The sequence below is a fragment of the Oryza glaberrima genome, chromosome 10, assembly GCF_000147395.1.
Source record: "Oryza glaberrima chromosome 10, OglaRS2, whole genome shotgun sequence".
In the NCBI taxonomy this organism is placed as follows: Eukaryota; Viridiplantae; Streptophyta; class Magnoliopsida; order Poales; family Poaceae; genus Oryza; species Oryza glaberrima.
The window spans coordinates 10574173-10646261 of record NC_068335.1 but is presented as its reverse complement, the minus strand read 5'-3'; the positions used below and the strand labels follow the sequence as shown (position 1 = coordinate 10646261).

General features: G+C 43.3%; 5 protein-coding genes, 2 long non-coding RNA genes and 1 pseudogene across 10 annotated transcripts in view; 6 read left to right on the top strand and 2 right to left on the bottom strand.

Annotated features, from left to right (window-relative positions):
* The window catches only part of LOC127752728 (receptor kinase-like protein Xa21), a 4600-nt gene extending 2752 nt beyond the window's left edge, over positions 1 to 1848 (bottom strand). Inside the window, exon 1 of the mRNA XM_052278128.1 lies at positions 1 to 1848. This exon is cut by the window's left edge and continues 1027 nt beyond it. Within this exon, the coding sequence (XP_052134088.1) occupies positions 1 to 1848 (1848 nt within the window).
* A 9044-nt stretch (positions 1849 to 10892) lies between these two features.
* Positions 10893 to 12422, top strand: LOC127753344 (uncharacterized). Its single transcript, XR_008012540.1, has 2 exons — positions 10893 to 11036; positions 12186 to 12422. It is a non-coding gene; the product is annotated as an uncharacterized LOC127753344 (long non-coding RNA).
* Positions 12423 to 29116: 16694 nt separating this feature from the next.
* On the top strand, positions 29117 to 34302 carry LOC127786183 (probable polyol transporter 6). Its single transcript, XM_052313517.1, has 3 exons — positions 29117 to 29300; positions 32213 to 32365; positions 32598 to 34302. The coding sequence occupies exons 2-3, from the start codon at positions 32272 to 32274 to the stop codon at positions 34028 to 34030; spliced, it is 1527 nt and encodes a 508-aa protein (XP_052169477.1). The 5' UTR covers positions 29117 to 29300; positions 32213 to 32271; the 3' UTR covers positions 34031 to 34302.
* An 893-nt stretch (positions 34303 to 35195) lies between these two features.
* Positions 35196 to 46471, top strand: LOC127785825 (transcription factor TCP21-like; annotated as a pseudogene).
* Positions 45426 to 50326, top strand: LOC127753245 (protein ATAF2-like). Of its 3 annotated transcripts, none has more exons than XM_052278720.1 (6): positions 45426 to 45610; positions 46705 to 46877; positions 48020 to 48267; positions 48364 to 48525; positions 48872 to 49202; positions 49642 to 50326. In XM_052278720.1, the coding sequence occupies exons 2-6, from the start codon at positions 46712 to 46714 to the stop codon at positions 49914 to 49916; spliced, it is 1182 nt and encodes a 393-aa protein (XP_052134680.1). In that variant the 5' UTR covers positions 45426 to 45610; positions 46705 to 46711; the 3' UTR covers positions 49917 to 50326. The 3 variants fall into 3 exon arrangements, with proteins under 3 accessions (XP_052134680.1, XP_052134682.1, XP_052134679.1); XM_052278722.1 differs by lacking the exon at positions 45426 to 45610 and adding an exon at positions 45792 to 46424; XM_052278719.1 differs by lacking the exon at positions 45426 to 45610 and having other exon boundaries at positions 46449 to 46877.
* A 2050-nt stretch (positions 50327 to 52376) lies between these two features.
* Positions 52377 to 53624, top strand: LOC127753045 (uncharacterized). Of its 2 annotated transcripts, none has more exons than XR_008012458.1 (3): positions 52377 to 52673; positions 52755 to 52871; positions 53288 to 53624. It is a non-coding gene; the product is annotated as an uncharacterized LOC127753045 (long non-coding RNA). The 2 variants fall into 2 exon arrangements; XR_008012459.1 differs by having other exon boundaries at positions 52755 to 53176.
* A 4320-nt stretch (positions 53625 to 57944) lies between these two features.
* Positions 57945 to 59652, bottom strand: LOC127786238 (putative UPF0496 protein 5). The gene has a single exon (XM_052313573.1). The coding sequence runs from the start codon at positions 59287 to 59289 to the stop codon at positions 58150 to 58152; it is 1140 nt and encodes a 379-aa protein (XP_052169533.1). The 5' UTR covers positions 59290 to 59652; the 3' UTR covers positions 57945 to 58149.
* Positions 59653 to 71757: 12105 nt separating this feature from the next.
* Positions 71758 to 72089, top strand: part of LOC127785660 (uncharacterized) — a 2708-nt gene continuing 2376 nt past the window's right edge. The window contains exon 1 of the mRNA XM_052313055.1: positions 71758 to 72089. This exon is cut by the window's right edge and continues 232 nt beyond it. Coding sequence (XP_052169015.1) covers positions 71758 to 72089 — 332 coding nt within the window.

Sequence of the window (72089 nt, the reverse complement as noted above, 5' to 3'; positions counted from 1 at the left end):
GCCTCCTACACGAAGCGATTCCAACCGGACGCAAGAACCAAGTGTAGATGGGATCCTGCCTGTGAGTTTGTTGTGGGAAATGTTCAAAGAAGCAAGATTTATCAAGCTACCAAGTTCTAGTGGTATGGAGTTTATGAATTGGTTGTGTGATAAATCGAGTAGCCAGCTCAATTGATTTAGCTTGATAAACATGTCTCCGCTTATGCTTCCAGTAAGGGCATTACTTGAAAGGTTCAATGCCAACAATTGTTGGCACCTCGATAAAGTTGCAGGTATTCTTCCAGTCAGTTGATTTTCTGCTAAATAGAGTTCAGTCAATCGATTCAAGTTACCAATGGATTGTGGTATTTCTCCAGAGAATATGTTTTGTGAAAGGCTAAGGACAACAAGATTGTTTAGTTGGCCAAGAGTATGAGGTATGCTCCCTGTCAATAGATTGTTACCAAGATAAAGTAGGGATATGCTAGATAGGTTTCCAATCTCCAAAGGAATGGTGCCAGATATGTAGTTTGACGGAAGAGCTAGTGAAGTTAATGTTTTCGGCAATTCGGCTACAGAGCTGGGCATGTCCCCGCGTAGGTTGTTTTCACCAAAGTGCAGTTTCTGCAAATTGGAGCAATTCTTCAAGGATGACAGGAATGCCCAGTCTCCAGCTTCTAACTGGTTTGAGTACAGCATGACGACCCGCAAATCTGTCATCAAGCCGAAAGAAGGAATCACCCCTCTCAAAGAGTTGTTGGCCAGATACAGGAACTGCATGTTGGAAGCATTTGCTAGAGATTTAGGGATTTCTCCATGAAAATGATTGTCAGACATCATCAGAACTTGGATGTTAGGAAGAGTGTTTCCTATACCAGGAGGCATTATCCCCTCAAGATTGTTGTTGGCCAAACCGAGAAATGTGATTGACGACATGTTGTAAACGGAGGGATTTACAGTTCCAGAAAGATTGTTGTAAGAGAGGTCAAGATACCGTAGCGCCGATAGTTTACTAAAATCCGGTATACTTCCCTGCAACTGGTTTTCTGCAGCTAAGAGTGCTGTAAGCGATGAGAGATTCCCTAGAGATGGTGGTATGCCTCCTGTCAGGCTATTCGTTGTAAGATCAAGGTTGGTGATCTGGGAAGGGAATATTGTTACGGGTGGAATTGCACCAGAAAGATTGTTTTCTCCAAGGTATATTTCCCTGATGGTTGAGCTGTTGAAAAGTGCTGCAGGGATGCTCCCATAGAGGCTATTGTTCTTCAAGGAAAGATAGCGGAGCGAGGACGCATTAGCCAAGAACAATGGGATTCCTCCGGTCAGGTAGTTGTCGGCGAGACCGACGGATTCCAAGGCAGATGAGCTCCCAAGCAACGGCGGGATCTCGCCATGAATGTTGTTGTTTGTTAAGTCCAGGGACGAAAGGTTGCGAAGCGTACCAAGGCGTTTTGGGATCGCACCGCCGATCGCGTTGAAGCTGAGGTTGAGGTATCGGAGCCCGGCAACATCGGCTGCGGATGCGAGGCCACCGGAGAGGCCATTGTTGGGGAGGTGGATTCTCGCGAGGGACGAGAGGTTGGAGATGCAGGGTGGGATTTCTCCGCTGAGGCCCTGTGCCTCCATGTCCAAGGCCACGACCAAACGAGGCTTTGGGAGCTCGCTGGAGCATGTCACGCCGCGCCAGGTGCACATGTCGAGCGAGGTATTGTTCCATGTGGTGAGGGCGCCTCCCTCTGGGCTTGAGAGGTGTGATTTGATGCAGAGCAGAGCTTCCCGTTGGTTATTGTCGGATTCATCAGCTATTGCTAATGCTGTAAGGGAGACGAGCATTGCTACGACTGCAATGTGTATAGCTGCACATACCATCTTTGCTGGTGTGTATTTTGGACAATATGGTTTCAGTTTTTAGATGCTTTTGATTCTTATAGTGGACTAGGACATTTATATTAATAGGCGTTTATACATCTTTTACCCATGTTGATTGTTGGATGGTGCCATATTCTTGGTCAAATAGTCAATGCATTCCTGTTGAACATGACTAGTTTGTGTGTACGGACTTAATTACGGAGATCTTGTTGAATTAAGATGGAATAGGTTGACTATGCAAACTTTCAGACCTTAATTTTCAGCAAAATAAGTAATACTACCTTATTAGTTATACCGACAGTTGCCTCCTTACGTAGACTTTTTCCAACAGCTATCTGACGATATTTTGCGACGCGATGTAATTTGATGGTTCACTTGAAAAGCATGAACTTTTTCCAATTTCACCTGGTAATCCACAAAGTAAACAGTGCTATCAAACCTCTTACACAATTTGTGCATTAGATAAAAAAGGAATATCAATGCTTTATTAAACTAATTGGAGGAACATGATGGATTTTTTTAAACGTATTTATTACTCTATATGTCTCAAAATATAAGCATTTTTATAATATTGTCAAGTCAAACGTTCTAATTTTAACTATAATAGTAAAATAAATGAAAAATATCAATCAAGTAAAATTGGTGTTATTAGATTTATCATTAAACAAACTATCATAATATGCAACTCTTTTTATTTAAAACATATTAACTTTATTAGTCAAAGTAGCATCTCGAAGTCCAAAAAATACTTATATTTTAGGACGGAGTGAGTATTTTCTTTGGCAGATCACTAGCTTATATAGTTACTTTGGATTATGTCATCAAATATGTCTACCGTGGGAAATTGTCATTGCCCACAGGTATGAAATAGTCGAAACTTCAAGTGTAGAAAAGAATGTTAAAAAAAAAAGTGTAGAAAAGCAAGAACAAATTTACGTGGTAACTTCCTCGACAATGGAAGTCCATTCCATTATATTAGTCAACACATATGTCTGCCTCAAATTCGTACGAAATCGGGAAGTACAAGACTTCCACTATCATTTTTGACCGATAACGTTTTACACTGGAAATATCTATAGAATTGATGTATCTTTGACATTTGTGACGAGTTTAGGCCCCGTACTGCTCATTGATCGTTGATGAAATTGATACTAGGTCTAAAAATGGAAAACTCAACTTGGTTGAATTTAGTAGAACACACACTTTATTGCTGTACCCCAAATCTTCAAAAACTATTGACGAAAAATCCGTGCTCGGCCGATGGTACCAGATTTGTGTTGGCACGGACTAAGTCGACGAACACAACGGCCTGGTTGATCTGCTTACTCCAGTGCAGGTCCAAAATATTGATGAGATGTGGACGTGCGGGTCAATCTGATCCTGCAACTGACAATATGTACAAATAAGAGCCGATCAGGCAATAAGCCGATATAGCAATGCTAGCCGATGTCGATAGAGTTTTGAGCAATCGGCTATATATCCAATGTAGATTCTAACACTTAAGTAAATAATGATAAAAAGACAATTGGTTGATGATAATGTTATAAAACAATAATATAATCCAATAGGAACCAATCAATCAATAATGATATGATAGAATAATTGCTTGATCCGAAGGTTAAGCATATATCGGTTGGTGTTCCGATGTCATTAAATCCACATGATTAGATAATCAGTGAAACCATTATTGCAATCGGCTAAAACCAACTTGTATATAATCCTTGTAAGCCGATGTAACATTCAGATAACTCGTTGGCTGAAACCCTGTCACGCCTAGAAATTCGCTAACCCGAATCTCAAGCAAAATGTGTGTTAAATTCTTTGTCCAGGACCAGCCTGAGTACACAAACGACAAATTGATACACATATCCACGTCTTACAAAAAATAATAAATGATTCTTACATATGCAGCGGAAATAAATTATCGAATAATCTAAACTAAGATCTTCTTGATAGCGTAGCATCCTCCATAACCACAGGCATCCTCAACATCCGGAACAAGCCTAATCCTCAAAATAATCTCGATCTGAATAATTCTCTGCTTCTAAGGGTTGGGGGAAAAATAAAGCAAGACTGAGTACCACCCACCGTACTCAACAAGTCATACCAATAGGAAGGCATGATGCAAGGTAAAAGCAAAGGAAAGGCTATAGGATATTTGCATAAAAGCAAGCATTTTAAAATCACCAGTTGAACATAGTAAAAAGTAGATATAGCTTAATCAATGTTAACATCATAGCCCAACGTTTAACCACGTTGAAACAGGCCCAACCAAACCACCTGAACTAAACCAGTTCAACACATCCATTTATTAAGATGAGACTAATCACGGTGAATCTGGTTGACAGTCCATAACCGCGGGTGCGGCTATTCGAATAGTTTTACTCTGATCAGAGGTGTGCAACTTTACCCACAAGATACAGCCTCACAACATGTTACCATGCGCCTCAATACCACCACGGTATCTCGAAAACCACGGTATCTCGAAAAGAGACTATGATAGAACCCTTCACATAACTCTCGCTAACCAATCGTACCCACCTCAAGTTTCACCCCCACTCCTCAATAGGCAGCGGGCAGTCCCCTCTTGTGCCTAGGTGAATCTGGAAGCAACAAAGACCGTAGCACGATCCGTCCTACTCCATCACGCCCACCCTTGCCTTGGTACATTGGCTAGGTTAAGCTATGCTCCAAATTCAGCCTGGAGCCCATGCTGGCCTGTGGTAAGTACGGGTAATTCTTCCAGGGTTTCCCGAGAACTGGTCCTTAATTGTCATGGGTGCGACTAGCAAAACCACGCACCCACGACCCACCATTTAAGCATATTTTAGTTTAATTAAATTAATACCATGATGGTACAATATCATTAAATTAAGGACTAAATTAAGATGAAACCCATAGTGTGCTAATTGATCTAAGCATGGCTAAGCATCACCTAAACCAATCATCTAATCAATTCATTACCCAGGTTATCAAGGCATAAGGCAACAATAGGCTGAGTACAATAGGCATCCATCCCACACGACATTATAAAAACAATGCAGTTTAATAGAAAGCAAGGGATTTTATAAAGAAGGTTCAGTATGATGATCAATGTTGTATGTATGACTTGCTTTGCTCCTCAGCTGACGGGACTTCGGTGACCACTCTGAAGTAAACGGGAGCGTCAGAACAGTTGGATTCTATACGACAAACAAGGCACACAAGCAAACATGCTATAAATCAACTGAAACAACAAAAGGAACCATTTTAATGGATTCTAGACATTTTTATGAATTTACTGAGACTTGAATGGATTAAAACGGAGCACGAATGATTTAGATATGAATTTTACAATATGCACTGTGTAATTACTGTTAACCGGTAACCTTATTCCATTATTAAACATTAACGCCCGAGTGCAGACAAGATTAACGGAATAGAACCCCGGTAGATGAGCCCCACGGAGCAACGACTCAACAAATCGACCTACCGTGGCACAGGACCACACAAACGATCCACCGAACCAGTGAACAAAACCGGCGGCTTGGGTGGGTCACGGAACCAACCGAAGGACTCTAGGGTTTTACCGGCTCGGCTTGACCGAACTGGGATGACACAGCAATACACTACATGGCATGCGGCAAGACGTGGCATGGCGAGGCAAGGCCGGCTCAGCAGCGGCGGTGGCGGTAGATGCGCGGCACGCGACGGCAAGATGGTCGGCAGCGACAGCGGACGCGGCAGGCGGCAAGGGCTGCGGCCGGCTGCGGCTAGGGCAGTGGTGGCACGGCGCGGTCAGGCGGCGCGACACGGCAGGCGCGGCAAGGCAGCGGCGTGGCAGCGGCGGAGGCGACGCTAGGGCAGCGGCGCGGCACGGCAGCAGCGGCTGTGGCGCAGCAAGGCGGCCGCAGTTGCGCGGTGGCTCGGCAAGCGCCGGCAATGGCGGCACCGTGACGGCGACACACAAAACAATGAGGTGAAACAAAAGGATACCTCACCGGGAAACAACGGCGACCGGTGGAGGAGCGACGACGGCGGCGATCCGGCGGGAACACACGGACGGCGATGACGACAACTAGGGCAACATGGATATTTTAGATTAGTTGAGGTAACTCGACGGTGAACCATATCGGCGAGGGATAAGGGGAAGGAGAGGGCTCACGGGAGACGATGATGGCTGCAGCGATCCGGTGGCGGGGAGACGGCGCACTACGCGGGAGAGGAGGAGAGGGGCGGCTAGGGTGGTGGTAGGATTTGGTGGGGCGCAGCGCGCGGCTGGGGTGGCGGCAGGGGGAGGAGAGGTGGTAGAAGGAGATGACAAGGAGGCGGTGCCGTTTTAGGAAAGGAAAGGAAAACAGCGACGGAATTGGAATAAGACATGACTCGACCCGTGAACACAGGGCGAAGCCAAAAACAACAAGGAAACGATGGTGCGGCGAACCACCGACAGAGCAATGAATTAATTGGATTGAACCTTGATGATTTTTATTAGGTTAACGGGGTTTCTTCCTCTACCTTGAATATTCATCTGAAACTCCTGTTAGTAGGGTTGAAAGTGATTTGGATAATTTCCGTCCGACCGGATCTTTTTTCAGATTCGGATAGTTTCGGTCGGATATATCCGGAAATTTTCGAATTCGGAAACGAATTCGGATATTTTTTTTTCGGATGTGAAAACAAATATAATATAGGTGATATCCGTCGGAATCGGATATTATCCGGTATTTTCCATCGGATATCCGACTTACACATAAGGCCCATAAGCCGGCCCAACCCAAAGAGGAGGCAAATCAGACTTCTTGGAAAAAATAAATTCGAATTAAATTTTATGATACTAAATGAACTCATATGAAAAAGTTGTCAAAAACAAAGTTGGAGAACTCAGTGAGATCTACCAATTTTATTTTGGTCATTTCTTCATCCGAGTTTGATTGAACTATATAAAATTTGAATTCTAAAATGTAAGAAATTCAAAAAAATATTTCTGGTAGTAAATGATTTCAAATGGAAAAATTATCAAAAACAAAGTTGTATAACTTATCAAGATCTATAACTTTTATTTTTGATCATTTTTCTATATGACTTTGTTTGAACAATTTGAATTTGAATTTGAAAATATGATAACTTCAAACAACATTTTCAAATATTAGATGATTTCAACTGAAAAAGTCATCAACAACAAAGTTGTATAAATCATCAAGATATATAACTTTTATTTTGGTCATTTCTTCATCCGACAAAGTGATAGTAACATTGTTCACAAAATTTACTAAATGAGAGGTGTAAATTTTGTGAACAATGTTACTATCATTTTGTCGGATGAAGAAATGACCAAAATAAAAGTTGTATGTATTGATGAGTTCTACAACTTTTATGTTCATGACTTTTTTAGCTGAATTTATTTACTGCTTCAAAATATCATTTGAAGTTTTGAAATTCAAATTTTTAATTGATAAAACAAAGTCACGAAAAAATTTCCAAAATAATAGCAGTAAAAACATAATAACATGATAGAGCATGATTTTAGAAACACAATATCAAAAATCGTTTGTGAGTAGTGAGAGGTTTTTATATTCCGATTAATATTCGTCACCGTATTTGTTTCGCTTCGTATTCGCTCCGTATTTGTATTCGATAATATTCGATTCCGTTTTCATATCCGGGTTTCCGATTCCGATTTCAATTCCAAAAAAAATTATGAAAACGAATATGGTAGAGCTAGTTTCCGACCGTATTCGATCCGTTTTCATCCCTACCTGTTAGTGGATTAGAGCATGAAGAACTTGAAAAAAACATTCCCATGGCAATTCTGATTATTACGCGCATTATTAAATTGAGGTTTGCTCCAGGTTAAACAGAATGTTTTCTTCGAGAGATTTATTAAAGAATTAAAAACTAAGGGAAAGGAGAAAACTCCGGGTGTGAAACCCTGATGAAACCCTTATTGGCAAGTTAGTTTCTATGATTCTAAGCATGACTTAGTATGTCAAACTCAATTGATGCAGCACTAAGTATGAAAAGAAATATAAAATCTAAATAATCAAGTCTTTGACTGATTTTCAGAGTGGTGGATACCTTAGCTAATCTGGATCGATGAAACAATTTAACTGATACCAACAAAACCCTACTAAAGATCTAGACGATACAGGTAAATTGAGACATCAACTTAGATTAACTGAGATATATTATAAATAGGTGTTTACATTGATAAGATTAGAATGTCGAGGCCCTAGCCCCGCCAATATAAACAGCCATAACAAGCCTTACTCCTCGTCGGAGATTAAAGCCGATGTAGCCCAATTCGAAACAAGAACTCGTCAACAAAGACGAAAATAAAAAGGGTGGCTATGCGCCGAAGTTGTATTGATCTAGATATATTTTACAGAGACCCCAAGTGTACATATTTGTACCCATGGATAGATATGAGTCCTGATCGGACACTAAACAAACTTTTCTAAAGATAAAAGGAAAAACATAAAGTCCTCGTTGGACATGACCCAAACTTTTCTAAAATCAAAACTTGCCTAATTAATAGATAAATTAAGCTGCCATGTCGTGGTCCCCATGATTCCTTTTTGAACTCGGACTCTTCTGGATAAGATTTCCATCAGCTGATTGTGCTCTTTCCTTAACCGAACCCACTAAAGAATCTAACTAAATTTTGGCGTTAACATGAACTTAGATATAAACTACACTAAGAATTAAGTTTAACTTAAATAACTCATAACTAACATAGAACATGGAAAATTCATAACTCACAAATGCTAATTGATAGAATAGATTTGTTGCTTATGTTTGAGTGATGCTAGAACGGTTGATCATTAAGACGGTTCAAACTAAGGTAGACATACTTTCTGCTGAACCTTTACTATTGGCTGGTCGACCGTATATATATGATTTAGCTATATGTATCTAGTGGTTTCTAAGTTGTACGAGTTTTGATATCTTGGCTAAGACGAAAGTATGAAGCCAGTAACTTCCTTGGGCTAGCTGATCATGAGTAACGGACTAACGGTTTTGAGCAATTGAGATGATCATGAAATTTAGCATTTTGAGTCAAGTCCCTGGCATATATAACACATTCGGTCACTACCTTACAGTGTTATAGTGGTTTGACGGGCAAATCTTAGGTTAAAGTTGACTATCAAGCTATTTCATCGATGATCTCCTTTGCTCACTACTCGGCATTTTGGGTCTTATATTGTGTTTGCTATTTCATACGCCAGGTCAATGAAGAGGTTGGATCTGCAACCAGCTGGCCACGATAGGGGTGGATCCGGTGGCGGTGGAGGAGGTCAGTGACGGTGATGGCGGACGGGCCTTGCTGCCTCCCTCGTGGATCCACAGCCGGCTGGCCTCGAGAGGGGACGATCAGGTGGTGCAGGTCGAGAGACTTAGTGGCTGTGGTGGGGAGACTTGGCGGCGGCGGATCTTGCACTGGGGAGACTTGGCAGCGACGGATCCAGCCCTTATGACGTGGCGGTGGCAACGTGAGGAGCGGAACTGGCACCCCTTTCTTCTCCCACGCAGATCCCGCCCGCCCCTACACCCGATGACGAGGAGGAGGATGAGGACAAGGATGGTGACAACAACGGCAGCGGCTTCGAGCAATGATGGCGATGACGAGGACGGCAGCAATCACTACTAGAAAAAACGTTTTTCTAGGCGGCCAAAAATAGTTTTTCTAGGCAGGGGAAAGAACCGCCTGTACGCAAAGGCTTGCGAAAATATATGACTTTCGTAGGCGGCCAAGCGGTCCGCCTACGAAAATCATTTTGGCCGGCGGTAGATCCACCCGCCTGCAAAAATATTTTTAGCGAAATCCGCCACCACCCCAACCCCCCGGCGGCACTGCCGGCCTCCCCCTCCGGCCGATGGTGGCCTCCCTTCCCACCCTGGATCCAGGCGGCGGTGGCATCGTCGTCGTCGTTGTTGTTGTTGCGGCCGGCCGCGGAGGGAGAGTAAAGCTGAGGGAGAGGAGAGGGAGGGGAGCCACACCTCCCCTCCGGCAGCGCCGCCGCCGACACCCCCTCCGGCTGCGCCGCCGCCTCCCCTCCCTGAATCCAGGCGGCGGTGGATCCAGGCAGCGTCGTTGTCGCAGTCGGCTTCGTCATCATCGTGGCCGGCGGCGGAGGAGAGTAGAGCTGAGGGAGAGGAGAGGGAGGGGAGCCACACCTCCCATCCGGCCGCGCCAACGCCGACGCTGCCACCACCGCCCCCTCTTCCTGCGCCACTGCCGACGCCCCTCCCCTCCGCCGGATCTGGGAGGGGAGGGGAGGTAGCCAGAGGGAAATGAGAGAGAGAGAGAGGAGAGTGAGGGCAATGAGTGGTGGAGAGGATAAGATGCTGGAGGAGAAGATAAGGATAGGACTTAAATTTTTTTTCTGTAGGCATGTTTTTTGCAGGTGGACCTCTTAATTAAGTGGTCCACCTAGAAAAAAAAATGATTTTTTAGGCGAACGACGAGCTTCACCCCGGTTTATATTTTGATAGGCAGCCATTTGGCTCCAAAAGTCATACCCGCCTATGGAAAAAAACCTCACGTCTGTGAAAATGTTTTTTCTAGTTGTGAGTGGTGAAAATGTTTTTTCTAGTAGTGAGTGGCTTCTAGGGCTAGGGTTTCGTGATTTGTTTTTTCATAATTTTATTTTTGCGTGCGGACGTCATAAGAACCCGCATGTGAAAATCTGATTTTTATTTATGTGCGGGTGCACCCGCATGCAAAAATAGCAATTTTTGCTGACCATTTGGTGCGTGCGGATAGCCCTACCGCAAGCAAAATCCCCTTTTGGGCCGTATGCAAAAAAACGTTTTTTACAAGTGAGTCAGTTCTCAGCTGTACTGTAACGCTTTAATATTTCGAAGAAACTTCTTAGGTCCTTAGTACGTCCAGTAACTGGTCCACCAGGGCGTTGAACAGATTAGATCACGGAGAAAAACATCACATATTATACATGGAAGGTAGCTGGCGTTTGAAAATTTTGTTCGGTGATGACTTCGTGCTATATGAGTTCTTCACACCCTTTATATTGAACGGAAACTAGCAGGATGTAGAACAACGAAGAAAGATTAAGCTAGCGGTGAAGGCGGAGATATTCATTTCTGCCCCTATTTGATCATGGCTTTTAGATACCGCCTGTTTCTTATATTTGTGACGATGGAGATCGTTATGCTTATTGTCAGAAGCGCGGCGTCAGGTTCATCGGGTGAGTACACAGAGTCGTCCTTCACACCTTATATTCGGCGGTTCTGTAAATCGTTACAGATTTTTTTTTCTACTGGGCTCTTCAGGGTCAGATAAGAACTATCAAAGATGACAAATCATATCAAACTGTTTTTGTTTAAGAATATTTATACGATTATACCATTTGAGCCCGCGACATCCTCCACCTCCCTTTCCCAGTGACGCTCAGCAATCGGACTCACATACGCGCGCGGACGTCGAGCAAAGGTTTAGACAACGTAATAAGAAAACACAAACAGGCCACCAAACCAGTGGCGGGTCTAAAGGGTAGTCCAAGTAGACCCAGGACTACCTAGAATTTGGCTCAGAAAAGAGTAGGTATTCAGTTTTCTTGGACCATCCAAAAAGCCTGACCCAACAGGCTAAAAAAAAACCCCTAACTTCTGGTCTCCCACTCTGCCAGTCCCACCTCCCACGCCGCACGCACGCGAAGGCCGACGGCAGCAGCGCCATCAGCGCTCCGCCGAACCGCTGCTCCTGCGCGGCAGCATCCCACGATGGCCGACGGCACAGCGGCGCTCCACCCCGCGCCCTGGCTTGGTCCTACCCACCTTCGGCCTTCCCAACTCGCGCCGTTGCACCGGGTCCTTATTAGTTATTAAAGTTTTGACTTAATCTTCTTTTTGCTCCTTATTAGCTCTCACTTACAAATAAGTACCAACATGATAAAGTATGATATTGTTGTATAAGAATAAATTGATGAATTATAACTGATGTATGCAAATATATTATATTAGTTATTTAAAATTATTCGTTTAAGCTTCCAAAATATTCAAAACCATCCTAAGGGGTTATATAAACAGTATTGTAAAGTTTAGGGGGTTAAATATCCGGTTTTAAAGTTTAGGGTGCTAGACGGGCTTTCATCTAAATTTGTATTTGGACTTTTTTCCTAGTTCTAATCATCATTTCAGTACTCCGATACGTATTAATTTGGCAATATATATTCTCTCTTGCGTACGTAATATCCTATTTAAACCTACATAATTAACTACGCAACTATTACCATTTTAGATATTCTTTAAAATTAATGTGGTAATTTTATCCTTGGTTCATACTATTTATAGAAGTCCTCTTTTTCTTTAATTATAAGATGTTTTTTTTTTTGCAGCCACAGATGCAGCCACAGATCCAAGGTGTCCACCATGTAAATGCTGCAAATGCGGCTGCAGAGTCTGACTACCCTCGTTCCACTTTTTTAATTATGAGTAATTTATCTGTGAATTAGAGCTATGTTTTATACTGTAATATTTGTATTACTATTACAAAAGTTAGTCCATATAGATCGCTGTAGCCATTGATCAACTCAGACATACCAGACAATGACACATGCATATGTATTTGTTAATGAGCTTTACAAGAAGCGTATGTCCCCAGATATAGGTGTGTATAACACCACTGATAACCACTTACCTCGAGTGCCACGGCAAAACATACCAAAACCACTCATCAATAGAGATATAATCTACACATTCCAAACCACCCTAGCTCCTTAAAAAAAACCACTAGAAAAGAATAAGGAACCAAATAAGCGATCAACGCTTATTAAGGATAATAAATAAAGAACCAAATTGTACTCCGATGACAATGCATGGTACTTGAATAATTTAAATAGAACATTCAACAAAATAATGAAACATGAATAAAATCGTGAACTCAAATATGAAGCGGAACTCGAATATTTGAACCGCACAACCAATAATAAGCATTAGAGTAGATAATTATGGAAGTGAAACTAACCGAAGCAAACCAGTTTATCCAACACAATCACACAAGTTCATCATTCAGTATATTCTCAAATACACACACATTCCAGGTATAAACTTTTGTATGTAAACACTAGGGATGACAGTATTGCCCATGGGTTCGAGTATCGCGGATACCCAACCCGATGGGCATGGGCGTGCACATGTTTTTTTTTGCCCGTGGGCACGCCCGACCTGATACCTACAAATTTAGTGGCCGCAAGCGGGTTTTATATTGAGATAATCTAAGAAATGCCATTGACAAGCGTCTAAATCTAAGAAATGCCATCAACAAGTGTGAGTTCCAAGAAATGCCATTGTACAATCGATTTTGTCCAAAAAAATATCATCGCCGTTAGGGTTCCGTCCATTCCGTGATATTAAATACAATGTTCATCCTATAACACTTAACGGCACAGGACGTAACCGTAACGGCGATGGCATTTTTGGGACAAAGTCGTTTATACGATGGCATTTCTTGAAACTAACACTTGTTGATGGCATTTCTTGGAAATCACACTTTTTATGTAAAAGGGTTAACCCGGGAGTGATATGGTTGAAGGGCACAGGCATATAGGCAAATGTCCAGGAACACGCCCCCTATTAGCGCACGTCCGTACGTCTAGTGCAGGCGCCATATGCCATGTCATGTGCTTCACACAGTGCCCACAAGTGCCATATGTCCCACCCACTGACCCATACACGCAATCGCGAGGGGCGGCTCTGATACCATTTGTAACAGCCTTCCCTCCAAAATCGCGTAGCCAGCTCGCCTGTGAATATAAATATATACAACTGGGGTAATTGTGCTACTATCTACCCATGGATATAAATAAGTACAACCGGGGTCACTGTATCTATCTCTAGATCAATATAATTTTCAGCACATCACCACCCTCTTTTCCGAGGTTTTATCACCGGTAGAACTTGACACCCGACACGGGGCTGCATCTTTTCGATCTCCGGTGAAGGAGAAATCCCTAAGTTCCTCGCGCCATGGCAATTGTATCGGCTATATTGGCGTTGTTCAAGGCTGCATCGCTTCAATCTCTTGGATTGCTCTAGTTCGGTTGATATGTTTGCCTACCCAATATTCCAATTCTATCTTTAGTTGCATTGTGTTTAGAGACGCGTCGGTTTAGTTGGGATTGTCTCGGTTAGGTCCAATCTTTTGTCTTAGTAAATATATCTCTATAATCACAATATTATTTTAAATAGATTTGCCATATCCATCACGTTAGCATAGATCTATCGGCTTATCTAGCTTATCTGATCAGAAGTAACCTAGAACTATCTTGGTTGGGTCCGATATTCTGTATTACTACTGATAATCTAAGTCTTGCTAAGTTTATATATTTGTTCTATGTTTAATCGGAGTGTTAACCAATAAGTTATATTTACATCGGACTTTTAGCCGATGTATGTTTTAACCAACGAGCCTACATTTCATATTCTGTATTGATATCGGTCGACTGGTTCATTGGACATCTACTTTCTCATATTATTATCAGTCGATTGGATTGTTTGTTCCAAGTTCTTCCATTGTCAGAATTTACATCGGATATATAGTCGATTGTTCAAAACCCTATTGACATCGGCTTATTATCTTATTGGCTCTTCGATCATCAGTTCATCTATCTTGTTAGTTGCAGGATCAAATTAAATGGCATGTCTGTGCCCAATATTTTAGGACCTGTAGTAGAGTTAAGCAAATCTTCCAGGATTTGTATGTCACAATGAAATTTTACGTCAACAGCGGCGACCGCTAACGACACGGCAGCGCATGGGCGCAAGCGGCGATGCACGGGTGTCGGAGGTGGCGCAGGCAGGCAAGCCTGCCCATTCCATCCTCGCAACTGGCTTGTTGTGCAAGTTGTGCTTCCGTAGTTCTGTTAAAATTATCTATGGATTGAGATATTTACTATAATACCCACACTACTAGGGAAAGGCTCTTTACTCCCGGTTTACAACCTTTTTTTTACCGTATTTGCAACCCCTTTTAGCCCCAGGATGGTGTTATCAACCGGGACTAAATATGGTAGCGCAATTAGTCCAGTTGGTTAGGTTTTTTTTTCATGGCAAAATTTGCTACAGGACACTCAAAAAATATGTAATTGGTTGGGAGACACTGCAAAAATGTGACACGGTTGATGGGCACTTCAAAAATTGTGTAATTGGCTATAGGACACCGGAGGCAATATTTTATAATTTCTGGATCAAAAGAGATGACTTTTTTTTCCAAATGACGAGATTGCCCCTGCAATGGGCGTTGATGGCGCAGACGGAGAGGCCCGCCTCGGCGACGCGCTGCGCGATGGCGAGGCCGGCGGGGCCACCGCCGACGACAAGGTGGGCCGCGCGACCAACGCCGAGGCGAGCGAGACCGCGAGACGCGTCTGCCTCTGCTCTGCGCTGGGGAATAACAGAGAAAAAAGTGCGTGACGGCGATGCTCCTCGTGCTGGCGTCGGCACAGGACTTCAACGCGCTAGCGCCGTCGTCGAGGGAGAGCAACTCAGGGCGAGACGGCGGGGCCAGCGAGCGCAGCGCCTCACCCGCCGCAGCGGCGCGGTGGCGAGGGAGGGGGAGGGGGCTTGCAGGCGGGGTGGGCATGGGGGAGGAGGGCGGTGGTGGCCATGGCGGCGCGGCGGCTGCTCCCAGCTAAGAAATTTTGTGATTTTGGGTGGGGAAAGATGGCGCCATCTCCTCCCACGGCTACAGCGTAGGCCCAATCGAGTGGTGGAGCGGCGTCGGCGTCGGCGCACAGCGCTTCACGGAGCACGCGCAGCTCATGGCCGCTCTCGGCAGCGCCGGCCGCGACGACAACACGGTGGACATGCTCAACTAGACAAGAGCGTCCCACGCCGCCGCCGCCACCGCTGCAGCCACCGCCGTGTCTTCCATGGGCGCCGGCGACAAGCAGATGGACCTGGAGCTGCATCTCTAGATCGACGACAGTACATTTCCATGAATTCATCTTCTAGCTATCATTTGCCATGCTTGTATTAGTGCATCTTTAAGGGTACGTACGTATTAATCTTTATCAAGTACGTCTCATGTCTTCTTCTTCTGAATATATAATTTTCTTTGCACGCTGGGCAATCTCATCATTTGGAAAAATATATCACCTCTTTTGACCCAGAAATTATAAAATATTGCCTTCGGTGTCCTACAGCTAATTACATAATTTTGGAGTATCCATCAGCCGTGTAAAGTTTCTGCGGTGTCTCTCGGCCAATTACACGTTTTTTTAGTGTCCTATAGCAAATTTTGCCTTTTTTCGTTGTTTTTTTTGCTTGCATTTATTGTCACCCTCAAATCCCCACAAATCATCCACAAATCATGCATAACAAATCATCCACAATTGGCCATCCACAAAATCTTCCACACTCCACAAGTCATTCACAGAATCATCCCCAAATCTAAAATAATCTACAACAAAGTTTACAAATCATTCAAAAAGATCTAAAGAAAATCACAAAAACATAGCCCGGCCGCCGTCTCCTAGCCGCCGCTGTGTTAACGACCAAATTTGGCAATCCAAGAATTGGAGATGAAGAAGGAATCAAAACAGAGTTCGAGATGGAGATCGTTCCAGAAACAGAGTAGGATCGGCTGAAGTCCGAATCGGCTGTGACTAGGATCGGCATAGTCCGAGTTGGACAGGGTTAGCCGATCGAGCCGAATCTAACAATATGGCACGGCATACGTTGTCGGGTTAGGTTGATGTGCTTCATGAGGATTGCCGCGTATGGATAGAGTCCTAGGAAGGAAGTTGTATCTATCAATTAGGATATTTCATGTAATTTCCTTAGAGATATGTTTGGACAAAAGACTGCCACAAAGACATGGTATCTTAGAGTTTGTTAGAGATAAGAGTCATGTCCGATATGGACATATTTTGTAACCTCGGGTATAAATAGACCCCGAGCCCCATGTAATCAAACGAACACACGTTCAATACAATCTCGGCGCATCGCCACCCTTTTACTTTCGTTTTGTTTCGACGATTTCTTACTCTCGGGTTGAGCTGCATCGGTTTCGATCTTCAACCAGAGGTAAAACTTATTATGGCGGCTTGCGTTCTCGGGATTAGTGCTTCCATCTTTATGATACTCTAATCTTATTTATGTAATTCGTCGAGTTATCATATATCTTACATAATCTCCGGCAATATCACTATCTAACCTTCAATCGGCTGACGTCTGCTACTAGAAGGCAGCCGATTAGGTTAAATACCGACGTTGACTTAGATTATATAGGATATCTACCACTTTATGAAACATCCAACGTCTTGATTGTCTAGATATTGTCCATCTTTTCATACTTATAGTTGCATCAGTTGAGTTTGATTTTATGAGTCGTGATTAGAATCTCAATCTCTAGCCTGTCTTTGGTTGCCGATTAGGGTAGCATCGGGGTTTCAACCGATCTTATCTGATTTAACTACATTTATCTTATATGCTTGATTGATATGTTAAATCTGCCCTTTATGTTAAGATCTTGTCGCATTTAAGGTATATTAGACTTTCTGTTTGGTATATTCTATTTGTATTAATATCTTAATATAGAGTGGTATCGGAGTATTAGCCGATACATGCTAGATTTATCTGATCAGCTATGCTATAAACATATATAGTCTTGTTGTTAGTATATATTTCGATCTAAGTGATTTATACTGTCTCGGCATGGTGACCGATCTATCTCAATCACTTGATTTAAGTATATATCGACATAAGAATTATATATTGTTAATATCTACAGCCGATCGAGTAGATTTAGTTCTTTCTTACTTATTCATGACCGCCGATCAATTTACATATGACATCGGCTTAAAGATAAATGATATGTCATCGGCAACTAGCCGATTGGCTATCATTTATGGATTTAACCACGGTTTCTTTGTCTTTGTTTCTTGTTGATTGCAGGATCAAATCAACTGGCACGCTCATATATCTAAAGGCAAGCTTTTGGACCTGCACTGGAGTTAAGCATATCTCCTAGGCCTCGTGTTTTTACATCAACATGCGGCCTGATGTTGGCGCCGCCCGGCCGCCTCCACCCAGCATCCCCTCCAGTCGGATCTGGACGAGGGGAGGCCACCCGGCCATATGCCGCCTCCCATCGCACCGCCGCCCGCAACCTCATGTGTGGCCGCGGCCCGCCGTCAGAGGAGGGGGTAGGGGAGGAGAGGGGGAGGGGCCGGAGGAAGGGGAGGAGAAAATTAGAGGGGAGAAGGAGAGGATGAGATGGGAGGAGGTGAGGACGAGGGGATCGAATAAGGATGAGCTAGGCAGCGCGCGCAGGCTCGGGTGGAGTTTTCGCAATTTTTTTAATTTAGGTCCCGGCTGGTATAAACAACCGGGACTAAAGATCCAGCGTTAGTCATGGTTGGTGTTACCAACCGGGACTAAAGATAATAGTGGTCTGATATGTTTTTGAACCAGGACTAAAAATGATATTTAGTTCCGGTTGGTAACACTAACCGGGACTAAAATCAGAAAAAGTACCTGTGGGTTTTCAAACCAGGACTAAAGATATTTTTAGTCTCAGTTCTTACTCAAATCGGAACTAATTACTACGCCGGATCATGTCATCTCTGACGGGCCCAAACCTTCACCTTTGACAGGTTTGGCAACGGGTTGTAACTTACGACCCGTCACTGCTGATAAAGCAAGAAATACAATTTTTGAATTTTAAGCGCAACAAAAAAAACCTCAAAAAAATATTTTGAATTTTACTAGCCGTCCTATATACATGGTTACACATCACTACCTACAAATTCACAATTTTTCGCGTAATATAGACTTGCATGCTAATCGAGAGATTCGAGCTCAAGAACTCAACCTCTATAGAGAGCTCCCTTACCAACTCATCTACTCAACACATGTCGACTACTCACCGAATGTTATTATTTTGTCTATGCTTGTCTGAATCGTTTAAAATATATTTAACACCCTAAATGACTTCAAATGAAAATATTATCAACTAAATAGTTATAGATCTCATCGTGTTTTATAACTTTTACTTAGAAAATATCTTCATCCGATGTTGTTTGAAGAATTCAAAATTTCATTTTTCAAAATACATCTCACTTTATAACAGGTATTTTGAACATGTAAACTTTGTCAAATGAAAATATTTTCAATTATAATGTTGTAGATCTGGTTGATATGGGGCATGTTTCCATCCATGTCATTTGAAAAAAAAAACTCCAAATTTTGTTTTTAAAAGAAGATCTCATCAGTTGTAATGCATATTCGGGGATGTAAACGATCTCTAATTGAAATGTTGTTAGTTCTAAAGTTGTGGATATCATTGAGAGCTACAACTTTTATATAGGACATGTGTCAATCCAAGGTTTTTTGCAGAATTTAAAATTTTGAATTTTCACTCATCACTGACGGGTCATAACTACACACCCGTTAAAGATAATGTTATTTGTGACGTGTGTTAGTTAAAGACCCGTCATAGATGAGCGGTCTCTTTTATGATGGTTCATAATACTACACCCGTCACAGATGATCTGTGACGGGTTACAAGTGCAAGCCGTCACAGATGACCTCACGTCTGTGACGGGTCCTCCCTAGTAGCCATATATTTAAGAGAATATTTTTTTGGCCCGTTAGAAATGACTCATCTTTAACGAGTCGCGTTGACCCATCACTGAAGCACGAATCTGTAGTAGTGACCTAGCATGCCAACTGTCGAAACAAGATTTCGGCAATTTAAAGGGGATAGCGCACGAGACCTAAAAGTGGATGAATGCAGAGACAATAATTTAGACAGGTTCAGGCCCTCTCGATGACAAGTAATACCCTACTCCTGTTTGGGGATTTGAATCCGCCGGATGTAGTATTGATCTAACGATCTAGTTGTGAATCCTCTGCCCTAGAGGGCCTCCTGCCCGCCTTATATAGGATGGGGGACAGGATTACAAGATAGAAACCTTAACCAATACGGTATCGATTTCCTGAATCTACTTTACAATATTATCAAATTAGGACTTTAGGCTGTTCTGTAATATATAAGGAAACGTAATACCCAAGTCATGATCCGTACATATTCCATAGATATAAGTTATCTCCTATAACTTGTCGTATAACCATACCGTGTGGGTATTGGGTACCCATAATCTCCACAGTAGCCCCTGAGACCTTCACAGTCGAAAACATAATCTTCTCTCGAACTAGATTACTCCAAAGCCGAGTGCTTCAATCATCTTCGCCATGGTCTCCCGAGTACTTTTACCAAATCTGAAGACTGTGGAGGGTTGAAAAATAATTAAATGTAAACTTAGGTGCATCGACTAATAGGTGTAATCCCCGACTATTTGGTTAGTTGAACAAACTAAACATATAGTCAAGGAGTAAATAATCCAATCAACCGAGTGGTTTTCATAATTGTCGTCAACCAAGTGACTTAATATTAATATGTAGCATATGCGGTGTGAATCCCCGAACAACATGATCCGAGTGATATACCTAAAGTTGTCTACATCATAGAAAATTCACGTAGCAAAACAACTATAAAGAAGCATGTATGTTGTGAATAAAGAAATTTTCAAAGTATTGGACATACACCATGTGCACACTGCTTTAACAAATGTGCTTGAGTCCCTAAAAGACACATGTTTTCACCGCACCTAGAAATATATGGCATATGTGGTGTAAAATCTGAGTAAATAAACTCATAAAGGATTTACCAACCGCCTGGAAAATGACCACAATACATAATCAACCTAAACCATAATATTGGTCAATACAAATGCTCACTTACGTGGCAAAAAGCAACGATATTATATCCAATCAATTGCTTTATAAAACCAAACAATGCCTTGACTATATAAAAAAGTCAGCGGGGCAGCTATATAAAGCTTCACTACGTGGCACCTTTTAAAATGCATTGTACCAACTCCTAAAGAGTTGAGTAACAACGGTATAAAAGGATTTTAAGGTATTGGGCACTTGATCACGCGCACTTTTGCCTAAGCAAAAAAATGCCTAAGTCCCTAAAAGAACATGACAGGCCACACCTAAAAATATGGGCTATAAACATATTAGGCCCAGGCTCAAAAAATGCCCACCGATACCCTTAAAATATGATGTGTAGAGTACGACAATTAATCTGCTCCCGAGTGATAAATTTCCTGGGTGATATAAATTGAACGCATCTCATCTAAGTAGCTTACGATCCGAGTGGCTATCCCTTATGGGATGTACCAAAGTAGATGTGATAATCAAATCCCAACTGGCGCAAATACTCAGCTGATGGTCCTCACGAGGAATAATAATTGATTTAGTCTTTGAGCATAGAAAATAGACCCATGATCATGAATTCGTGCTGTGTGTTTCTCTAGAACAAGTCCAAATTGAGAGTATGATCCTTGCACTTAAGATGATGAGCCCCCTAAGCATGTAGCATTTTCTTCTGTTGTAATCGTAGTTGTCCATTGACGGTAGCTTATGCAGTCAGCATGGAAACAAGATGGCCAACATGGGGATGACATCACCCATCAGAGGTGACGAAGATATTAGTGGTGGTAAAGACAGTAAAACCAATCAAAGGTGATGAAGTCGCTCAGCTGTAAAGGCGAAGAAACCAGTCGGCAGCAGTCAGGTCAGCCAGGAGTGAAGATGAAGGCGCTGAACGACAGAGTTGTGTAGCCATGGCGGCGAAATAATCAGTTGATGACAGACAAGGCAGCTGGTAAAGAAGACGAAGACGCCATTAGCGGCGGCATAATAAACTAGCGGTGAAGGCGAGGATACCAGTCGGTGGTGACGAAAGCAAGCCGACGATGAAGACGTAGACACGCATCAACGGCGATGGCGAAATCCACCAATCATGAAGATGAAGAAAATATTCGGTGACGGCAAACTAAACCGACGGTAATGATGATTAGCAGCAATAGAGATGATCGACTATAATGACGAAGTTGCCCATCAATAGCAGTAGAGTAGGCTATGTTGAAGAGGCTTGATAGGATGTTGACGAAGATGACGATGTCGGTGATCCAGTCAATAGCGGTGTAGCAGCCGATGATAATGAGGAAGACGCTCATTAGCTTTTGCGTAATAGGTCAACCGTGAAGGTGAAATAACATGTCGGTAATGACGGAAGCAACCGGAGGCGAAGACATAGTCACCCATTAGCAACAACGGAGACGTCAGGGCCGATGAAGTAGAGGTGCTGGTGATGATGTTAGTGACATAATCCATCAAACTGTTAAGAAGATATCGAAGCTCGAGTAGTTTCCTTGATGCGAGCGTGTGTATAATGAAGACTGATGCAACGCCCCTTGATTTATAAAGATGGTAGCAGAACTTTGTGTTATAGCTGTTGTAGATGTTGTTGTCCAACTCATCGAAACTGAGCTGATTGGTTGATAACTCTAAACTCCTGAACATGTAGATTAAATCTCAAACTTGATACTTGAGAAATTTGGAGTAGAATGTGCCAACATCAAGAAGACAAAATTGCCGGTGAAATAATCTGAATTGCTGAAGTAGAATGCTTGATCTGAAGCGAAGACGAAGATAATAACTCCCGAAGTCGACTTGTTGGCTAATTAATTAATTGATTCATCTTGATATAACACCAGTCGATTTTTTTAGTCTTGAGTTTGTGTAGCCCCCGATTCTTTGGTTAGTTGGGAAACAACTGAGCATAGAGTCGAGAATTGTAACTTATCATCGAGTAGCCATTGCTTGAGTGAAGATAAGTGTTGAATATGTCCAAGTAGAAATCTTGAAAATTGGAGCACCACTTTTTGTTGTAGTTTAGTGCGGCGTCGAATCTCGTGGCAAATGTCGAGATGTTGAAGTTCTTGTAGACGTCGTGGTTGGTGAAGTAACGAAACCGGTAGCGAAGACGCGTAGTTGTGAAGATTAAAACACCAGTCGTCGGCGGCATAACCAGTCGGCGATGGAAGAAGCAGAATGATGACGAAAACGAAGACGTCCTTGAACGGCAGCATAATAGGCCTGTTGTGAAAGCGAACACAACATAGGTGGCGGAGGAGGCAAGCCAGCGGTGAAGACGATGTCGCCCATTGACGGCAGCGTGACCAACCAGCCGAGGAAACAAAGTCACCAGTCGATGGCGACGAAGGCAAGCCGATGGTGAAGACGTAAATGCCCATCAACGGCGGTGTGACCAACTAGCCATGTAGGCGAAAACACCAGTCAGCGGCAACGAAGGCAAGCCGGCGGTGAAAATGTAGATGCCCAACAACGGTGGTGTGACCAACCAACTATATAGGCGCGGCGATGGCAGGCCAATGGTGATGTTCTGAATGATCCATTCCTGAAGCGTAGGAAATAAGCTTAAAGCCATGAATCCCTACTATGCACATCTGGATTTGGATCCTGCAGAACAAACATGTAGGATATGAGTAGTATCTGATGTAAATATAGTACTTGAGGAAAATTCAAGTATTTAAAATGTTTATAAATATGTATTTCTCCTCTTGTCAATTTTAATTTCCCTGAGCAGATGACTCCCTACGTTTAAACACTCTACTCGACTAGTCATAGCCCCCAAGCACCGGGAATCGGCCAAGGCACTTCCCAAACATGCATATGAGTGGCATGAGTTCGTCATTAATGGAACAAAGTTTCACGGGTCTGAATTTACTACTTGGGTACTTTTGCAATTGTTAAGAGCAGAAAATAAATTATCTTATCTCTATACTTTTGATTTCTTCCGAGTAATACTTAGCACATTGCGTTATACACTCCATCCAACGATCCCCCAGGTGGTAGGAATCGGCCCAAAGGCAACTATCCATCGACAAACCAAATGGAAAGCATAGGGAAAAAGAGCTCCATAACTCGATAGGTACTTTAATTTTACTCGGATTATTTTGCAAGCAATCAAGATAAATATTATGAAAATTATTGAAAAAATATGATATAACATCTGTAACCCCCAACTTACTACTCAATGGAGAACCAATTAATATAGTGAGGCAGAGGAAAAGAAAAATATCATATAAGGAATAAATGATGACTTAGCTTTTTAGTATTCTCCTCGGTAATGCCAGATGTAGCCGATGTGAGGAGAAAGTCGTCCATCAATGCCAATGAAAACACCAGTCGACGGCGTTGACGACAGCCGGTAGTGAGGACATGGTCACCATCAGCAATGGTGGCGGAATACACCAACCGTGTGGAGGCGAAGAAACCGGTCGGCGATGATGACGGCGGACGGCGGTGAAGGTGTAGATGCCCAACAATGGTGGTGTGACGAACCAACCATGTAAGCGAGGAAACTGGTTGGCGGCGGCGAAGGCAGTCGATGGTCAAAGCGTAGACGCCCATCAATGGCGGTGTGACTAACCAACCGTATAGGCGAGGACACCAGTCGACGGCGACAAAGGCAAGCCGGCAGTGAAAGCAAATATGTCCATCAACGGTGGTGTGACCATCCAACCGTATAGATGAGGACACTAGTCGGCGGTGGCGGAGGCATGTCGGCGGTGATGATGAAGATGCCTATCAATGGTGTTGTGACCAACCAACCATATAGGCGAGGACAGCAGTCGGCGGCGGTGAAGACCAACCATGAGTGCAAAGGCACCAGTCTGCAATAATAGTGCCGCGGCATTACATGTGAACAATAGAAAATGTCAAGAGATTAATCTGATATTTAGATATCAATATGATAAATGATGCTAGATTGGAAGGTAAAAACTCTGGTGATGTCGGCGTTCTAACTCCCGCGAGCAACCAGAAACTCCGTAGAACTCGGGTGACCATGTGCACGACGATCGAAACGCGGCCGACGACAGCGACAAACACGGCCGACGCGGGGATGAGGTCGCCGCCTAGCATCATGGAGGCGGCCGCCGGCCGGTGAGCACGTCGCCCCTGGTGGTACATGCAAAACAAACAACAGAATAATCTAATTTATTAGCACCGTAGAAAACAGATGCATATATAGACATGGGAAAATGCTACACATATGATTTTTTTCTTCCGATTTTTGTACGATCAAACATAACGACGCGGACGGCAGGGGAACCTAACGCGAGCGCACGGCGCACGCACACGCAGCAGGAGCGCTTATGGGCCCGAAAGCCCAATTAACCTCTTTGCAGCATCTGACTTGAGATTACATCTATACTTGAGATTATATTAGAATAATCTACCAGGTAGTATTCAATCTAACTAAATTTACTATCTAATCTGAAGGGAAAAGAAGATATTTTGGGCCTTCTATCTCATGACTAAAAGAGTGGAATATGTTTGAAAGAAGTTCTGCTTCGTCACCATGTGACATCAATTAATATGCTGAGCAGCACTATACTTTGGCTTTAAGTTTGTCTCTAGGAAGTATCTCTGTATCTAAACATATGCAAACCTTGTTTAACATTGGTTCATATATATATGAACTTTTTCTGCATCCAATTCTGATTGTGGCCATTAGATTCTACTTCCAACTATGGTTGATGCTATCTAGGAATCCTAATTGGCACGTACGCGCCGGCGGCGCGCACGCGCCAGCCCACACAGCCCAATAGGCGGCAAGACACGGTTAGTTTTTCTTTTTTCTGAATTTTTCCATATATGTGTAAACTTTCAACCCAGATTTGAATACTTTCAACTCTGACTTGAAAACTTTCAACTCATATTTGAAAACTTTCAACTCAGATTTAAAAATTTTCAACTCGAGATTCAAAAACTTTTAACTCAAGATTTGAAAACTTTCAAATCGGATTTGAAAACTTTCAAGTACAGATTTAAAATTTTTTAAGTTAAGATTTGAAAAATATGAAAACTTTCGACTCAGATTTAAAAACTTTCATCCCATATTTGAAAACTTTCGACTCCGATTCGAAAACTTTCGACTCGAGATTTGAAAACTTTCAACTTAGATTTAAAAACTTTCAAATCGATATTTGAAAACTTTCAACTCAAAACATTTTTTAAAAAAATAAGCGTGCTAAAGATTAAAAAAAGCGAAAAAAAAAGCGAAAAAAATTGCAAAAGAAAAACGAAAAAAAATCGTGAAAAAAAGAAAAAGAGGGCTGATGGGCTTATGGGCCGGGAGCAGCTGGCGCGCGCGCACCAGCTAGCAACCCCTGATGCTATCCATGTCCAAGGTGTAAGGAACATATATATATATGTATGAGTAATTTGCTTCACCTGCCACATAACAAATGAGCGCTAAGTACAATTATACTATATAAGATATAATTAGAACGAAAATTGCTTAATATATAATTAGAAAGAAGATTGCTTTGGTTGGCTACGCAAGCATGCCAACGAGAGAGCAGACCAGCACGATAGAGCTTGGGCTTTGGATATGGGCTCAACAGGGAGCGATCCGTTTCATCGCTAAAAAACGTTAGAAGTTAGGAGAGAAACGTTTCATCGTACAAACGTCGTACAAAAACAATGTATAGCAGTGCTGATAAACATGTTAGCTGTATCAAAGCACGAAGGTGTATAGATGAGCATTTATATATCCGCAGCCATCACGCGGGTGAATCGATCTAATCTGCTTGCACACGAACGGACTTGCCCCTGCATCATAACCAGAAGATCTGAGGACCATGCGAGAGCACAAGTACTGCTAGCACATGGCTGAACGGCCTTGCGGCGGAGATGACATCATGAAGCTGAACAGGCTGCCCACGGTGGTCCGTCAGTGAAAGCTCCAATCTGCACCGATCCGAGAAGCCCGGCTCCGACCGGCCCCCACGGGTGAAGATTCCGGGGTGGATTGCCCCCGCAGGAAAATCGCAGGGAGACACCGGTGATGATCGGCATGGAGATCGCGGGCGGCGCAGCGTGGTTGATGGCTGTTGCGTTGCCTTTTTTCTCCTGGTAGGCTGTGACCAGCGATGGCCACCACAAATCCGTCGTCTCCCGCTATATTGCAAATTGGTTTCATCGCACTTCTGGATAGGAAACTCAACGCACCCCTGCCTAGCACGCTAACTGTCAAAACTGTTTGGGGATTTGAATCCGCTGGGTGTAGTATTGATCTAACGATCTAGTTGTGAATCCTTTGCCCTAGAGGGCCTCCTGCCCACAATAGAGGGCAGGATTACAAGATAAAAACCTTAACCAATAGGTATCGGTTTCTTAAATCTACTTTACAATATTATCAAATTAGGACTTTAGGCCGTTCTGTTATATACAAGGAAACGTAATATCCAAGTCATGATCCATACATATTCCATAGATATAAGTTATCCCCTATAACTAGTTGGATAACCATGCCGTGTGGGTATGGGGTACCCATAATCTCCATAGTGTGACCCAGCAAAGATCATTTCTCCAGTAGTGCCAGTTAATTAGTACCCAACGGGCATGGGCATAGGCACGAGGTTTTGCCTAATAGACTTTGCGGACATGGGTTAGACATGGGTGCGTGGGTCTGGGGCCGAGCATGGATTCGCTCTGCCCGTGCCCGATCCGGTCCAGTCCATTGTCATCCTAGTAAATACGTTGCTAGCTAAGAAAGGAGGAAAAATACGTGGGCTTATTGGATGTATGTAGGAGTAAAAAAAGGATGGGTACTTCCTGAGGCTCGCGAGAGGAATATGAGAGAAAAAATTAGATACCCGATTATCCGAGTTCGAATCTAAATTCGTTAAAAAATATAGGTTAGGATACAAGAAGACATGTATCCGCTCATATATCCCATATTATAAAATATGTATGAAAATTTATTATAAATCCATCTAAAAACATGATAAAAGATTGGTTAATCATTATTTTAAGTGCTCATAGGTAATATTGTATATTTTTGTCTTGATGTATCTCTTTTAATATTTTAATTATCTTAAGCCGTGTTTAGTTGCATTGTCAAAAAAATTTTTGACGTATACGGACACACATTTGAAGTATTGAACGTAGACTAATAATAAAATAAATTACATATTCCGCTTGTAAACAGCGAGATGAATATATTAAGCCTAATTAATCCGTCATTACCAAATGTTTACTGTAGCACCACATTGTCAAATCATGGTGTAATTTGGCTCAAAAGATCCGTCTCGCAATTTACGTAAACTGTGCAATTGGTTTTTTTTCGTCCACATTTAATGCTCCATGCATGTGTCCAAACATTTGATGTGACGGAAAAGTTTGAAGTTTGAAGGGAACTAAACACAGCCTTATTATATTTAATATATATGAATTTGAGATAGAAATTAATATCCGTTCCTGAATCCAATTCGAAGGAAATAATATGAGATAGGATACAGGATAAGTGATATGTTATTCGGTACTACTCATACCCGACTTTAAATTTAAAAGATAATATGGGTTAGGATATGGAAATGTCATAGTCCGATCACCATACCCTACCCGTTTTTACCACTAGATGTATGAACCTAGAATTCTTATGTCGATTGTTGACATGTGTTCATTGGACACGCGGCTTCTTTTTCTTACATGGGCTGTCACAAACTATTCGCGTGGGCCAGAGTCGTCCGTCCGCCTGCTCGTTAGACCGATCTCTTCCAATCTGCAGCCCTGTTTGGCACTGGCACAGCTTCAGCTCCAACTCCATCTCTTTTAGAGCTAGAGCTCAGCCAAACAATTTTAGCTACACCTATAATGAGAGCGGAGCTGGTTGGAGCTCTCTCACAAAATAAACTAGAAATGTGGAGCAGGGTTTAGACAGTTTCACAACTCTACTCCAGAATCAGCTCCTGAAGCTAAATTTAGGAGTTGGAACTCTACTAAATAGGTCTTGCATGTCACACGAATAATAACGAATAATAACCACATTAAGAGCGCGTCGATGACTGGATGTGTTCCGGATTAGTAGGTTCAGAAGGCTAAGGCATTGTTTAGTTCCTAACTTTTTCTTCGAACTTCAACTTTTTCATGACATCAAAATTTTCCTACACACATAAATTTTTAACTTTTTTCTTCAAACTTTCAATTTTAGTCAAACTTCCAATTTTAACGTGGAACTAAACACACCCTAACTACGTACCGATTTACATTCATGATATATACGTACATTACGGTCCATATATATATATAGCACGTCACGCTTAATATCATTCTGGTTATAAAACTGGTAAATTGATGAGCGCGTCTAACGGCGGTCGATCGATCGAATGGATAAGCCCAAATATATAACAACATTCCGGTTATATATTCAACAAGAACAACTACTAGTAGTTAGCCAAAGCGTTCCATGCAGTTTAGGAGAGTTTTCCGCCGGAAAAGAGATAAATTAGGAGAGTTTTCACCAGTGACAGCGCAGGCGCCAGAGCCGGATGATCGTGCATGCCTATCGTGATTAGTTAGCCCAGTCAGCTCGATCAGATTATTTCATATAAAGGCAAGGACGCAAGGTGAGGTGAGAGACACATCGATATTATCCAAACACCATATAAACCTTTCTCGCCTTCCGGATTCCGGCCATCTTCGTTTCTCGTCTTCGCCGGCGGCCGCCGCATTTCTGATCGGCCGATATATCGATCGGATCTTCAGACTGGTCGCAGCAGGTTCGTGTCCATTCTGTCAGTTTGATCTCTTTTTTGATCGCGATCGATCGTCTTTGTCATTTCAAATTCATTCAGGCGTGCCTGTCGTAATCGAACTCGATTGATCGACTACGTAGAGTTCCATTTGGGCTTGATTGGCCTCAGGTTTGAACTGATCAGTCATCTATTCATCGTCGGCTTGAAATTAGTCAGCCGTTGTTAGGCAGGTTTTGCTTGGACTTTCTAGGATTCTGAAGAATGAAGATATATATATATATATATATATATATATATATATATATATATATATATATATATATATATATATATATATATATATATATATATATATATATATATATATATATATCCTGAATGACGATTTTGCAAAACAAAAATTTTTTACGACGATCGAGGAGGATAAGTATTAGCATTATTATATATGGTGGTGTAATTAAAAAGGTACGATTTGTTTTTCCCGAAAAATATGTACGATTCGCTAATTACTAGGCGATCAATATATTGCAAATTAACCAAAAGGAATATTATTCGCCCGTAGGAGGACTGCTTAACTAGTCCATGAATAATCAGGATAAGGGGTTCTGTGCTGTGTCAGCGTATAATAACAGTAGATGCACCGTACCCGTGTAATTGTGATAGAACTTAATTAATTTCTATTAGACAATAATAACAACTTAATTCCCATGGTTAATTGTAAGGATAAGTATATATGTATTCTAAATCTTTAATTTGGCGTGATGCACATGCGTGTTAGTTTGGATGTTTCAAACATTATCTTTTACTTTGTTTCTAGTACTGTTCCGACCACGTATATACCCACTAGACCAATAGTACATAGGTACATGTGCTTTGCATGGTGACACATATGCATATAAGGTTTTTTAAGTTAGTGCATGCACACCGAAATATTATTACTCAATTATTTTGTATAATAAGACTAGGTATTTGCTTGACTCTTTTTCCTAAACAATATGGATGTTGATCTTCAACCAGTTGCTTTCAGTCTTGATGTTGCTTGATTTTGTACGGATACTCTAATATAAGTCAAAGATGCTTTAGCTGCTTGGCCAGCCAATAAGAAACAAACAAACACACCATGGATCATGATAAATATGCATTGCTACTCTAATACTCCCTCCGTCCCAGTATAGTGGACGTTTTTGACTTTGTACTTTCAACGTTTGACCATTCGTTTTATTTGAAAAATTAGTGCAAATATAAAAAAAAGATAAGTCATATGTAAAGTACTTTTGATAATAAAGCAATTGACAAACAAAATAAATAATAATTCTAAAATTTTTTGAATAAGACGAATGATCAAAAATTATAAACAAAAACTCAAAAAGACAAGTAATATGGGACGGAGGTAGTAAGGAACTAAGGAAGTCAGCAAATGCAGGTGTTGTGTTTTTTTTCTCTGCATGGTCCTAGCTGTTTAATTAACAACTAGAATGCACACTATAAAGGGAGGAAAAGGAGGCAGCTAACATGAAAGTATCTCACAAAGTCACAGCTAATGTGCTAGTCAATTTGTTCTCTCACACACTGAGAAAGATGTTTTTTTTTTAGAACTGAGAAAGAGGTAAAGACTCCCTATTAGGGGGTTGGGTACAAGTATAGTAAAATGAACATGGTGAAAGGAGCTCACAAAGATGGTAGTTAGCCACCAAATTTTTTCAAACATTTAGACCATCCATGCATATGTTTAGAAACTTATCTGGATTGTTCCAGATATTCTTAAAAATATTCTTTTAATACTATGGTTGTACCATAGCACATATATCATAACGCAAAGCTACAAAAAGGCAGTGACCATCTATCCTCTCATGTTTGACTTAACAAACACGTACACAAAAACCCAAAAAATGTGAAACAAGCAAGAACCGAAGGAGCTGCAAGCCACATCATGCATTGCATTGTCACCAACAAATCAATAAATACCTTTCAAAATAAATAGACACCAGACATATTTTTGTGTCACTAGTATAATACAAGAATAAATGAATAGACACCAGACCTATTATTGTGTGACTGGTATAATGTATTTATGTCCACACCAACATGATAGAGAGTACACGTTACACGTACTTTGTTTTGGTCTCATCTGAAGTCTGAAATCTGAAGCAAATAAACAAAGAATTGCAGAGAAGAAAAAATGTGCTCTCTTTGTGTTGACCACTTAGCTCATCCATGGAGATAAGCCCAGAGGATGCGTACAAAGCTTCTCTCCTCCGTTGAGCTGTATCCATGGTTGTTATTGCAAATTTAACAACTCCTTGTCACCATTGCACACAGCCAAAAACGCCCCTGTATTCCTGTACAGAAAACATGCACAAACTGTATTTTATTTCTTCAGCATGTGCTCTGCTTCTGTATTTTCGTCAGGGAGAAATGTCTGACCTTTGGAGTGAGGCTCAGTGTTTGGAGACTGTCATTTGTACTGTTTTATCCAATTTGGAGATAGTGGTGTGCTGCTGTCTACTACCATTGTTAGTAGTACTGTACTGTTTTAGGGTCTTGGACCATAAATATCTTACGAGTTTATAAGTCTCCCAAGATCTTTTTGCCGTTTACTCTTCACTGTAGTGTCCAGTTGTCCACTCCACTATTGCATCAGCTAATCGAAATCGACAATGGTGTGCAAACTAGTGCCTACCATTACATAGTCTCAAAGAAAGTGTACAATTATTTCAGTAAAGGACAGATCAGAAAAGAAAGAACATAAATACCAGCCATCTACAAAAGTTATTGCAACTACAATTTTATAATAACTTCTTTAATTTATCTCTGCATGGCTTACATTACATTGTACACTCTGTATTCCTTGCGGTTGTGGCTATAAATAGGGAGCACAAGAGTTGTAGCTTCCCTTGTCTTGCTCAAGTGTTCATTTTTTTGTGTGCGTTTTTCAGCTCGTGTGTGATTGAGAAGTACACAAGGAGAAGAAGAAGAAGAAGACGACGCAGCTGCCATGGGAGAAGAGAAGCAGAATGACGAGAGGAAGAACAAGTACGCCGTCGGGTGCTCCATCATCGGCTCCATCATCTCGGTCCTCATGGGCTATGGTAAACTACATTAGAACACCTAATTGACATGTTATTATAACATTTTCGATATCGGTGATTTTAGTGAGATCAGTGATTTACCGCTGATCTCTGTCTCGTTCAGCATGTACGTGTTAGCGGGATTCACGTGTCACGTGAGTGCGGTGTGTGTGCGCGTCTTTCATGTAATCGCGCGCGAAAAAATAAAGAAAAAGAAGGAAAATTGGCATGATGAAAAATAATTAAATTGCAGACACTGGTGTGATGAGTGGGGCGATGCTGTTCATCAAGGAGGACCTGAAGACGAACGACACGCAGGTGCAGGTCCTCGCCGGGATCCTCAACGTGTGCGCGCTCGTCGGCTCCCTCACCGCCGGCCGCGTCTCCGACTGCGTCGGCCGCCGCCTCACCATCTCCCTCGCCGCCTGCATCTTCCTCGCGGGCTCCGTCCTCATGGGCCTCGCGCCCAACTTCGCCACGCTCCTCGCCGGCCGCTGCGTCGCCGGCGTCGGCGTCGGCTACGCGCTCATGATCGCGCCGGTGTACGCCGCCGAGATCGCCTCCGCCGACATCCGCGGCTCGCTCACCTCGCTCCCGGAGATCTGCATCAGCTTCGGGATACTCATCGGCTACGTGGCCAACTACCTGCTCGCCAAGCTGCCGCTGGTGTACGGGTGGCGCGCCATGCTCGGCCTCGGCGCGCTCCCGAGCGCCGCGCTCGCGCTCGGCGTGCTCGCCATGCCCGAGTCCCCGCGGTGGCTCGTCGTCCAGGGCCGCGCCGAGGAGGCGCTCTCCGTGCTCCGCCGCGTGTGCGACAGGCCCAGCGAGGCCGACGCGCGGCTCGCGGAGATCAAGGCCGCGGCGGGGCTCGCCGACGACGACGGCGGCGCCGCCGCCGCCAACGCGGGCAGCGGCGGCAAGGGCGTGTGGAGGGAGCTGTTCCTGCACCCGACGCCGCCGGTGCGGCGCATCGTCATCGCCGCCCTGGGGATCCACTTCTTCCAGCACCTCACCGGCATCGAGGCCGTGGTGCTCTACAGCCCGCGCATCTTCAAGGCGGCCGGCATCGCCAGCCGCAACTCGGTGCTCGCTGCGACCATCGGCGTGGGCGTCACCAAGACGGCGTTCATCCTCACCGCCATCCTCCTCGTCGACCGCATCGGCCGGCGGCCGCTCTACCTGTCAAGCCTCGCCGGCATCATCGCCTCGCTCGCCTGCCTCGGCATGGGCCTCACCGTCATCGAGCGGTCGCCGCCGCACCACTCGCCGGCGTGGGCCGTCGTGCTCGCCATCGCCACCGTGTTCACCTTCGTCGCCTCCTTCTCCATCGGCGTCGGGCCGATCACCTGGGCCTACAGCTCGGAGGTGTACCCGCTCCGCCTCCGCGCGCAGGGCGCCAGCGTCGGCGTCGCCATCAACCGCGTGATGAACGCCGGCGTGTCCATGACGTTCGTGTCGCTCTACAAGGCCATCACCATCGGCGGCGCCTTCTTCCTCTTCGCCGGGCTCGCCGTCGCCGCCGCCACGTTCTTCTACCTCCTGTGCCCGGAGACGCAGGGCAAGCCGCTGGAGGAGATCGAGGAGGTGTTCAGCCAGGGGTGGCGCGCGCGGCGCCGGGCGTCGGCGGCGGCCGTCGAGATGCCGGCCTCCGGCGGCGGCGGCGGCGGCGGCGCCACGATGGCGTAGTGCGAAGTGCACCGCGGTGCGCGTGCGTGAACAAAGTGCAACGCACGCGTGTGGATGACGTGGAAGTGTTTGTCACTTGGGCAAAAGAATGAATATTCGCTAGCTAGCTAGTGGTACAGATGGCTAGAGATTGAAATGGAAGGGACCTGATACTACTACTGTTACATTTGTAGGAGACGACTACTAGCTAACAATGTCATTCTGGTGTCGTGTGGTGTTTAGAAAAAACAAAATCGTTGAAATACAGTAAAAAAAAATTAAGAAAATAAAAATTTGTGCTACAGCAATGGTAATAGTCATCGGGTGTCAAGAACAAAAAAAGCATTTCATACCGTATAATTACAGGTGGACAAGGAATGGACCAGCATGTCCCTCAATGCGGCTCAAATAGTCACATTATTTACTGAATTTTTGTCGGACATACTCCAGGCCAATAATTCTGGAAACATTGGTAGATTTGTCAGAGAGAGAGAGAGAGAGAGCAGATTTGGTGCCTCATCTAATCTAAATGCTAACCTTCGATAAGCTACTAAAGTCCAGGCGCACAGCGTATTGCATAGTTAATGGTTGGGCCAAAAAAACGAAGTGAAATTGGACCGGAAGTTAGGAGATATAGGAATAAGTTCACCTACCGTCCCTTAACTTTACATCGGGTCTGTCTGAGGTCCATAATCTCCAAATACCATAAATCTTCACCCCTAAACTATATAAAAACGTGCAATTTCGATCCCAAGACAGTATGGATCCGTGGTTTCACTGACGTGGCATCCTAGCCAGCAAAATAAAAGATAAAAAATTTATAGGGCCCACATGTAAGTGAGAAGGGAAAAAATGTAGGGCCCGCATATCTTCTTTTTCTCTTTTCTTCTCCTCTCTTATGTTTTCTTACCTCTCATCTCTTCTCTTCTCTTAACCAGTGGCAGAGAGGGGAGAGGCGGCCGGTGAGCCTGGCGAAACTCCGCCGCCTCGAGCGCCTCGCAATGGGAGAAGGGAACGGGGAAGAGGAGGCAACCAGCGGGAAATCCATACTGAGCCAGCGGAACGCCGCCGCTGTGACTCACCCGAACAGCTACTGGCGGTCATTGAAGGAGGGGGTATGCGGGTGGGTGTTGGTGGCGGCTAGCTCTGCGAAGTCCAGGAGACGAGTGTGGGCGAAGCGCTGGTCATGGTAGTAGGCATCGGTGGCAGCAGAGTGGCAGCGGAGGGTGAGGCGGGCATTGTGCCTCATCAATTCCACGGTGGTGGCAGTAGTGGCACCGCTCTAGAGAAGCACCTCGTCCCCGCCACCTCCAACACCGATGGTACCGTCCTCACCGTCCGCAAGCCTCCCTCCAAGGATAGCCACAGCAAGGTCATCGACCATGGCCGTCGCATCCGCATGCCCCATCATCTGCGATCTCGGCCACAAGTTTGACGGCCAGACCATCGACTGGCTCCTCCGTCTGGCCGAGCCATCCATCATCCCCGCCACCAGCACCATCACCACCCCGGCCTCCTTATCCACCTCCTCACCTTTCTCCCTCCACTCTAATGACCTCCTCTTCCCCTACTCCGCCCCCTTCATCCTCGGCAAGCACCTCCATGCCGCCGACAACCACAAACCGCCTCCCCCACGCTCGCTCCCACTACCGACGCCCCCACCCAGGGCTTCTGGGCGCTTCCCGCGCGGGCCGACTTCGGCCAGCTCTATAGCTTCGTGGTTGTGTTGGAGATGATGGCCGCCGCAGCAGCCGCGCCCGCCATGCCTGGGGAGGTGTCCAGAACTACCTCCGTCGCGACGCACGCCCGCCCCGCACCCCCATCCACCATCGCCTCATCGTCCCCGTCGCTACACCACACCCCCTGTTCCCCACCGCCCCACCGCGCCTCTCCCTTCCCCCATCTCCTGCCGGCCACTTCCCCTCTCCCCCATTCCCTCCTCTCGTTGCGTGGCGCTCGAGCTTGCAGAGCTTGGCCAAGCTCGCCGGCCGCCTCTCCCCTTTCTGCCGTTGGTGAAGATAAGAGAAGAGAAGAGAGGAAAGAAAAGAAAAGAGAGAAGAAAGGAGAAAAAGAAGATACGCAGGCCCCACATTTTCCCCTTCTCACTTACATCTAGGCCCCATAATTTTTTTTATTTTGATGACTAGGATGCCACGTCAGCGAAAACATGGATCTATACTGCCTTGGGATCGAAATTGCATGATTCTGTATAGTTTAGGGCAACATCAATGTATAATATGGAAGTGGGTATTAGTGTGGGACCATGTGTCAATCAGTAGTAGTTAAATTAGCCATCACAATGTATGGGAATAAGATGGGGCCACAAAATAAAATAAATCGCTACCCCCAACCACCCGGGTCTTCCTCCCGCGGCTGATGCGATCCCCACTTCCCCAGTCTCGACTCCATCGCTACCTTATCCAAAAAAACAAAAAAAAAAGAAAGAAGGAGACTCCATCGCTGCCACTACTCGCATCGCTCGATCCGGAGCGGTCGGCCGCCGCATCAGGCCAGCCTCCGAGCCGCCGACGCCTCGATGCCCAGCAGCCTAGGCTGGCGGAGCAGCAGCTCCCTAACCCGGAACGCCTCTCCATCCAACTATCTCTTCCGATCCCGATCCAAAATCCTTCCACTCAACGCCGCCATCTATTCCGGCTGACTCCGACTTGATGTCGTCCTCATCACCGCCAGTCCCCTCTCTGGTTGTAACCAATGTGCTTGTTGCTGAAATCCGTTGAAGCTTGGAGTAGAATTGCCATTTGGTTGATAGTTGGTAGGAGCCCCAAAAGGATGGAAGTTGTGAAAAGTGGGTGTTGAGGATTGAGAAAACTGTGTTTGAGAGAATATTGAGGAGAATTGTGGAGAAGTGGAGTTTTGGCTACCATTTCCAGAAGCTTGGCTTTGGGAGCCCTGGCTAAGCATGTGCATAAAACCTCTGTTGGGGGGATTCATCTTGTTTGATGAAATGCAGGAAAAAATGACTTGAGTTGTGTTTGTATTTGTAGAGGATGAGGTTGCAGCGTTGCTGCAATAAGTTGCAACGGCTACAAATGTAACGGCTAACTGCTACTCTATTATTTTAGTGCAACTAACAGAAAATCACTGTACACATGCTATTTTTTGTTCCTCTCTTGCCGGCAGTAGCACTACTACTTGGATGTTGCTATTATCTACTCCCACAATGGCTACTACCTGCTTAGATGGGTGCATTTATTGTGCCTGCTTTTTGAGCACATTGTGGTTGCCCTTAGGGGTGAAGATTTCCGATATTGGATATTAGGGACCTCAGACAGACTCGTTGAAAAATAACAGGGACGGTTGGTGAACTTATTCTGGAGAGATAAGGGTTGTGCCGGTGTGGCCCAACAGCAATGGTCTTGTGCTTGTAGTCTTGTAGAGATTTGGGCCTAACGGGCCTCCTAATTTATTGTGTGGCCTATGGTAACAGTTTGCTGCGCTCCAGCGGGACTACACGTTTTTCTTTTTTCTTTTTTTTTCTCCTCCCTCTTCTTCGTCTCCTCGAGAGTTTGGGAATTGTGAGCACTAATAATTTTACCCCAAAATGGGAACGGTGTTAATGCTGGCAAATTCATCTTAATCAGGGTTCACGAAACCGAGAACTTTTGTCGGTTTCCTGAAAACCGGTAAAATTTGAGCAAGTTTTGCAAAAAGTTGAAAGTCACAAATGATTTGACCGGTTTACCGAGCTGTCTGTTAACTCGAGCCAGCTCGAAACCTAGAAATTTCGCAAAAGGATGGTGGTTTTTCTCGGTTTGTTAATCTCGATCTTATCCCAACCACGTGATGATTCTGAACTGATTGATAAATTCTCGTGCCGGATTGGTCGATTGCCCGTGCATTTTACTAAATTTTTTTTCAAAAGGTAGGTAGGAGTATTCCCTATTATATTAATAAAGAAGGCAAGACTACTTTATAACCACCCTTTCTTAAAAGGGAAAATTGAAACCATGCCATTATAATTTTACAAAATTTGATATATGCTGTTATTGACTCATGTGGGTCCTACATGTCATTGAGATACCGATGGCATATCTCAAACTTTATAAAATTATAATGGCATGGTTCCAAATTACCCTTCTTAAAAAAGGTCTCCCAGATGATGATGATTTGCTAAGCATCAGTAAGTCAATTAGCAGACTAGTCCATATTCAAAGGACACATCAAGTCATGGAGGCTTGCGTACGTGCACTCGGTGTGGACAATGGTCAAGTAATATTCGGTAGACCAGATACTTGAGTTCAGATAATTAACAACCAGTATTCCATGATCTGGTAATAAATTTCGTTTATTTACATGACCAAATGTATCCCTGATCGGAATTTCAAGAGGGGCTAGAATCTGGTAGGAAATTTCACCTTGGAGAAAGATTTGACAGGAAGGTGAAAAGGTCATATTGGGAGTACTAGTTAGGTACACCGTACATGCCAAAGAGAGGCATTATTATTGGGCGTAGTTTAATATTATTGGATTATGCATACACATCTTTGAAACTATATTACTGGTGGAGATTTTAGATTTATAGAGTCTAGATGTTGAATTAATGTAACAGATGCACATTCAATGTATCCTGATTTGTTTTATGGTCTTGCAATGTCAAGCGATGATGCATGCTTCCCATGAATGGATGACGTACGTTTATCGGGAAATGGTCTTACACACCAATTATGTCAGACTATCTTTGTTGGCAAAAGCTTAATTAGGGTCAATAGTGATGGCATTTGAATCCATGTATTTTATCGTACCTTAAATACTACTCCGTATTATGTAGGCCACTGATATCCAATGTACATATTCCACAATTATATTTTATAACCAAATAGTCATAAAAAATAATCAAATTATGTTTATGTAGATATCTAGTATATGCAAGCTTGAGTTGTTGAACAGTATTTTCATTGTCAAATGGTATGACATGCACATATCATATTTAAAGTTTCTCTCCAAATTGAACATTTCTCTAAACGCTGTAGGTCAAACAAATGGCATTTGGATCCATACGTACATTATCTCTTAACAATCAATATGCCCACGTAGGATCTAATTAATCTCACTTGCATACAAAGAAAATGTTCTTTTATACGCACCACATACTTTATTTCTTCGCAAAACCATAGTGTCAATAGATGACATCTGAATGCAATAGAGACATGTTATATCATACCCAAGTAATACGGCGTCTTCTCTTTTCACTCCTCGATTTGGATTTAGGACATCGATTTATTAGTCTCCAATACAATATTTAATCACTGCATTTTATAATCAAATATTCATAAAATTATTAAAAATATAATTAAAATGAAAGCACTTTTCTTACCAGCAATGTCATTTAAACATATCGAAGCTGAATATAATACACATATTAGTTAGTTGTTTAAACATATTAAAGCTGAATATTAATACACATATTAGTTAATTATTTAAGACTTTGAGGTCAACACCATGCATTGCAACACTATTAATTAGAGTGGAGGTTTGACTCTCAAACTATTACTAATTTTAATACTTGATTTACATTACAAAATCTCTTGGTGCATTTGTACCATGGGATTTAATTAAGGGGCTGCTATACCAAGTCATCCTATATTCCAAACAGATGATACCATGTTTGTATTAGATGATACCTATGAATAGTACAGCATGATATTTGTCGTTGTCATTGTTGTCGCTGAGCATGTTCGCCTTGCCTCTTGTTGCTATCGTTGCAAAGCTCCTCTACATCGCCTCCCGACCATTACCTCGCCTTCATCATCGAGTGGCCATGGAGGTGCTCATCACCATGGATAGTAATGGGGACTCTCATAGTGTCACACCCAACCTTACCCAATCTACTTTTTAACAACGATGGTACCATGCTCTTTTACTCCTCTCTCTCTTCTCACTCATTTTCTCTTTTCTTCACCAGATTGGTGTGCAATGACCAACAAGCGATAACGTTGGGCTTGGCCTTGATGGATCCAACACAGATCCACTAGGGTGGCGATGGAGTATGAGCTGCTGCACTAGGGACTCAAGGGACTCGAGACCCAACAGATCCACTAGCACGATGACAGAGGAGAGTGAGCAGCGATGGATCTGGTGGCCGGGGCTCGGTCTCCCTTCTCCCAGGCACATGATGGCGACTCGACCAACAGCGAAGCTCGAGCAGACAAGGAGCATATTAGAGAAGAAATGTAGTGTAGGTGGTAGGCAGCTCACCTCTGATCAGGCACTGGTGCCGTGCACCCCTTTTCTAACCATGCGTAAAAACAAAAGTAGGACCCACATGTCAGTGGCACTTACATAACATTGCATCCACAAAAATGAAAAAAAAATATAATAGACCCACAAGGCAGTTACACGTTGGCCTCTCTTCTTCCTTCCCATATCTCCTCACTCTCTCTCTCTCTGTGGATGTATGTCTCAACGATGAGATCGATCGATCAGGCCGTGGTGGCACCCAAGCTTGACGAGGGGAAGGTGTACCATACGAACAAGGGGACGGGATACTGTACCTTAGTATATTACCGTTAATTAATCTCAAACGGATAAGAGCAAGGTGCCTCGTCAAACATTACTTTAAAATCCACCATTCAGTCTTATTCCGTACGAAGGTTTCAGTGAATGTATTGATCGTGTTGTCACAGTCAGCATACTAGTATTTGACAACTACTAGTAAGTTGTTTATAGTGGTTGGCAGCATACTAATTAAAATATGTTGGTATTAAAAGTATCCTCAGAAATGGTAGTGGAGCATGTGCTGGAGAAACATTATTTCACCCGTTAATTAATTTTACAAACATATGATTAATTGGAGACCAATTAATTGTACATATTGTCTTCGTCTTAAAATATAGTAACTTTTGGCTATGATATGAACACAAAAGTAAATTTATAGCATATATATGCGCAACAAAGTAAGAGCCTAAAATTTGCTAAATCTATGCTTACATGTTATGCATTAGGGAGAGTCAGAATTTGTGTGTATTAATTAGTACAGTTGTATATATATCTTAGTTTGGTGCTGAAAATCCATGGAAAACAGATAACGCGCGCATGAACGAAAAGTTTGGTTTCATATAGTCCACTACTGTTATCTCAGAAAAGAAAAGGGGCAAGAAAAGTTACTGAGACTTCAATGTAGTTTTTTTTCCTTTTTTGAGATGAAGTCAATGTAGTTTGTTTTTCTTTTTCAGATCGATCAGTATGAACAGATCAAAGAATGAATTTTCAACTAACACCAAGAAATATCTTTTAAAAAGTCGACCAGAATATATAACTGAAAAGGTCCCACTAAAGGCATGATACGATCGTACCCAAAATCTTACCCACAATTGTATTTTTTGGCATGTCATGATGGATGTGCAATCAGTAGTGAGATGATGAAACAATTACCCTACATATACATTTTGCATGCATATAGATGTCAAACAAGACCCATTTGTTGTCCTATAAAGTCTAAACTAGCAACATCTCATATATATGGAAGCAACCACGAAAAGGCATATAGTCTAATGGTTGCAGTGACCTGAGTAGTACCCCAAGGTACTGAGTTTAAATCTCCATATGAGCGAATTTCAGATTGGGTTATTTGTGGAGCTAAGTTCCCTATTTCAGATTGGGTTGTTTGTGGGCTAAGTTCCCTATTTCAATGATCATATATATCCAGTTGGATGTAGAGGCTGGGTAAAAAATACCCTTCTCTAAAATAAAAATATATGGAAGCAACTAAACACCAGCTCTCAGCGAGGTGCGTGGATTGACAAATTTTATCTCATGGCAATAACCAAACAACCCCTAAATCCATTTAAATGAAACTAATTTGAAACATATAACGTACAAATAACGTAAACATGCATCGTCGTAGGGTGTATCTATTGTGCAAGGCTTTTTTGGTTAACGTGTGGGTAAAATTCTCGAGACTTTTTTGGAATAAGGATCCGTTTTGATATGCTAGAGGTGAAAAGGATAGAGTTGCTAATCAGTCATCATCATATGGAGTAGATTCATAGTGCATTTGCACGGCCAATCGTTGGGGCGACCAGCAGCCTAATGCTTTGGACCCATGGAGGAGCCAGGAGTGACAGCCATATGCAAAAGCTAGCCAGCCAGCCAACCTCGAGCTGCCACCAACTAGCATAAGAAGACAAATCAACAACACAAGTCCTGGAGAATTTTGTGCGCTCCCTCCTCGTGGAGAGTCCAGATGCATGCACATGTTGGGTTGATCAGCTAGCTACCCTCCGTCTTGAGTAGCTTTGGTATAGTAATTAATTTTATTTATCTGCGTGAACAAAATATGTGAATTGCTAAAAGAGAGTTCAAACAGTTTTTCTCCTCTCGAGACTTTTACTCCGGCGCCCCTAATGACTCATTTACTCCTCAAGACAAAACAATCAAGAGAATTGCTTAGACCCTATTTAGTTCGTGAAATAAAAATTATTGGGTATCATACCAGACGTTTGACCAGAAGTCGGAGGGGTTTTCAGACACGAATGAAAAAACTAAGTTTATAACTCGCCTGGAAACCACGAGACGAATCTTTTGAGCCTAATTTATCCGTTATTAGCACATGTGGGTTACTGTAGCACTTATAGCTAATCATGGACTAATTAGGCTCAGAAGATTCGTCTCACGATTTCACCCCTAACTGTGCAATTAATTTTTATTTTTATCTATATTTAATGCTCCATATATATGTCAAAAGATTTGATGTGACGTTTTTGGGAAAAAAAAATTAGGAACTAATCATAGTGAATATGTTTAAATGCATAATATTTATATAAAATTTATTAATGTATGATATCCACAAAAGTTATCAATATATATCTAGATTTATTAACATCTATATGAATATGAGCAATGCTAGAAAGTCTTACATTATGAAACGGAGGGAGTATTTATTACTCCCTCCATTCCAAATTGATTTCCTAAATGATCTACATATTATTTGTGCATTGGAGTAAATGGACATTGATACATGCATCCGTGCACATATGTATTTATAACCCACATGCAATATTTTGATTTGCTATTGGCTAGGAAATAGTAGGGATGGTGCATGTATTGAGTTTGTTGCTAGAGTAAATATAGTATGAGAGAGTTATTAGTTTTTCTTGGTCTTGGTATAACTATGAAATATGTAGATCAATTTGAAATGGAGGGAGTAACATGGTAACCGCCTCAGCCATGTTGTACTTGTACATGCCTAGAGTGGGCTTTTCAAGTTACTCCATAGGAAGCTTCAAATGAAAACATACAGTATTGACTGTACTATCACAGCGTTCATAGTATTACTTGACATACTCTACATGTATTTTAAATTTTAGTGGTTGACATTATTATCTATTAAAATATGCTATAGTTTTACGTGGTAAAATAATAATTATGCTATAGTTTTAAAAGTATCGGTAAAAAAATAATTATGCTATAGTTTAAAAACTATCATTAGATATTGGGAATTAACGTGGCAGGAGAAACATAGTTTCACCACTTAATTTTTCAAACAATAAATACATAGCAATTTTTATAGCTGCCCATTCGCATTATCATTACAAGGCACTACGTTTGCGCAAAGATTATTGCATGCATGCTATGAATTATGGAAAGTACAATTTTTCATCAACTTTGGTGGAGAAATCCACTGAATTAATAGATAATATCCCAACCAAAAAGTCATGTTCCTAGGACATGTCATCCACCCCCACTATCTCCATAAAAAACTGAAAAGAATGGGAAAAATTGTACGGTAAAGTCAATGCAGTTTGTTTGCTTGTCTGAAGTATGAACACAAGAATGATTCTTCAACAAAAACATAAGAATCTCTCCGCAAAGCTGGCATGTGGACCTACAATATAGATAGATCAGATAAAGATTGTATCTTTTGGCACATTCCTAACCAGCAATGTCTATTAATAAAACACCTAAAACACATAAAAATCAGAGAATTAAGGAGTAGTATATATTTTCAGGGGAGAATACGCATACGTATAAAATTCCCTAAAACACATGCACAAATTAAATGAGGCTAAAAACATACTCCATGGAGTTAGCATGCCCACAGCACGAACACACGTACATTTCCCTGGACATTTTTGTGCAATTTGAATATGCATAAGTCATCCTAATTAAGGTAGATTAATTAGATACATTATATTACATTCTACATATATAGAAATGTTCCTTCTTAGCTAGTTCACTTTGAATTCAACGATGAAAGGCACTAAAGATGTCAATGTTGAAAGGAACGGATCAAAGGGCTGGAAAGTCTCGGTCATCGGCTTCCAGGCTCTACCACCAACTAACAAGATGACAAACAAAAATGTCACAGTACACATCAGCTAATTTACGTGCTGTCAATACTTGTGAGTTTGTCCACGTTTCAATTTACTCATGCAACCCTATTCGAGTACAGTTATTGCTAATATCTTAATTAGTAACAAAAAGAAGTTACGTCGCCTAATCAAGATGAACATATAAAACCATCCAAGATTAACCACATGCTGCATGTGGAAGTGGATAATGACTTGGATAATTACTCTACACCCATGGAGTTAATTAGACAAGAGTAGTATAGTACTAGGAATTTCCACTAGTTTTACTTCATTAAAGAGAGCTAGCAGCACAATTAATCGGTCTTATAGTAAATGGCCAAAGTGGCGCAGCACAAATGGTACGTGACGTGTTAATACTACAGTAGAATGAACACGTAGTATGAACAGCCTTTTTGACTTTCTACCCTAACACATGGCTTTACCTTCATCTCTGTGACTCTGTCCTCTTGCACGGATCTGTTTTTGAGAGGAAAAAAAAAAAAACAAAACCCATACATATCGTCCAGAACATTCGTCCCACTGACATGTGGGACCCAGACACTGACCCTCTCCCCTCTCCGACAGTATCTGGACTGGATCGTCATCCTACGGCCACGATTCACGCAGCCGCCGCCGCTTCCGTCACCATCCCCACGTTGGCGCGGGGCCCGCACCCCCACCCACTGACGTCAGCGGCGCCAGAGCAGCGGCGTGCAGTGGCAGGCGGCTGAAAATAACGGTGAACTCGCGGTTCCAGACACGTCTTTTCTTAAACCGTGGTTAAGCTGCTAATTGTGGGCGGGTTTAGGCGACCGCCCTAAACCACACGGCTTACGGTTTAACCCCCGCACGCGCCCCTCGATGACAGCGTGGCCCCACCGTGATGCGACCCCACGTGTCAGCGACGGTCGCGTGGGAGGGGGCTGGAGGCGGCGCGCTCACCGCGGATGGCGCGGCGGCAGGCCACTCCTGTCACGACACGTGGGATGGTACCCACCGGTGGCCCACCTGTCAGTGAGGGGAGGGGGGCAGTGACACCAGTGAGAGACGAGGAGTAATGCTATAAAACGGATTTGGCGCACGCGGCACGCCCACCCGCTCGCGCAATTCGCACGCTCTCCTCGCCTCGCCTCGCCTCGCCTTCTCTTCTCTCCTCACCTCGCCCGCGTCGTCGTCGTCGTCGTCTCCGCGGCGGCGGGGGAAGCGGCGGGAGGCGGAGGCGGAGCAGCAGCACCACCACCACCCCGGGGCGGGGCCGCGGCGCGGTGCTCGCGCGCGTCGACTCCGTGTGGTGCGCGAATCGTCCTCTCCGCTTTACTCTTGGGTTCGTCATTTCGGTGGGCGGATGCGGGTGGGTTGGATTCGGTGTGGTTCGTGGGGGGTGGGGATTCGGATCGGGGGTGATTTTGAGAGGGGGGGATCGGGTTCTTGATTCGAGGTGCGATTCGGGAATCGGGAGTTGGGAACGGGGGAGGGGGAGGAATATTTCGTGTGGGGTTTGTGCGCGATTCTCCCCGTCGCTTTTGGGGTACCATCCAGGGGACGAGGAAGTCGTTTGATATGGTCGCGTTCATGCTTCTATTTTTGGGTGGCGATCTCCTGTAAAATTTGGACCCGGATTCGGGGTGGTTCTGTTTGTGGTCGAGTTTTCCTCGATTTGATTGCTGCGCGGAATATTTTGTTGGGTGTTCTTGAATTTTTTTTTTTTTTGCGTCTTCTTATGTGGTTGATTGGTTTGCGATTCTTCATTAGTTTATCTTCGCCGCGTTTGTGTAAATGTGGGTAATGTAAAGAACAAAAAAAAAATTCAGGGACTAAAATTAGTGTGTTCTGTTATGGCTTCAGCGTTGCTGGTCTGCAGCTGCTGCGGAAGTAGTAATAGATGAGGAAATGCCCACCGATTTTTCCAGATTGTTTGATTTCTTCTTGCCCTGTTGTTGTGGCCTTGATAAGATCCGGTTATGGCTACTTATTTTATTCTTTTATGCCGTTTAAATCAATTAGTTCATGTATCTTTGCTGTACAAATTGTGTGTTATCATTTTGAGTTGTGGCATTTTGTCAGTCCAAGATTCCCTGAGACAAGGAACCTTACTAATGATGGCGGTGAGCAGCTACTGAGCTCTGCGTTTGCTTTACCTGATAGTGCTTAATTTGGCAATTGTTAGCTCTGCATAGTGCTACTGTACACGTGGTAGTGTTCAGTTTTGGTAGGAAGAGCACTAAATTTAAGTACTGCTATGTATCAGTTATTTCTTTCAGATTGTTTGACCACAGAACAGATACGTTTTCATGTTATCAATGCACATCCTTTTAGAAATATGCCTTGGTATTTGCATGTCAACTAAAGAAGCATGTCGGCTAAAATTAGTTCTATTTTTTCCAGGACAATCATGTCTTCTAAAGTTCCTGGGTTAGCATTACTTAACACCAGCATAAGCAAATTTTGGAGCGATGAGGAGCTTGTCCGATTCTTAGCAGAGAGGAAAGAAGCACACTCTCTGCCAGAGAATGTATTTGTGGGAATGAACATTTCTCTCATTGATCCACGTAACTCAGGTTTGCATCCAATCTATACACAGGATAATTATTATGATATTTTCCTGGTGGTGCAAGCAACCAGTCTTGCATTCTGAATTAATGGTATTTTCCAACAAGATTATGGCATATGTGGAATTTGTGGTCTGACTTTCATAATTCAGTCATTATGGACCCTGAAGGCTTCTTTGTTTTGTCCTTTTTGATTTGTTATATACTTACTTTACAGCATTGTATTGTATGGTTGAGCAGTATTGCAACATTTTAATTCTCAATAGACAACTAAAGAAAATGAATTCTGCATAGAATTGATAACTATTTAGGGTTGAAAGGCATAAACAATATTTTATGCAATGCTAGAAAGAAATATTTTGAGCTCTGATGAAAGTGCCATGTTAAGTGCAGGAACACATACTTCTGCCCCATTGATTATGGCACAAATTGCCAGCATGAAGTGCTCATAAACTATAGCAGGATGTTATATGAGAAATAGTTTGGCACTTCACATTAAATTGAGCATTTTGTTTTTCATTTTTCTTAGCTTGTGCACCAATTGCTTGCCTGCTTTTGCTGGAAAAGTATGAAGTACACTCTTTGATGATTAAATTCTGTTCAATGTGTTGCTTGGCTAGAACTTACTCTGCCATCCTCACTAGATTCTCCAATTATGCAAAATCATTGTTTCCAAGTGAAAATTAAGTTTTCGAAGATGTCAGAATGCAGTATATGCAATTAATTATCAACTTTTGTTTTTAGTTGGAGTCACTATACAAGCAGATCATGTGCTTAGATTTTGGGGCTTCAGTTCACTTTCCACACTAAAATGTGCACCTAAGTTGTTGATATGTGTCTCTGCACTCTTCAGTATCCCACATCATAACACATAGTACATAAATCTACTGGATTCATATATTAATAACATTCTTGCATGTTTTAAATTGGTAACTGGTGCCTGGTTTCAATAAAGATTTGATTGCAAATTTTCTGAGGTATCAGAACTAAAGTTTACTCTTTTTTGCATAGCATAAGTCCACAGTTCACTGTGACCAGCGGTGCTATATCCTAGAGTTAAACCACAATGAAAACCACAATGGTGCTTAATGGCTTATTATCTTGTTAAACCTCAATAAAAGATAATCTGACAGAGATAACTTTTCTTGCAGAGGACATATGGTACATGAATTTTTCAGATGATCCACAATCCCCTAAGAATGGAGAAAATGCTATTATAAAGTCAAAAACCGGATACTGGAAAGTTGTTGGCACTGTTAGAATACCGACAAGTACTGTTATTGTGGGTATGAAAGTTACTCTGGACCATTATGAAGGCAAAGCACCATCTGGTAAGAGAACTGGGTGGGTGATGGATGAATATCTGATTGAACAGAACGACGAAGCTAATCTACCACAGGTAACCCATGGTGGTTGATTGATATCATTTTTTTTTCTATAGCATATAAGCTTTTTTTCCAGGGTTGTTGATTGATATCTTTTGTATTTTTGACAGGACTACAAGAATTTGTGTACAATATTCTTTCAGGGAGACGACATATTAAATGCTGGAGATAAGCAGATATGTCTGAATGCAAATGTTCCTAATGAACGCAAGGAATTTTACCTTCAATATCTTGCTGAACTAGAAGAGCAAAATGCTGCATGGAACAACCAGGTTTGTATTGTTTTCTTTATTATGTAAGGCATCCTTAGCAATACCCTGGATCTTTTAGTTTTGCACATATTTTTTCTCATTTTAGTGTAAAGTATACCTTGATCCATGATTGTCTGTCATGTAAAATTAAGAAATACTCCAGCAATCCTGTCATTGTAATTCACTTTTTTATTTTGATTTTGAAGTATTTAAGGTTTTCTCCTTCATAACCATACAAAATCTGTTGTTTGTGAGAGCATGCTCCTATCCGATCATCATTTACTACTTATTGCTTTCTTCTGCATTACAAACTGTGAATATTTAGATGTGTGATAATACTAATGAATATCCAATCTACGTATGCCAGGCTGTATCTGTAAACGAGCAAGATGTCTCTTCCAGCAAAGGACTGGACGGGCAAAAAACTAGTGCTGCTGATGACCAATCTGTTAATCATGCCCCTTCTAGGGAGGGCTACATAGAATTGAATGACTTCTTAAACTCAGATTCCTCCGCATCAACTTCGGAATACTCAAGTCAACGCACTATGATTTCTGAAGAGTACTTCGATTCTGATGCATTTCTGAGGGAGATTAGGAATGACCATAACGCAGCTGATGAAGAACATACAGACAGCAAGTTCAGCGTAGCTGCAGCTAGTAAATCAGATTGCGTGGTTATCAGTCCACCTGAACAAGGTAACTTATCCCTTCTGTTGCTAGTTCCAAAACTAGAGGACGCTACAAATCTTTGTGTTTGTTCTAGAAAAGTAAGTGTAACAATGCAAACAACCATTTCAAAGTTTGTAACCATGAAAATTTGCAAGTAAAAAGCCCAAATGCAATATACTTCACACAAATACTAGAAATCGAGAACTGTTGATAATGCTAATTTTACAGCTGCACTTGCTCATATTGATATGCAATGTTTATTTGTTTGTTTCTTATTGCTACTGGTGAAGTTCTTGATTAGCATGCTTGTTCAACAGTATTGTTTCGCATACGAGTAACATGTAAGTTACTCTTGTCTAGAGAGTTAGATGATTACTTTTCAGCTCATTAACTTATTTTATTTATCTTGTTTATACAATATTTGTTAGTAGGATTTATACTGAAGTTGGCATCTCTGTGCGTGCAGGGTTTGTTAACAATCTCGATAACCATGCCACCATAGTTGGAGATTCACCGCTAAAGTCAGTGAAAAATGATAAAGTAGATGAACACTCAAGTGAGGAGCATCCACAGCACAGTCCTACAACTTCCTGTTTCCCAAGTCATGTGAAACGAAGCCTTTCTAGTAGTTCCAGTAGCTCTCAGGGTACCAGCAACAGCAAATCTCCCCAGAGACAGAGAGAACGATCTACCAAAAAAATTGGAAAATTAGGAAAGTACTGGTGCTGTGGATCATTATAGTCCATTGCATAGCATTTCTATACTCTGTACAGGAAGCATGACATTACGCCATGCTATTTTGATACGGACTGGTCGCCTCAACAAATTTATGCCAGATCTTCTGATAGAACATAGTCAAAGAAGACTGCAAGTTTTGAAGCAACAATGACCAACAATACTACAAACTGTGGAAAGTTACATTTTTGTTTTGTTCATAGTGTGAAGATATCATGACCTTGATGATTCTGTCAAACTGAAGTGAGCTACCTTGATTCCATTCTTGATTGATAGGGTCAGATATTCACTGATTCCTGTGTTAGTTCAGTGAAATGAGGATGGCAGTAGTTTCTGATTATCACCAGGTGCTCTCATTTGTAAACATCTACAGTACAGTTTCATATGATAGAATTTCACATTTTAGTAAGTACTAATACTGATTGCTCAATACTTAGTTATCCTGCTTGCATTTGAAGGAGTATAAGCTTTTGATTTATGAAATCCTCTGTGTGGCAGTCGCCTGTTGTCTGCTGGTAAAACTAGGATGAGTATAAGCTGGGTTACGTAGATGTTCTCACCTGACTGTAAACATGTTTTACTCTTCAGCTTCAAGTTTCTCCTTGAGTTGTTAATTTTCCATGTGAATGAATTACTGTCTACCGTAAGCATCTGGCCATAGTATGGTTGTGCTTGCTTATGCTATTTCAGCATCAGCATTGGCCACTCTTATAGTAACTTTTTTAAGTTCTATACAAGCTTATCCCTTTTATCGGTTTTATTGGTTGATTTGGAGATCGGGAATGAAACTCTAAAAAATAGTTTTAGCCCAAATTATGATTTGATGATTGTGGATTTGTAATGGACTGTGTTGACACGAAATCGCGGCACACGCTAAAAAACACCGTTGCCGAGGCTCCCGGTAAATTTGGGATTTTGGTTTGATGAGAAGTTCTAATCGGGGCCTCACGGAAGTTCTGGTATATGTGAAGCTATCGGCGAATTTTGGCATGATTGAACTGTTCCATTGTACTCCCTTTTTTTTAGAGAAATTATAATGTTTTATAGGTTTTTAATATATTTATCTATCTGCTTCTATTTAAACAAGTTTAAATTTATATGAATTGTACTAGTAGAAATGAATAACAAAAACGTGGATGCTGCTTCTCTGTTCTTCTGGTGTGCTCCTTTTCCGTTCCCTGCCAAATGTCAGCTCCTAATTATATTGGTTGTGGCTTTTCTGGTGGGCCTCCATGACTTTGCGCTTCTTTTCTTTTTGACGTATACGGCGTTAAGGTCCGTCCTATGCGACATCAAAGATTAAAAAGATTAAGGTGGACACAACGTAATTTAAGGAGGTTAACATAAAAATGACGGCAAACCAATCTATCTGCCCTATATAGTTTACCACATCCTTCATACTTTATTCATTAAATCCAACTAATAAAAATCATTCAACGCTTCAGATTCAACGAACCATACCTCCCTCACCTCCCACCACGCACCGCTCCTATATCCCGCGGAAACCGCATCCGTGTAATCGCCGCACCCTCGCTCTTGCCGCGTCGCGCCGACCCCCAACCCCAAACTTTACGGGGAATTTAACTATTTGCCACTATTACATTTGCCAATTATCCAAATGACTTTCTTGTATTATCTTATTTTTGTCCTTTCTAAATAGGTGCTCTCTTGATTATTCCTTACTTTTTACCTACGTGGCATGCCAACGTGGTAATTTTAGGTGAAAAACGGTGTGGGGCCCACTCGTCAGTCTCCCTCCCATCATCTTTCCACGCGCATCCGCAGCCATCGGAGACGGAGAAGTCGTCGGCGTGGTCGCCGCGACGACCCCGTTAATGCCCGGCCACCGCCGGAGCCGGCTCTCCGTGGCCGCCTCGTCGTACCCGCCACCCCGTTGATATCCACGCCGCTCCCGTCGATGAGCGCGTCGTCAGTGCCGCCGGTGGCGCCGCCGCCGTCGTCGGCCTCCAGCTTGAAGCTCATGGCGGCAGCCAGGAACGGCCGGCAGGTCTCCCGGAGGGGCAGCGGCGCTGGAGGCCGTGCTCCCGGCGCCAGCACCGGAGCTCTCCGGCACGGCCACCTCGACGTCGAGGGCGAGATGGTGGTGCGGGTGGTGGTGTTGATGCGGGGCCGACCTGGCCGGCGGCTGCCTGCGCCACCGCCGACTTCATCGCTGCCTCCTCCGATTTCTTCGCCCTCAACCTCCATCCACAGCATCTCCGTCCACGTCGCGCCGCCGCATCGATCCACGACCCCCCCCCCCCCCCCCCCCTAACGCCGCCGCATCCACGCTACACCCGCACTCCCGCAAATCACGTCGCCGTCACCCCGCCATCGCGCCCTCCGGATCGACGCTGCCACGCCTCCTCACGCCGTCCGCATCCCGCGACAACGCCGATGCCCAGCCATCGCGACGCCGGCGACCCCTCACTCCGATCGCTCCGCCGCCGATTTCCACCTGGGGATTCCCTGCGCCACCTCGCCCGCGAGGCCTTCCACACAACGGCACCCCCCTCAGCCCTAGCGCCGTCGCACGCCGTCGTTCACCTGCCGACAGCGCACACGGTGGCCGGTTATAGAACCAAGAATGCGGCAGCGGCAGATGTAGGCGACAGTCGCAATCCACCGCGACCACCTTGCTCCCGGTGTCCTCTTTGCCGCATCATCTCCGTCTCCCCTCCCTCTCGTGCATCCATGCGGCAGCGATTTCTTCAAGCACTGCAGCGAGTCTGACACCCTGAGGTCGATTCAATCTTACATAAGGTAAAGCATATAAGAACCATACGATTCGCCATTATCGTCTTGTCCAAGATTCAATCCTACCAGATGCTTTGCTTCATGCAGGACGCGGAAGGAGTGGAGGGAGAGGTCAGAGGACGTATTCTGCTCTGCACCAAGATCTAGGCGAGGAGCGTGGTCCCCGGCGGATCCATCTACTGCTAGAATTGCAATCCCCTCCTGGTCTGTTGACAATATTGTTCCTGCTACCTCTGTTTCAAAATGTTTGACACGTTGACTTTTTAGCACATGTCTTATCTAATAAAATTTGTAAAATATGTAAAATTATATGTGTACATGAAAGTTTATTTAACAATAAATCAAATGATATAAAAAGAATAAATAATTACTTAAAATTTTTAAATAAGACGAATGGTCAAACACATACTAAAAAGTCAACGGTGTCAAATATTTTGAAACGGAGAGAGTATATTGCAGTGTGCAACGCAATGCTGTTTGTGTATGCACACAACAATAATGAAATCAAGGTTGGATACAAAGTGTGGAACCTCTTTCGTTCTAAGCTGGCATCTGCTGAAGGATACCGTGGCCTTCTTTTTTCTGATATTTTTCTATTTCGTGTTATTTTTTTCATGTAGGAGAGCAGCACTAGTGCGACCGGAAAGTTGGCAGCACATACGCATTTCATCGAGTCTTGAGCATTCTAGATTTCTTGTGTGTTCTATATTGTGATCAGATCAACAAAGTGTCTATCTGGCATGCAATTTTCTCATTTGGGCTGTTAAGTGATTGGATTGGTTTCTTGTATTGCAATTTGTTGTGTCATGGTAAAATTATCATTCAGTTTACTTGGTAAAAGCAATCTATCTCTTCTGTCATGCACATGAGAGGCCTCCTGTAATTTGCTTGTGGCATCTTATGTTAGTAGGCATAATTATGGAAGAACTGGATTAGCATGGAAATTAATGGACTACATTAATTGGCGATGGTTTTTGGTTTAGTGAATTTGTCTATGCACAGTATCTTCTGGTGGTAACTATGATTCACCTTTTCCATTTTATATATAAGTGGAATGAATCGTTACAACTGCTTTTGTTATGCAGTTTAACTTCTGTACATGCTAAGCTTGTGTTTGACTTTTATGTTCGATATATAGTAGTGCAGCGCCTTTGTTTTAATTACCATTTTGAACCATATTATGGTTTGCAAGAGTATGAATGCATGATATATTGTGTACTTCCTCTCCCTTGATGTTATTGTCATTGGTATATATGCTATTAGGTGCTTGGACACTCAAGTGCATTTGGTTAAACTAGCCAAAAAGCCTGTGTTTTGCAAGTTGCTGCTATGGACATCCTTAGTGTTTATTCACTCAAATATTGTGGACGCTCAAGAGTCCGACTTTTCAGTTATAATGGGTAGCGCAGGCGTGGCGTTGATCCCTCGGACTACCTTCCTCGGCCAGGTGATCAATGGCAGAACTAACCGAGCTCAGGCGATTTTTTTTAAGATAATGGAAGCTTTTATTGAACTCAGTCAATTACATCAAGGTGATATAATTATCCTGAGAACACTTCCGGCCTCTGCATAACTAAGATGCACGCAGCCAAACATACAAAACCACACTTGAAAGGAAAAAAGAATGACATGGAGTATTGAGGACCATCAATTTAACGACTAAATTGCCACTCATGAACAACTCCTTGGCCATCTCCTCCAAAAGCACATAGTTTTAAGGACCACCAATTCTAAAACTAGATCACCACCCATATCCCTGGGTAAAAAACTCCTTGACCACCTTCTCTAAATGTTGACATGCCGCAACTACTATTTTCCGCGAACCAGGCTTTTGTAGGATAGCCCATATACAAAGCCAATGGATAAGAGAATATATAACCTGCAAAGGAGAAGATATGACTTTTTTTTTTAATCAAAAACCATATTATTCCTGCATAGCCAAAGCGACCAACAAGTAGCAGCTGCTCCTAACAGAACATGTAATTTCAAATTATTATGAATTCCATCAAGCCAGCTCACAAACATATGCGCTACACAATGAAAACCAGTGATGCGCGGTAATAAATTATTCCACGCTGCTAGTTTTGATCCTATAAGGTCTCTTCGCCATGAAAAAGATGGATGATTGTTTTCGAAGACTTGTGCAACTATAGCGTGCTTATGCCTAACTATGTTGTAAAGGAAAGGATACTGTTCTTTCAAGGTTGAATTGCCCAACCATTTGTCTTCCCAAAACCTAATTTGGGAGCCATCTTTAATTATAAAGGATCTAAAACGGAGAAAGTCCCGTTTCACCTTCATGAGACTAGACCAAAAGTGTGAGTCCCCTGCCTTCCATTGAGCTTGAGAAAGAGGTTTATCACCGAGATACTTATTACGCATCAACTGTTGCCAAACCCCTTCCGTGGAGAGCAACTTGAATAACCACTTACTAAGTAGAGCCATATTCTTAATTTCTAAATTATGAATTCCTAATCCCCCTTGTTCCTTGGGGCGGCACAGTATTTCTATTTAGCAAGACGATACTTTTTTTTTTGACCATCACTTTGCTAATAAAACCTGGAGCGAAAATAGTCAAGCTTTATAAGTATCCCTCTTGGTATGGCAAATAAGGACATCATATACAACGGGAGGCTACTTAGCACCGAATTAATCAATGTTAGCTAATGATATTTTACTATGATCGACTAATTTTTATAGATTTTGATGGCTTTCGACAGTAAAGATGGCAACGACGAAGCCCGGGCGGCCACCGGACCTGCTGGGAACTGCCTCTCTGGGGCTGCAGGTCATAATAAAGGTTAAATAGTAAAAGAGAGACGATTGATCTGCACCTTTTCCCTTTTGTAAAAGGTTGACGGATCCAAGTGTGTTGGTGCTAGTTGTTGTCAGTGACTAGCAAGATGGGCAATTAGGACAACTAAATTAAGCGTGCAAACGGTGTGAATTAAGGGATCATTTGCTATCCCTTTCAGATTTGATAGATTATAGATTAGTATTATTACTCCCTCCATCCTAAATTATAGGACGCCTCCTTTCTAAGAAAAATTAAACTCGGTAGCTTTTGACTAATAATTATGCTAACTATATCTATACTAAGTATTATGTATGTTATATTACTAGTTTCATATTTTGAAGTATCTTCATGTGATGCTAATTTCATACTTGTTGTGATTATAGAATGAAATAAAATACTGGTCAAAGGATGTTATTGAAGACCATGTAAAAAAGTTATAGGCCTTATAATTTAGGACAGAGAGAGTATTATTCAGTTTCGAGTTGTCAATATTTGTAGAGCAGTGCTATTAAAGAAGCCCGCAATCGGCTCTCATCTGCATTTTAGCTTATGGACCGTCTTAAAATTCAAATACTGAAACTTAAGAGATTAAGGGTTTTTTTATTGTAATTCATTTTCTAAGTATTAGATTCCCTCCTAATAACACACATAAAAGTTTTATTGCCCCGTTTATCTTTTCACGGCTTTTATCAACCATACCGTAGCTCAAACGATCAGAGCCGACCCACATGAATCGAACTACCTGTGCCCTCCTGTTTTCATATTTTCAGGATCTCTTGACAACATTTACAAAGAAGCATCCGTGGCATTCGAATATAAGATGCACCAGCCGGATATAAACTAGAAACATGAAAACGTACTCCAACCTTTGCATCAGAAAGTGTATCTGGTCAAGCAACAGCTATGTAAACCTGATAACTTGAGCTAAGAAACTGCAAAGCACAGTCGGAGCTGTGAAAGTATATGATGGACTGCTCTTTTAATCAGGTAAAATTAAACTTAGGAGGCTGGGGTCAAACTTAATTGTTACATCAATCATGCCATCAGTTGTGCCGTTGTATTTTCATCATATCAGGTGAATTCTGGTCGCTTCTCATTTAAGAAAGTGAACTATGTGCTCCCAGTGACACTTGCCATTTAGTCATCTGATAATTGAGTAGAAGGCTTCATATAGTTCATATAGTAAACATATTAGGTCAAGGTAATAAATAGTAGATAGCAGAAACTAAACTCCTGATTAGTGGCCTCAAAATTCTGTCACACACATAGCTGAATTTCCTTACTATGTGAACTATGAATCCTTTTACTTTTGTCATGTGAACCAACTTTTAATCTAAATCTACTGCTGCAAACACCATGGAATGCATTGTAAGAGCTCAGCATATCTTACTTTTAAGGAAACATTTACATGACCATATATTGAATTTAGAAATGCAACAGACAAACCGAGAATTTTGTATATCGATTTGCGTTGCCTGACTTTAACCAATAATACAACTTTCAATCAAAGAAACTTGTTTGAATCATGTGAAGACTTTTTAATAGTATTTAATCCTGCTACCAAGTATTTTGATTCTGATTAAAAATGTAGTTGAAAAAAAAAGAAAGTACTGCTGCAACCAAGGCCCACAATCTCCCTGTTCCAGAGTAACAGATCACCAAACAAATGATGATTTCAATAATTAGTTGAACATACATTCAAGTAATAATGGGATGTCTTGAACTTAATGTCCTTGCGGCATATATCATGAAATGCATTCATCATCTCAAACAAGCTGCAGATGACATATCAGACAAGGAAAAGCAATTGACAAGTATGCCCCTTTTATTTGAATGCAGTACTTTAAAAAAAGAAAGAAAGTAACTCATAAATTTCATTATTCAGTTGGCACTTGCAAGAAGATGCTGCAAGTTATCAACTCACAAAGCATCATAATCTGTTGCATGGAATCTCTGTATCTGACAAAGGATTCAGTTTGTGGCTGCTATCAGCAACTTAAGTCACTTGATTCTCCCTAACTGTAATGATAATACCTCTCAGACATCCCATTGCCATTTGCTGGATTTATGAAAAAGACATATTCTGGAAGAATGTGGCACATCCTCATGTTATTACTATGTTAGATGATATCCACAACTGTGTTAGCGATCGGAAAAAAGGCTTGCCAAAAGGCAAAAGCAAATTGATGTGAATTTCACAAATATTCTCAAAAACATAGACACTATGCATGAGTGTGCACGGAAGAAAGCATATTGTACTGATACCACGTACCAGTCTGCCAAACTTCCAGCAAGATCGAAACTAACCTATCATGGACAACAACCATCATGGTTCCTTCTTTTTTGTTGTTATCCAAGCTAGATTGGTTCAAATGCACTAATGCTTCGGAAATTTCGGCAGTCACTAGTATAACTGCTAACTACATACCTCGATTACCATGAATCCCGAAATGGCCTAGGCACTCAAAAGATTCGATATATTTGTAGTAATTTCATTCAAATTGAGTTTCACCATAGCACCAAAATCGAACCAAATACTAATAGAGTAACAGTCAATATCAATTTCACTTGCTCCAAAATTTCAGCAAAGTGCACCTCATATGTACATCTATCACAATTTAACAACATGAATTGCATCACAACAATGAGCAATACCTCGCAATCTTGAACTCTGCTCCCCAAGGGTCAGTTAGGATGGTGGATGATCCTTTGCAGCACGACGGTCCTCGCGCGGCGGATGTCCCGGCTACACCGGTCTGCCTGCTCTCCCAGATCATCCACACTCTTCATGAACAATTCCAGCTTCTTCTTGACCTCATCTATGCCGAACCTCACCGCCTCCTCGTCGCGCTCCGCGAACTCCACGGAATCGGCCATGGAGCTGATCTGAACCTCAAGGTGTTCGACGAGCACCCTGATGCTGTCAAGGTCCTTGATGGCGATGAAGGTGCCCACCTGCATTGCGCTCACCACCTCCTTGTGTCCATGGAGCGCGTCCTGGTATTTCTTTAGCAGCGAGTCCATCCATTTCCCCGCGGAGCCCACCGGCATGGATGCCGCGGCGGCGAGCGCGGCCGCGACGGGCGGCGCGGCGATGGCCGCGGCGACGACCGAGCAGACGAGCAGCGCGGCGAAGGCGGTGAGGAAGACGATGCCGGAGACGCGGCGCCACACGCGGACGGAGCGGAGGCGGCGGTCCAGGCGGCGCTTCCGCCGCCGGAGCTTGTTCACCATGGACATCTGCTGCCGGTACACGGTCTGGAACGCGGCGAAGAACTCGTCCGTGAACGGCTCGCCGGCCGCCTTGAACTGGCGCAGCTCGCTGAGCGTGCTCGCGTACAGCTCCGACGCCGACGCGGCGGCGGGGGGTTCGTGGTGGTGGCGCTGGAGGGCGAGGTGGAGGACGAGCTGGGAGTCGCGGGCGCGGTGGAGGGACTTGTCGAGGGCGGCGAGGAAGTCGAGGGTGTGGAGGCTGCCCTCGAAGTAGTCCTCGACGAGGTCGAACAGGTCGGGGCTCCGCCACACGTCGCGCTTGCAGGCGAGCACGACGCGGACCACCTCCTGGTTCATGTCGAGCAGGCAGCCGGTGACCTCCCGGAGCGAGCCCAGCGACAGCGACCGCACCTCCACCCCGGACGCCACCGCGGTGATGGCGCGGCTCGCCCGCCGCCGCAGCGCCGTGTCGAACGTCCCCAGCTCCGCGTCCGCGCTGCACGCCGCCTCGTATGACCCCGGCTCCCCCTCCCCCTCCTCCTCCTCCTCCTCCGCCGCCGACCTCCCGCTCGCCAGCCGCCGCGGCCGCATAATGCCGTGACGATTCCCCATCGCCGGCGAAGCCAAGATAGCACACAAAATCAAGAAACGGAAGAAAGATTTGGGAGGATGGTGAGCTTTTATAGTAGAATGGTGATGAGTGGGGGAGTAGTGTGGGAAGAAGAGGGGAGGTGAGGATGTGGGGGAGGATGGCTTGCACGCATTAGGAAAAGGGGAAGGACAGATGAGGAGGGTGGAGGTGGCGGCAATGGCGACGCGGGGAAGCAACCGGAGGAAGAGGAAAGCAAGCGCGATGCTCTGCTCTTCTTCCCCTCCACCTCTGGAGTGTGAGAAGCGCGTGGTGCATCACGTGCTCTTCGTTTCTCTCTCTTCCACCACCACCAGCAGCAGCAGAGAGCAGGAGGCTTTGGCTGGGGGAAGCTGGAGAGTGATGAGAGAGCAGAGCGCAAGGTTGGTGCTGGCATGCAGTGGCAGCTAGATGAAAATGGTGCTATCAGTTTTTATTATTATTTCTAAATTCTATGCAAACGGTTAGAAAATACATGAATTTAACTAATTTAGTGTTAATTTCAATGTGACACTCACAGGAGTTAGAAAACTATACTTTTAAAATAGCAACAGCCAATAAACATATTATTATATATCATTTTTGAGGAAATTGTACTTGAACGGTCAGAAAATTTCCATCCTATTTTTACCATTTTTACAGCATTGGCAGCCATCATGGTAAAAATGGGAGAATTTTTGTTTCGAACACAACTAAAATATGAGTAGAAAACCAAAAGAGCAAAATGCAGCTAACAAACTCGTGTAATTCAGTAGAGATTTTGACAGCAAGAGGCTATGCAAAAAGTAAGGAGTAAAGTCATTAGCGAGTGATTAGTTAAATCTTAACTATCATTTACTTAAAAATAAATTTATTTTACTTTTTACAAACATCTTTATATAAAGTTTTTTTGATAAAACATACTTTAATAGTTTACGAAGCGTGTCCATAAAAAATGAGAAAAGAGAAAAGTAACTCGGCCTAGTTTATCATTAGTTGTAGGCACACATTAACGGTGATAAAGAAAGAGATGCTAAATGTTTTCCTTCCATTTAATTCTTTTCTTACAATTAACGGTGTGCTTCATCAAATTATCTTCGTTGAGGATTTCACTTCCCTCAAATGTGATACCACTTGAAAACAGTGGCGGACGCAGCTTTAAAATATAGATGGGACGGAAAACGAAGATGTTCACTCGTTAAGAGCATTCGAACACAACACATATTGAGTTAATAGTTCATTCGTATAACTGCCTCAATTTATTGGGTGTTCACACCTTATTATACCTAATTTTGATGGTCCATAACTACTATAATAGGGTAAGGGGAGTTTTGAGGGTGTTGTGCGACACGAGTCGTAGCTGAGTCGGTCGACCCACCCCGCCTAATGGGTAGATCCGCCCCTGCTTGAAAAATACTCGTATAATATTTAGAGGTAATTTGTAGTTTCTTTAAATTTTTTTTATATGATCCTCTCAACATGTTCATCAAAATTCAACGCGACCTTGCCAGAATTTCAGTAGCCATTAATTTGGCAAACGGGACACAAGTATTTAGTACACTTTTGTAAGCATCCCAGTGAATTGAAGGTGTGAAACATCTACTCTGAAGTCTCTAAGATCAAGCAATTGACGTACATTACTTAAAATAATTAATAGTCCAACCAACCAATTGTAGATAACACTTCTCAATTGACGTACATACCACAATTAGTTATTCGTTAACAAAAATAAAATGAGTAAAGCCCAAAACTGGCACATGGTATATATCCGTTCATGCTTGTTGAAGAAAGCAAAACTAGATTGGCGCCGCCAGAAACAGTAATTTTTTTTTTGTTGATGGAGGTCAATGGTGCTAATCTTTTGAAATTTTACAAAAGCTGCAGCTATTATAAGGAAATTTTTAAGACATTGAGGGATGGGCCTCTGCTCGCCCCTCCCTGGCTTCACCACTGTAGAAAGATAGCACCTTACCCCATGTACATCTCAAAGCAATACTCCCTCCGTCCCACGAAAAATCTATTTCTAACATCCCGAGGTGGAGTTAGTGGAGATGAAGAATGACTAAAATGGCCTTAATCAATAGAAAAAGTAGCAAAAGTGATAGGTAGGTAAAGGGTGTTGAAGAGATAAAACTTCTCGTTTTACGTGTTTAGGTTAGGTAGGATGGTAGAAGTTGGTTTTTTCTGGGATAAAATTCAAACTTTAGAAATTGAGTTTTTTTGGACGGATGAAGTATTTTGCAAGTTAATTGCACATATGCAGCAAGCTAGCTAGTTGAAAAACTACAGCATTTCTTGTGGAGAAGTGTCACAGCTAAGCTGTTCAATTATCATGGTGGCCACAAAACAAATTAAAGAGAAATCTGACTATTGACTAATCTGTATACCTTCTCTCCTTGTGTCAAAGGAGATGGATCCAAAGCATGTTGGTACTTGGTACCAATTGTCACTATCTAGCTAGATGGTCAATTCAACTCAATTAGGACAACTAAATTAAGGGTGCAAACGGTGTGGATTAAGTGATAATTCGCCGTCGCTTTCAGACTTGATAGATCCACTCAGTTCCTTCTGGAGTTGTAGGCTGTCTTTGTTTAGTGGAGAAAGCTACCCGTCCCTTTTCAGAGATGGATATAGCTTGCATTTTTTAGACTTTTTCCTCATGAATTAAACTACTGTTGTCTTTGTGTTTTCATATTTTTCAAAATTATTTGATGAAATTTATAGGCAAAGAAATATGTAGCGTTTTGAATATTTCAGATGCATCAAAAAGGTATAAATCATAAACTACTGGAGTTCCACTATGTCCTGAGCTGCAGATCATGGAAAGGGAGAAATTATTATCCAACCTATACCGGTCAAGCAACAACTATCTATCTGCATGCTAAGCAACTGCTCCAAAAGAATCATTGTAGGCAAAACTATATATAGAAGGAATCATTCTATCTGCATACAAATTAAGAGTAGGTGACGATGAGTTTGTGTATGTGGGCTAGCTTCAGGCCCATGAGCGATCGCCGTGCCGCCGTATATCTTAGGCGTTTAATCGTACTAATATCATACGTGAAAATCGTACGTGAAGCATTTTCTTGCTAGTTGCACGCAAATGCTAATGGGAAAATACTTCACGTACGATTTTCACGTACGATCAAACGCCTAAGATACACGGTGGCACGGCAGTAGCTCATGGGCCCTGAAGCTAGCCCACATACACAAACTCATCGTCACCTCCTCTTAATTTGCGTATTATGCTGTAAACTTCCTATTAACTAGGTGATACCCCGCGTGTTGCTGCGGGACTTTATTAACTCATAAGTAAAATTATGTTATGTGCGTAAAATTGTAGAACAATGATTAGGTATGATGACTGGAGATTCATTTTTCTTGTTACTGAGGAAATTCTTAACTTAGGATAAATTGGAGGGTATGCTTAGTATTTGCTATATATATAATATACTTGAATATTAACTATATTAAATACATATGACCACATGTAGTAATGTAAATCAAAAGGTGGTAGCAAGATGTAAATCAAAAGGAGGTAAATCAATAGTAGAGTAGGAGTAGATATTAATTTTAATATTTCTTGCTGGTACCATTTTTCGTTTAAGAGGTAGTTGATGGTCGGACAGTGAAATGAACCAACATATATACTGACACAGGAGCCAATCTAGCTATGCTGGCCCTCGTTCTTGATATGGAGTTTCTGGAAATCATATTACCGTATATAAACTAATTAAGATAACTTCACCAGGTAAAGGTCATAATTGAAATACATATTAGATCTGAATATGTAGGTGACAAATCAACCAACTGGTCTAGATGATATTCTTTCCTACATCCTTCAACTGCAGTAATGAAAAATGATCTGTGATTTGGGACAACCAAAAGAAAATTAACTAAGTCAGTAACCAAGTATCTAAAATCATGTGTGAAAACGAATGGGGATGCATGGTATAAAGAAGGAATTGATATGGGTAGAACTGGTTGAAAAAAATGCGAGATAGCCAAACTGGAAAACTAATGTAATTACAATTATGTATGCATATGCAGCATGCTTACACATTGAAATACATACATGTACGAACTGAAATGGTGGTCCTATTTTTGAGAAAAAAATCAGACCAATTTGCCGAAAGGAAAGAGGAAGTTGATGGCTAATATAGCCTGTGCTAGCTTGCTGATCTGAAGTGATTAAAGAGGATGATGGCGTAGGGATGCTTACGATTCCAGCGAGCAAACTCCAGCAACAGAAATGAAACATCATTGGCCCTATATATTGATGCATAAGGATTATGTAAACTCGATAACACCCCGCGCGCTGTGTGAAATCATTGTGATGATTAATATTTATGATGAACAATTGGCTTTGCAAAATGATTTATTCGATGAATTGGTTTGTAATTATGTGTGGATGTTGGTGTGAGTGCGTGTGACTAACGTGGGTCAGGTTGTGATATCTGTGCCCAGAAACGGTTGTTTTGTCTGATTGTGTGCAGGTGACTTGAGGTCAGTCTTGGTCAATGGTGAGGACCGGGACTATGCTTAGGGAGGAGCAGAGGTCTAGTGCAGTCGGGATACCATGTGAGAAGGTAACTAGAGTCAGTATTCTTGGAGGTCAACTTCGGTTAACGGTGGGGATCGGGACTAAACTCAGGGAGGAGTTGAGCTCCAGACGGTTAAGGATACCGAGTGACGAAGTTGGATAGGAGATGGCATACGGTGGATAGACACCGTGTGGGAGAGATCTTTGCAACGGACTTCACGAGGTGTGTGCGTGCAAGCGTCGGTGTTCGAGATTGGAGTAAATTGGAAGAGAAAAAGGAATGCTACAGTACACGAGGTATTGTAGCAGAGATGCATGTACGTGTGCTGTACAAGTATGTGTGATTGATACATGCATGGTGAAGCATGCATGTATGTGTGCATGATCGGTTGGGCCGAGCAGCATCATAGCGGCTCGGTGGGCTTCGGTGGCAGCTGGCTGGAGGCCGAGCTGGTCCAGGAGTAGGAGGCCCAGCTGGCCCATGCATGAGGCAGGAAGGACGTGCGCACGAGGAGTCCGAGTGGCGTACGGAACACGTGTCGACAGCGGAGAGGAGTCCGTTTCGATGCTAGATTTTCTGTGGCCAGTGCGGTTGCAGGTTTTGGAAATTAAGGTATTGAGTCCTCTTGTGAATAGGAGTTATACACCTACTTTGAGTAGGGGTTTTTTATATAAATAGAGAGGAAGCGTGAGGCTTCCCTGTATCGCTTTTGAGAGCAATTGAGTTGATAGTTTAGTTAGGGTTTCGAGTTTAGTCGAGATTTTTTTGTAAGTAGTGCTGTTGTTGCACTTTGTAAACACAAAGAGAAGTAATAAAGTTATCATCTACTTTGGGAGTTCTTCGATTTGTGTTTCTTTGAGTTTGGTGGTCTAACCAGCGACTCAACGGCAGTCAGACCGGTGGCAAGGCGGCGGTCAGACCGGCGACGGTGATAGGAGGCAGAGGCGATCTTCAGGCGGTTGGACCGGGCGATCAACTCCGGTCAGACCGACGGTATCAACTCTGTCGGACGGACAGATCAATCTCGGTCAGACACGATCCTTCTCAAAAGAAACATTAGATAGACCAAGAATGTGTTTCCCTTTTAGAAGAGATGCCAAATTCCTCATTCCAACATGGGCTAGCCTACGGTGCCATAGCCAACGCATAGAGGATTTAGCAATCAAGCATGCCTCCGGATTCACTCTATCGACGTCAAAATCAACGAGATAGAGATCACCCTTTAACACACCTTTCAATGCTATGGAAGAGTCATCTCGCCTAAAAACGGTCATATCAACATCGGTAAACAAGCAATTAAATCCTAACATACACAATTGAGACACGGATAATAAATTGTAGCTTAGAGAATTGACAAGGAGGACATTAGATAGAGATTGATTCTTGGAAATGGCAATCTTACCGAGACCCATTACCTTTCCCTTACCATTATCTCCAAAGACAATATTTTCACGACTTCCACCCTCCTCATCAAGACTTGTAAACATACTCCTCTCTCTCATCATATAATTGGTGCAGCCACTGTCCACAACCCAACTTGAGCCACCGGAGGAGTATGCCTACAAAAGAAATCAAGCTTGGGATTTAGGAACCCAAACTTGTCTAAGTTTGGGTCCCTTGATGTTAGTTACCAAAGCCTTTGGCACCCGCACACAAGTGCGGTACTCATCATTGTAATTCCCATTAAAATAAGCAACCATTTTGCCCTCTGAATTTTTGGAAATTACATATGAATCATAGTAAAGACCCTCTGGCCGGAACTTCCTTGTATTATACCCGGAACTTCCGGTCAGCCCCTTCTGCCTATCAGAAGCCCGGAACTTCCTGACAAAATGTCTGAAACTTCCTGTCTTACAAGGCAGGAACTTCCGGTCATTTTGCCCGGAACTTCTGGGTGTCTGACCAGTGAAGGGACAAGTCACCTCACTTGCTTATGGAGCTTTACCTTCTCTCACAAACATCAAGCATTCTTTCCCATTTACCATCACACGCTTAGACACAGGACTTACACCAGAAAACCCGAGCCCGTGTCCATCCTTGTTAGGATGAGCAGTGATGGTCTTGTAAAGGGCATCTTTTGAATGGTATGTCTTCATGCATCCATATTTCATCAATGTGCCCAACCTTTCATTCTCTTTCTTAAGAGCTTGCATAGCATCAACATTAGTATCATAAGAGTTCAAATCAATATTGTAACACCTAGCACAACCATTACTAGTAGATGGGTTGGAAGGATTAGAAACCACATTTGGTTAATAAGTGCTATTCGAAAGAGTGTCAAATTGAACTTCAAGATCTTTATGACTTTTGTCTAAATTAGCAAATTTGTCTTGAAGAGTTTCATTGACATCCCTAAGGCTAGCTAGAGAACCATTAGCCAAATTAAGCTCATTAGCTAGTTGTTCATTTTTAGCACATTCTTTATCTAGGCTCTTCTCTAAGGCAAGGTTTTTTTTCTTCTCAAGAATAAGTAATTCTTCTTGCCTTTTGAGTGATTGTCTTTACTATCCAAAGCTCTCATTAACTTAGCCAAATGTGATATAGCGTGTTTGCTAAAGCTCTTAAGCACATCATCTAATTCATTATCACTTTCCTCATCACTAGAATCAACATCAAGAGAGGTGTGAGAGGGATTTTGAGTCATCACCTTGCGGCCTTGTGCCATGAAACATGAGTTGTGGCAGGAATCGTCGTCGTCATCACTCAAGTTGTTGAAGAGACGCTCCTTGCTTTAAGAGGATGACTTGAAGGCGACGGTAGCAACACCACCTTCTCCTTCAACCTTGTCTTTTGGCTTGGGCTAGGGCTTGACTTCGGAATCTTCTTCATCTCTGGAGTACCACACCTCCGCCATGTGTGCCTCCGCCACATGAGCACGCTCCGGCTTCTTCTTGCCTCCCTTAACCTTAGCTTCATTTGACTTGGGACAATCGGCAATGAAGTGGCCATATTTGCCACAATTGAAGCAAGCTCTCTTTGATTGTCTCTTTCCCTTGTCATCTTCCTTCCTCCCTTTGCCATAGCCACTCTTGCGAAGAAAGTGCTTGAATCTCTTGACAATAAAAGCCATCTCTTCATCTTCACTTTCTTCACAACTTGACTCTTCTTCTTGTTTTGCCTTCAAAGCCACTTCTTGATTTTTGATCATGGTGGCATTCTTCACCATTTGCCTCACTTCACGAGCTTCCTCTTCTTGCATCTCATGAGACACAATTCTTCCAAGAATGTCACTTGGGGTGAGCCTCTTGAAGTCTTTCCTTTCCCGTATCATTAATACAAGAGTGGGATTTCTTGGACCAAAAGCACGGAGAAGTCTCTTGACCACAAAGTGATTTGTCATGTCCTCACTCCCAAATCATTTAATCTTGTTGACAAGGATCATCATCCTATCATACATCTCTTGAGGTATCTCCTTGTCATCCATCACAAATCTTCCAAGCCTTCCTTCTAACAATTCAATCTTGGCCTCACGAACGGCGGGTGATCCCTCATGAGCCAATTGCAAAGTATTCCATATCTCCTTGGCCTCCTCAAGTCCATCAACCTTGTTGAACTCCTCTGGATTCAAGGCGGAGAGAATTGCATTGGAAGCTTGAGCATTGCGGTGGATGAGTTGCTCACTCCGAGGTGAGCTCCATGTCATTATGGGGTACATCAATACCTGTACAAACAACTTTCCAAATACTTGGATGCAAAGAAATTAGATGCAACTTCATCTTGTGCTTCCAAGCGGCGTAATGTGTCCCATCAAATTGAGGAGCACGCCCGGAAGGCACGGAGACAAAGTTATGAGGAGGAACATTAAGTTTGCCGTAATCAAAGTGAATAGTAGCTCCCTTAGGTCCAGTATCCTTGGTGCTAGAAGCGTCTCCCTTGTCATCCAACCCCCCGGTTCCCTCTAGATGCGACATCGTGGATCACTCCAAGCGGTGAAACTTGAATCAAGAGCACCTTGCTCTGATACCAATTGAACGTGCAGAGATGTAGCCTAGAGGGGGGGGGATGAATAGGCTTTGCTGAAATTTTCTCAACAATCACAGCGGTTAAATTGACAGGGCCCGGAACCTCTTGGTGATGAACACCGGAACTTCCGGGCAGCAGAGATAATTTGAAAACTGAGAAAAAAAACAGGTCCTAGCTAGGAAGTTCAGGCACACATATGCACAAGATGAAGATCACAAGATATCAACAGATTCAAACAACGAACATGCACAAGAGAGACAAAGACGATTTTTTCCCGAAGTTCGGATCGCACGGATCCTACTCTCCGTTAAGGTGCTCCAAAGAGCCGGGTCTCGATTAACCCCTTGCCTCACTTATGCAAAGATCTCAGAAGAGGTCCATGGCCTTCAACTCAACACTTCTAGATCATTTTTTAGAATTGAGTGACCACCAAGATCCAACTCAAAATTCCTTCTAGAAAAGACCACAAGTGCAAGTTGCTCTACCTAGGACAACCTCTGAAAACTCAGCACAAGAATCTTTACTCACTTACCTCGTTTTCTTGCGGAGGTGAGGAAAACCTTCACAAACTTTCCCGGGACATCCACAAGATCTTTGGAAGCTCACGGGCGACACCTAACCGTCTAGGAGAAGATCTCCAAGAGTAATAAGCCCAAGTGACAGCCCACAAGGTATCCAAAGTGCTCAATCAACCCTAATCTTCAAGCCATCTCAAAACACTCCTACACTCTCATCTATTCTCTCAATCTCACAAGATAGGCTCTAAATTTGAGTGGAGGAAGCAAAGGAAACTTGGGAGTGACTAGAAAACCCTAGAACATGAATGAACTGAAGTGGAATGGCCAAAAGGTGACCTGGGGACGAAATCCATATATATAACGGCTAGGTGACGTCATCTAGCCGTTACTCACAAGTTTGAACTGGAAACCTGCCAGGAGGTTCCGGGCAAAAGTGCCAGGAACTTCCGGGCAGCACTTAGGAAAATTTTTGCTTTGAAACAACGCCCGGAAGTTCCAGCCAGAAACCTCCGGGTAGCCCTCTCTGTCCCGGGGAGAAAATCATTTTTCAAAAATGATTCCAAAAATCTTTTGACTCATGGATATGACTAAGAGCACTGTGTATACCCTAGAACCACACTTGAAACCCCTCTTAATAGTACGGTTTTTCCGAAACTCAATTTCGAAAGTGAAAAACCTAGTCTAATCACCTTCGGTCGTTTTTGCACTTAGGAACATTCAAATTGGGGGGTCTCCTTGCATTCTTAGCCATCACAACATGCTTTGGGACTAAACTCATGTAAATAAACTTGATAAACACGTTAGTCCCCTTTAACCACCTTGTCATTAATCACCAAAACCCACTAGTGGGTTTAAGTGCACCTTCAGCCAGTGGCGTAGCCAGGAATTTTTCCTTGGGTAGTCCTAGTTCGCAGGTTCACATCACATGCTTAAAGTTTCTAACACCAAAAAGCCGATACACAAGTACAAATTTAGTAAAAATGCAATAGAAATAATGCCTTGCAACATTTATAAGTGGCTTACTTAACAAGCAAGTTCTCATCCAAAATCTTAGGCATCTAAGTGAATATGTCAACCTAGCCTTATTCTCATCCGAAACATTCACTATGGTATTATCAATTGGTGCATCTTTCACAAATAAATTATATTTCTCTTGAGCTTTATTGTGTGCACTTGTTACCGCACCCACATGTTTGTCAAGTGCATCGGATTTGTTCCAATTCCTCCAACTACCCTTAAAATAATTACTACTTCCATTGCCAAACAAATACAACATACTATGCAAAACCTAGCATCCTTCGCCACATTATATTCAAGCCAACTATACTTATGAAACCAAACAAAGCAGAAGTGACGTTGCTTACGATATATATTTCTTGTGGTGGATCATCTTCGAGTACAGGAGCTTCATCATTAATTATAGGAACTTGTGGTGGTTCCTCTTCGGGTACAGGAGCTTCATCACCAATCCTCTTTGCTTTTGCTTCATGGTTCTGAAATAACGATGCAATATATCTGCTCATCTTCATGTTTTACCAATCCTACAAACTATGGCAACATTCACTAATCAACATTCAACAACCACAATTTACAAAGTGCATACTCAATCATTCTCAGATTCAGGAATCACAAATCGATTTATGAAGCAAGAGTGGACATTGGACAGAGGAACTGAGGAAGATTTCATTACCTAAAGTGGAGCAGCCGATGAGCCGAGCAGGAGGCTGGACGGTAGCGGAGAGCCGAAGACGGGCACGGGCAGACGGGAGACGGCAGGCGGCAGCTCTGCGGCAAGCCGGCAATCGGCCGACGTCCGGCGACGAGGCGACAGCTAGCGACATGAGGAGCAAAGGAGGACTGGAGGAGTCGTGCTGTCGTCACCTCGTCGGCCAGACAACCCCAAACTCGGCGCGGCGCCGGCGTGGACGGCGGTCGGCGGACCCACGGGAGTCGGCGGCGGTGTGGCTCGGCACTGGGCTGCGCCGGCGTTGACGGCGGACGGCGAACGCGGACCCACGGCCATCGGCGCGGCGCAGGCGGCGGTCAGTGGCGGCGTGGAGCGGGCATCGGGCACGAAGGGAGTAGCGGCTGGAGGTGGAAGCGCTCCAGCCTCCAGGCTCCCCCAACTCAACCCTAACTGTTCGTGGGCTATTACTATTGGATTTGGGCCAAAACGGTTGTCTGGGCCTAATTTTTTCTGAGGGGTGGGGGTCTCTGGGCCAAATTCTGGGGTAGTCCCGAGCCCACCGGGACTACCCCTTGGCTACGCCCCTACCTTCAGCTACATCACATCAACCACAAATCATTGCATTACCTAGTGCAATCAACACTAGATCTGCATCAAATCAAGTTCAAAAATAAAATAAAAATTAACTAACCATTAATGAAACCACCAGATACGCACTGTAAACACCTAAACAAAAGTCCCAAATCACAAATATAGCAAATACTTGCAAAAAAAAAAACGAGAGTAACAAAAATAACAGAAATCGACAATGAACAATAGCAATAACAAATGGCACACTCACATGGCTTTGATCAGCGATGCATGGCTTCCTCATGCCGTCGTTTATGCAGAGGTTGCTGTCTTCACGGCCGCACTACCACTCGCGGCACTGCTGCTAGAACGTGTTCAAATCTAGAATGAAACCATCCGCCTCTGCCTCCACCTCCTCGTACTCTCATCATGGATGCTGCGGTGGCTACCGATGCCGACAACAAACGAAGGGGAAGGAAGAAGGAAGCAAAATATGAAAGAATCAACAAGGGAATAAGTACTCACCAGAGAATCTCCGTTGACAACGAGCTTCTCACCATCGAATCGTCTAGAAGTCGCTCCAGCGAAATCACCTCCCCTTCATGGCGACATCGCCGCTCCCCTGCCTCTCTTAGAGCTTCGACTATATATCTCTCTCTCTCTCACACAGTCTCGGAGTAAATGAGAAAAATCAGCAGTGGGACCAGAAAACAGGCTCAGATTTTTCAAAAAAAAAGTGAATAGTGGTTGTGGGACCCACCAAGCCCAAGAAAACAGGACCCTTCAAGCCCAGCCCAAAGAAGAAAAGAAGGATGGCCCGAACAAAAAAAGTCCATCCCACAACCCCGTGAATGCACGTCTCCTTCCTCTGGCCACGCCCGGTTCAAATGCCGGCGGTGAGCAGAAAGCCAGAGACGTAACAAACTTTTCTCCCTCCGCTACGGCTACTTCTTCCTCCCCACGCAGAGAAGCCCTCGCCTCGGCGCCTCGCCACCGCGCGCGCGCCGCCTCGCCCACCAAGTGCTCGACCAAAGTTCCGCTCCGCCTCCCGCCGAGCGGCGAGCCACGCCACGCCACGCCACGCCGAGAAGCGAGAAGCTGAGGGGTAGCTACTCGCCACCGGGCGCGCGCTCGCTCGCTCCTGCTCGCCTCGCCTCGCCACCGCACGGACATCGATCGCTCGCTCGCTCGATGATGGAGATTTTCCGTGGTGTGGAGTTTGCGGCGCTGCGGCTCTGGCCGTGTGGCTCATTCCTCCACGCCGACGAGGACGGGAGGTCTGTCTACCACGGCAGCGTCCGCGACGGTGACGCCTGGTTGCCCAACGCGGTGTGGGCTGTCGAGGAGCTCGTCGCCGGGGCGTCCCATACGCGCTACGTGCTCCTTCGCGGCGCCTACGGCCGGTACCTCGGAGCCGGAGCCCCCGACGCCCGCGACCGCGACCAGGAGCGCTGCGCCTGCCCGCTCCCCTCCTGCCCGCTCCCCTGCTGCTCGCTCCAGGCGGCGCAGCGCGACCGAGATGA

Coding starts and splice junctions, on each gene's coding strand:
- LOC127753245 (XM_052278719.1), top strand. CDS start 46,673: ATGTCGGCTAAAATTAGTTCTATTTTTTCCAGGACAATCATGTCTTCT. Junction 46,878..48,019: donor CATTGATCCACGTAACTCAG/GTTTGCATCCAA, acceptor CTTTTCTTGCAG/AGGACATATGGTACATGAAT. Junction 48,526..48,871: donor ATGCTGCATGGAACAACCAG/GTTTGTATTGTT, acceptor TACGTATGCCAG/GCTGTATCTGTAAACGAGCA.
- LOC127786183 (XM_052313517.1), top strand. CDS start 32,272: ATGGGAGAAGAGAAGCAGAATGACGAGAGGAAGAACAAGTACGCCGTC. Junction 32,366..32,597: donor CTCGGTCCTCATGGGCTATG/GTAAACTACATT, acceptor ATTAAATTGCAG/ACACTGGTGTGATGAGTGGG.
- LOC127786238 (XM_052313573.1), bottom strand. CDS start 59,289: ATGGGGAATCGTCACGGCATTATGCGGCCGCGGCGGCTGGCGAGCGGG.